The sequence below is a fragment of the Schistocerca serialis genome, chromosome 6 (assembly GCF_023864345.2).
Source record: "Schistocerca serialis cubense isolate TAMUIC-IGC-003099 chromosome 6, iqSchSeri2.2, whole genome shotgun sequence".
Lineage (NCBI taxonomy): Eukaryota > Metazoa > Arthropoda > Insecta > Orthoptera > Acrididae > Schistocerca > Schistocerca serialis.
This window is the reverse complement of record NC_064643.1, coordinates 305,535,470-305,607,558: the sequence shown is the minus strand read 5'-3', so window position 1 is coordinate 305,607,558 and position 72,089 is coordinate 305,535,470. Positions and strand designations below refer to the sequence as shown.

The window sequence follows — 72,089 nt, the reverse complement described above, 5'->3', positions numbered from 1 at the left end:
CGTTGTTGTTTGTTGTGGATATCAGTTGCAAATAAGAATGACCAATATTCTCCACCCATGCTGTTTGAAGACTCTGGTGAAGGAGTAGCACTTGGAGAAGGTGAAAACACTAGTGACGGAGTTGAATACTACGACTGTTTTGGTACGAATTCCAGTCATTTCTTTTTAATATAGTTTGAATTTGTTCTTGACAGATGGTAGCTCATAGGGAGGAATCTGCTTTAGCTAGACATCAACATGTTCAACAAATATAACAAATTCATTTTTAGTATCTACTTTATTATTACTTTGCACTAACTTATTAAATTTATCAATCACTGCACTTATATTATGCCCAATTTTCCGTTTGCTACTCTGAGGATCACGATACACAGTTGTTGGCTTTGATGGTGTTTGAGTAAACTCATTAGCAGATTCTGTGTTTTCCATATATATTATTTCTCACTGAGTATAGGCATTTGTGGTAGTAATAGATGTAGATGTAGGAAATCCCCTTTCCTCTAGGATTATTTGTTTCTTTTCGTACATTTCGCTTTCAGGTCCTTTGTCCTGCAAGAAATTCTGAAAGATAAAGAAAATTTATACAGCTCACAGAGCTGTTTTGGAAACTTCTAACATCAAAAATGTTCTGTGAAAAAGTGTACAACAAATCAAATATTACAATGATGTGTAACAGTTTCTGGACTCGCACAGCTATCTAATATTTTAATGTTCATTCATTGTTCATAATACATTGTTATGTATAAACAATTTCAATGTTTCAAATTTGTACAGTATAGGTGGCTTCTTTGTTGTGTGCCACAAACGGTCGAGGAATAGAAGGCAGTTCAAAAGGAATACAATTTCCAATGGAAATTTCCCAAATGTTGCGATTCTGTAGACACAGAGCGTGTTGTTACACAGAATGCCCATCATAGTTCTTCAGAATATTTTAATTATAAAGTCACAAAAAGGAAAATATTTATGGAGTTAATAGACACAAGCTATTGTTTTTTTGTTTTCAATTCTTTCACATAGGAGCAAATTCATGGGCAAATGTTGCTGCCATTTTTAGAAAATCGTCTTTTAATGCAGTGTTGAAGTTTTTAGTAACTCGTTAAATCCCCCATGAAATGGAATAAGTGTTTATGATGACACGTTTTTCTTATGATTAAACATTTTAAAATTATTTAGGAGAAATATTAATTTTTCAACAAAATAAAAAATCTTCAACTATCGCTTCTCAAGAACTTGTTAAATAGTTGAAAATTCATTCAGAGTTTTGGTTTCTAGATTCATATTTTTCGACTGACCTATAGCCACTGCAGTTACTTCCTGTGAACAGAACTGTCAAAATAGCATTAGCATTACATAGCTTGTTAAGAACGAGTTTGAATGAAGAATATTTACCTGCAGATACTGATACTGAAGATATTAATAACCAGCGGACTATACCAGGTTCTTTCAGAACATGGAATGCTCAAGTGAATGATTTAATTAATTTGCAAGTCGTTTTAGTGAGTTGTAACTAGACCAGATCATAATCTACTGTGCATGCTGAATGTGTAGAATATTTTTGATGAAGAGGTGCTGTGTTGGTGTCAACTGGGTATGATACTTACTAAATTTGATAATGTATATCTTGTATTTGCAACATTATTCAGAAATGTATCTGCTCTTTTATACTGAAACAGTTTGGACACATATAATTCCTCCATTCCCATTCCACTTCTATTGCACTTGTACACCAACAAACATTCTTTTTTTGTACATAGATCTGATTGTCTTAACTTTGTTTTTTAAATCAGAAATGGTTAAACCAGAAATGTTCACTTCTTTTATTATACATCTCAATGCATTATGCCATGCATCTTTATTTTTATAATTATCCAAAAGATGGTTCCAAAGACAATTGCACTTATTGTACAGTTCTAAAAATTTGACATCATGCATTTGAACCACTAGTTAGTCATTTTATAAGACATTCAAAAACACCACATGCAAAATAACACACAAAAAACACTGGTCCTTGATATGAGTTTGAAGCAAACTGACAGGCCAATCGGTCAATCTCGGGTTCACACACATCAGTACCTCGTTTAGCTCAAAAATGAGTCTTCACTTGGTTGATAAAGTTTGACTCAGTCAAACTTTTCTTGAGCCATTAAAAAATTGATCAACTGTGTTGAAACAAAAGTTTCTCACTAGGTTTTTCATTCAGCTTTTGCTGATCAACTAAAATCAGTCAACTAAGCTTGACTGGTGAGAATGCACCTTTAGTTTCTGGATTATGGCAAATTAACAGAAACTCTGAGCTCACAATATTGATAACTACCAATGGGACAACATTACTTGAAGACTCAAATAGCAGCTCTTTCCAACGCTTGAATTGAATTTGACTTGCTATTGGTTCATGTTGTTCTTCTGGAGAACTCAAATTAGTTGTTTATAATTAGCAGAACCTAGCAAAGTTTTGCTTGCATTCATTAATGTACAAGATTCATTATGAGAGTCTGGCAACATTTTGGTTAACGGAAAATCCGACATTCATGAAATTAGTTTTCAAAACAATAAGCATCTTAAACTGCCCAGATGACAAGCCACACTAGATGGCATTAACATAAACCACAACTATTTAAATCAAGAGTGGAAAATAGTATAAATATATAAAGTTTTCTAGCATAAATGTTACATTAACGGTTGCATTGAAAATATGAAGTACACCATTGGAACATTTTTTAGGAAGTGGCTGATTTAAAGTGCATCTGTTAATAGTCCTCAGAGGATTCTTCATGAATAATTATTTACTGTAGCTATGTACTTTACTGTCTAGGAACGTTATAGATTATAAGACATTATCCTCTTTTTACATTCATGTCCATGTAAATGCTGCTCACCAACTGATCAAAAATACTTATTAGTAAGCAAATAAATACTTAGTTGACAAGTGATGTAGTATATTTCCTAAACAAATAATACATGTAAATTTTATACACAAAAAAGGGTGCTTTGTTCTTGCTATCGGCAGAAAAAAGTTAATCATTCTCAATAATTAGTGTATTTGTAATAGTTTACTCACAATAAGCATATAAATTGTAGAATTCATAAAGTAAGTCATAGAATATGTGGCATCTAGAGCATATTCACTTAAGAATGGAATATTCATTAATGGAATTTTTATAATTACCCCAAAGATGGTTGCAAAGACAATCACACTTGTTGTATAGTTCTAAAAATTTAATATCATGCATTTGGACCACTTGTTAGTCATATTGTAAGATATTCAAAAACACCACATGCAGAATAACACATAAGAACACTAGTATTCGATATGAGTTGGAAGCAAAATGACAGGCCAATCGGCCAATCTATAGGATTCACACACCTCAGTGCCTTGCTTAGCTCAAGATCAGTCTTTACTTGGATGATAAAGTTTGACTCAGTCAAACTTTTCTAGACCCATTAGAAAAGTCGATCAACTGTATTGAAACAAAAGTTTCTCACTAGGTTTTTCATTCACCTTTTGCTGATGAACTAAAATCAGTCAACTAAACTTGACTAGTGAGAATGCACATGTAGTTTCTGGTTTATAAGTGAAACACCAAGATTCGTCAAATGTTCTCATTCTTTCGAAGAAACTAGGATTTTTTCAGTATAAATATTTTCACGAGCTTCTTTTTGTTCCACTATGGGAATTTTCAGTATCAGATTTGTACACACTTTTCTCTCATTATGTTGGTAATATAAAATTTGTGTTCCACATTCTTTGTCCACTCCTAAAGTTTCAGCACTCGACCAAATACTCAACTGATGGTCTGATCGAATCAGGCTACCTACTTTTCCGAAATTTTAATCCATTTTTCATGTTGAAAGGCGTCCCATTTGTGAGTCATCTTTAAGGTCTTCTCGCTCATCTTCACTACTTTCGAACCACCCAAAAACTCGCATACATGAAAAACTTACTACTTTCCAGGCAAAACAAAATAACAGTTCTCATGCAAACGAAGGCCAAATCAACAGTCATTTCTCTGCAGACACTAGAGACGCCACATTCGATTGATAGGACTTCAAGCTTCACAGCTATTTGTCGTTCATCTTTGGTGCATGCGTACTTACTATGTGACAGTCAATAGACGTCGTAACTATTGAGCATTCCATGCTTGGCACATGTGCTGGTTAACATGAAAAATTCGTCCCTGTTGAATCTCTCAGTGCAGTGTTACATGTTACCTGACTTGATGGGTGGGCCTCATATATTTTAAGATGATTGTCCTCATGCTGCTGCTGAGGAAATTGTCTTTGTACCAAAATTGGCCTCTGATTGTGTTGAGGTGAGTTTACTGCAGGCAGCTGCAGATAGAATTACTCTCACAGCAGGTCAAAAATTGTTCAAATGGCTCTGAACACTATGGACTTAACATCTGAAGTCATCAATCCCCTAGAACTTAGAACTACTTAAACCTAACTAACCTAAGGATATCAAACACACCCATGCCCGAGGCAGGATTCGAACCTGCGATGCAGCGGTCACGTGGTTCCAGACTGAAGCACCTAGGACCTCTAGGCCACAACAGCCAGCTCACAGCAGGTCAGGTCAACATGTTGTGGGCCTGTGGTGTGGTTGGTTGGCCACTACCATGATAAACCGACTGCAGGACTGACCTCACCTTTCATAGAAGGCACATGCACGCTGCTGGATTCTGTCCTATAAAACCGGAATTCTAGCGTCTTTGCGCAGCAGATGAGTTGAATACTGCCTTGGGAGGTGCAGAGCGGTTTTCAGAGCTCGGTTCTGCACCATTTGTAGAGCCATGATGTGTCTGTCAGCGGCCTTTTCCGACATCATGGCTGTGTGCCCCAACACTGGTCTTATTATATTTTCACTACACCTGGACCGCCCCTTCACGCTCAACAGTGCCAGATGACAACCTAGAAAATGAAAATAGTTAAACAGGAATTCTCGTCCAAGCTTTCATAAGGAATCTGCTACCCATCGAGCAGTAGTTGGGCATCTCCACTACATGTGGTCCCAAAGAAGAATAATGGATGGCGTCCATCTGGCGACAGCTCATTGTCACAATCGATATCCAGCGACATACATCGAAGACTGCACGTTCAATGTTCTGCAGTAAGCACATTTTTTCTATGTAGGACTTAGCTTGTACACTCTACCAGATATCTGTGGCGACGCTGCACACTATTTGAACTATTTGAATTTACTCAAATGCCTTTTAGACTTTGTAATACTGTCCAAACATTTCAAAGTTTCATGGATGATGTCACACGTGACACAGACTATTGTTGTTTGTATATCGATGACATCCTCTGCATGTCAAACTCAGAGGCAGAAAACCTGTCACACTTACGACAGATCTTCACTAATCTACATGCACATGGCATGTTCATCAACCTGCCAAGGTGCATCTTTGGAGCAGCTGAAGCACAGTTCCTAGGCTATATTATCAACATGCAAGGCATACAGCCACCAAAAGGGAAAGTGGAAGCAATACCTAATTTTCTGCAGCCTAAGACAGTTAAAGGGTTACAGCGATTTCTTGGCGTAACCATTTTTAACCCTCAGTTTGTTCACAGTCGTGCCCTCCTGGTTGCGCCACTGAATAAATTCTTGTATGAGTCAAAGAAGCTAAAGGACAAATTCCAGTCGAATAGTTAGGCCAAGTTGGCAAAAACAAACTGAAGACTGCCATCATAGAAGTTCTATTGTTAGTGCACCCAGTTCCGCAGGCACCTCTCACCCTGACCATCGACACATCTACCACTGCAAGTGCCACACTGCAATAACAAATAGATGAGCCTTTAGCCTTCTTTAGGAAATAATTATCGCCATCTAAACAGAATTGATCCATCTATAATCTCGAACTTTATGCTGCCTATGCTGCTATTAAGAAATTTCGTCACGTGTGTTGGAGGGGAAGCAGATCACAGATCACAAACCACTAACACCTGCTTTCCGCCAGAGTCATGAAAAAGGGGCACCACATCAGCTGTGACATCTCAACTATTTCGGACATTTTACTACTTATACTGTTCACACTGAAGGAGAACTGATTGTGCCATGTGACGCTCTTTCTCAGATCGAAGTGATCAATGATCCAGTTGATTTTGAAGCTCTCACTGCAGACCAACAATCAGATAGCGAGCTATGAGATTTGTTGGTACAATAAACAGGTCTACAGCTCCGCCGTATTACAGTGCCACCGTCAACTGCTGTGCTGTATTATGATGTCACCAATAAAAAAACAGCGACCATTTGCGACAACTGACTTTCGCCATCGGTCAATCGGCTCTTTGTGTAACATTTCGCAACCTAGAGTACGAGCCACTACCAACATGCTAAAGCAAGCTTTTGTTTGGCCACACATGGACAAAGATTACAAACAGTATGTTCGATTAGTGAACTGTCAATGGAATAAAGTTAGCCGGTACGTCAGATCACTTCTTGGGACGCTTCTTCCCACAAATAACAGACTTAATTATGTCCATCTAGGCCTCATAGGACCTCTCCTACCAACGGAAGGATACACCTACTGCCTTACAGCCATCGATCGTTTTACAAGCTGGCCTGAGGTGTTCCCGATCACCGACATTACCACCGAACCTGTCGCGATTGTGTTCTTCTGTGAATCGATCGCCCATTTCGGTGTGCCTCTACGAATTAAAACAGACCAGGGAAGGCAATTTGAGTCGTATATGTTCAAAGCACTCGCGTTCCTACTGGCTATGAAGCAGATTAGAACAACAGCTTATTACATAGTAGCGAATGGCTTACTTGAACGCACGCACCACTTCGATATCACGATTCACAGTAGTGGACAGAGATGTTGCTCATCGTTCTCCTGGGTCTCTACGCACTGCTGAAAGAAAACTTACAAGCCACGACTGCAGAACTTGTTTATGGCGGGCAGACAGGACGGTGTTCTTTGCAAACATGGCAAATGACTGCATTGACCCATCAGATTCCATACAAGAGCTGCATCACAAATCCGACAACTAGTGCTGTTCCTCCAAGGGATCAGCAGATCCGTAGCCCTGTTATTTTTAAAGAGCTATGGGAGTGAAATCATGTCTTTGTACAGCATAAGACAGTGCGCAAGCCACTGCAGCCACCCTGCAATGGAGCTTACCTTGTGATCAATAGGGAGGACAAGATATTCAAAGTTGATGTGATGGGTATGCCAACCACTATCACCATCGACAGGCTCATACCAGCCATGCACACTACATTGGTACTGACACACAAATGCTCCAGTTTCTCCACTGCCCATCATGGATCAGCTGCAATGGTCGTCAGAGGCTACCTCTAATGTACTGTCAGGAGTCTGTGCATGACCTGTTGTTACCCAGTCCAGACAACACATCTGATTCAACAGAAAATATCGTTAATACTAAGGATGGAGTAAAGTAAAGGATGGAGTGAAGTAAAATGCTATGTATTGTGTAATGCTACACCCAAGTGATTGATATTTTTAATGATTATCTTTGGCGCAATGGCTGACTTATGTTTTTTCTTTGTTTTATATACGTTTTATTCTGTTTCTGAATGTATTATTTAATGGAGGTATATGATTTAAGATTCGGATTATATGTTGCAGTAAAGTAAATTCAACTAGCCTCGCAACAAGTACATAAGCTACTGTGTTAACTGCTTCAGTCCAGAAATGTTACAGCTTAGGGCATTCCTGAAATCACTTAATGGGCATCTTCAACCAAGGTGTGCATTTCCCTTTCAGCTCTTACATTTTTCACTGGTTTGTACACAGTATTTCTTTGATGAGTTATGCCATTTTCACTCAAAACTGTACCTAAATCAGTATTCATAAACTCCAGTGCATTGTCACTTCTTAGAACTTTTTTTTCAGACCAGTTTCTCTCTGAACTTTTGCAATAAATTTCCTGATCAAATCTTTAAATTCATTTTTCTGTTTCATAAGGAATATATTGCAATAAATTGAGTAGTCATGTTTCAAAAGCAAAAAGTATCTCACTCTCCCAATCGAACGTATCTCCATAGGTTCACAGGTTCACAGGGCAGTGTCGTCATAACTGCCGTCTGCTTCACGTCTGCTGTGCAGCGAGCTACCTTAATTTAAGTATTAACTGTATTTTTCTTACTTGTCACTTCTTCTTCCGTGTGTTTTTGCTTTTAGGAACCTTTAATTATCGAGTGGTAGTAATAGTGTTCCATAGATTTTGTGTTTGGTTTGAATACAGTCAGAGAGAGTCCCTTTAGTCAACCATAGAGCCAGTAGTACTAGTGTTTGTTTTCAATACAGTCCAGAGAGAGGTAGTGCTATTTTTATTGTTTTCTACAAGAAATGGCTAGCAATCACAGTTTAGTCAACAATCAGCCACCTTTAGTGAATTAGCAGTCTAGTTAAAAGTTGATTAACTCTCTATAGTAAATTGATTCCTTAGGATGGATAGGATGTGTGACTGCTGTGTACGGACGCAGGAGGAGCTGGCCACTGTTCGCGAACAGCTGAGCGTGTTGATGGCCACGGTCAGCCGTCTTCAGGCTGCTGCCTCTGAATGTAGCGGCAGTGGGGAGTCTGGTGCGTTGCATGGTACACCCCAGGTGTTACATGCTTCACCCACTGTCACTGCTGTCGAGACCTCTTCGCGGGTACTGGGCCCGGTTGGGCCACCCTCTCCCCAAGGGGAGTGGCGGGTTCAGCGGCGTTCGCGGCGCACGAGGCGAAGGTTAAATGTGGAGGCTGGCCGTGTGGCATCGCCCACTCTGCCTGTGAGTGGGCATGTGGCTGCACCTTCAGCAAGGTCCGAGCAGGCACACGGGGGGAGGAGTTTACTAGTTATTGGGAGCTCCAACGTTAGGCGGGTGATGGAGCCCCTTAGGGAAATAGCGGAAAGGTCGGGGAAGAACGCCAGTGTTCACTCTGTCTGCTTGCCAGGGGGTCTCATCCGAGATGTGGAGGAGGCCCTGCTGGCGGCGATAGAGAGCACTGTGTGCACCCGACTGCAAATTGTTGCTCATGTCAGCACCAATGACTCCTGCCGTCTGGGTTCAGAGGTCATCCTCAGTTCGTACAGGCGGTTTGCGGAACTGATGAAGGCGGAAAGCCTCGCTCGCAGGGTGGAATCAGAGCTAACTGTTTGTAGTATCGTTCCCAGAACCGATCGCGGTCCTCTGGTTTGGAGCGGAGTGGAATGCTTAAACCAGAGGCTCAGACGATTCTGCGGAGATCTGGGGTGCAAATTTCTCCACCTCCGCTATTGGATGGAGAAATGTAGGGTCCCCCTGAATAGGTCAGGTGTGCACTACACGCCGGAAGTGGCTACAAGGGTAGCGGATTACGTGTGGAGTGCACATGGGGGTTTTTTAGGTTAGAGAATTCCCTCCCTTTGCCCGACAAGACGCCTCCTGAGACGTGGCAAGGTAGGAGTAGGCAAAATGCAGCAGGGAATAACAATATTAATGTGCTAATAGTAAACTGCAGGAGTGTCTATAGAAAGGTCCCAGAGCTGCTCTCATTAATAAACGGTCACAACGCCCAAATAGTACTAGGGACAGACAGTTGGCTGAAACCAGACGTAAACAGTAATGAAATCCTAAACTCAGATTGGAATGTATACCGCAGAGACAGGCTGGACGGTGAAAGTGGAGGCGTGTTTATAGCGATAAGAGGTGCAATAGTATCGAATGAAATTGACGGAGATCCGAAATGTGAAATGATTTGACTGAAGGTCACGGTTGAAGCAGGCTCAGACATGGTAATTGGATGTCTCTATAGGCCCCCTGGCTCAGCAGCTCTTGTGGCTGAGCACCTGAAGGATAATTTGGAAAATATTTCGAGTAGATTTCCCCACCATGTTATAGTTCTGGTTGGAGATTTTAATTTGCCAGATATAGACTGGGAGGCTCAAACGTTCATAACGGGTGGCAGGGACAAAGAATCCAGTGAAATTTTTTTAAGTGCTTTATCTGAAAACTACCTTGAGCAGTTAAACAGAGAACCGACTCATGGCGATAGCATATTAGTCCTTCTGGTGACAAACAGACCCGAACTATTTGAAACAGTTAACGCAGAACAGGGAATCAGCGATCATAAAGAGTTTATGGCATCGATGATTTCAGCCATAAATAGAAATATTAAAGAAGGTAGGAAGATTTTTCTGTTTAGCAAAAGTGACAAAAAGCAGATTACAGAGTACCTGATGGCTCAACACAAAAGTTTTGTCTCAAGTACAGATAGTGTTGAGGATCAGTGGACAAAGTTCAAAACCATCATACAATATGCGTTAGATGAGTATGTGCCAAGCAAGATCGTAAGAGATGGAAAAGAGCCACCGTGGTATAACAACCGAGTTAGAAAACTGCTGCAGAAGCAAAGGGAACTTCACAGCAAACATAAACATAGCCAAAGCCTTGCAGACAAACAAAAATTACGCGAAGCGAAATGTAGTGTGAGAAGGGCTATGCAAGAGGCGTTCAATGAATTCAAAAGTAAAGTTCTATCTACTGACTTAGCAGAAAATCCTAAGAAATTTAGGTCTTATGTCAAAGTGGTAGGTGGATGAAAACAAAATGTCCAGACACTCTGTGACCAAAATGGTACTGGAACAGAGGATGACAGACTAAAGGCCGAAATACTAAATGTGTTTTTCCAAAGCTGTTTCACAGAGGAAGACTGCACTGTAGTTCCTTCTCTAGATTGTCGTACAGATGACAAAATGGTAGATATCGAAATAGACGACAGAGGGATAGAGAAACAATTAAAATCGCTCAAAAGAGGAAAGGCCGCTGGACCTGATGGGATACCAGTTCGATTTTCCACAGAGTATGCGAAGGAACTTGCCCCCCTTCTTGCAGCGGTGTACCGTAGGTCTCTAGAAGAGCATAGCGTTCCAAAGGATTGGAAAAGGGCACAGGTCATCCCTGTTTTCAAGAAGGGACGTCGAACATATGTGCAGAACTATATACCTATATCTCTAACGTCGATCAGTTGTAGAATTTTGGAACACGTATTATCTTCGAGTATAATGAATTTTCCAGAGACTAGAAATCTACTCTGTAGGAATCGGCATGGGTTCGGTCGTGTGAAACCCAGCTCGCGCTATTCGTCCACGAGACTCAGAGGGTAGATGCCGTGTTTCTTGACTTCCACAAGGCGTTCGATACAGTTCCCCACAGTCGTTTAATGAACAAAGTAAGAGCATTTGGACTATCAGAACAATTGTGTGATTGGATTGAAAAGTTCCTAGATAACAGAACGCAGCATGTCATTCTCAATGGAGAGAAGTGTTCCGAAGTAAGAGTGATTTCAGGTGTGCCGCAGGGGAGCGTCATAGGACCGTTGCTATTCACAATATACATAAATGACCTTTTGGATGACATCGGAAGTTCACTGAGGCTTTTTGCAGATGATGCTGTGGTGTATCGAGAGGTTATAACAATGGAAAATTGTACTGAAATGCAGGAGGATCTGCAGCGAATTGATGCATGGTGCAAGGAATGGCAATTGAATCTCAATGTAGACAAGTGTAATGTGCTGTGAATACATAGAAAGATAGATCCCTTATCATTTAGCTACAAAATAGCAGGTCAACAACTGGAATCAGTTAATTCCATAAATTATCTGGGAGTACGCATTAGGAGTGATTTAAAATGGAATGATCATATAAAGTTGATCGTCAGTAAAGCAGATGCCAGGCTGAGATTCATTGGAAGAATCCTAAGGAAATGCAATCCGAAAACAAAGAAAGTTGGTTACAGTACGCTTGTTCGCCCACTGCTTGAATACTGCTCAGCAGTGTGGGATCCGTACCAGATAGGGTTGATAGAAGACATAGAGAGGATCCAACGGAGAGCAGCGCGCTTCGTTACAGGATCATTTAGTAATTGCGAAAGAGTTACGGAGATGATAGATAAACTCCAGTGGAAGACTCTGCAGGAGAGCTGCTCAGTAGCTCGGTACGGGCTTTTGTTAAAGTTTCGGGATCATACCTTCACCGAAGAGTCAAGCAGTATATTGCTCCCTCCTACGTATATCTCACGAAGAGACCATGAGGATAAAATCAGAGAGATTAGAGCCCACACAGAAGCATACTGACAATCCTTCTTTTCACGAACGATACGAGACTGGAATAGAAGGGAGAACCGATAGAGGTACTCAGGGTACCCTCCGCCACACACTGTCAGGTGGCTTGCGGAGTATGGATGTAGATGTAGATGTCTGCATGAACCTTTTCAAGTGTGACAGTAGCTCTAACAAACTGACGGGGAAAGGCAAACGGTGTTGTTTACCCACCAAACACTCTTTACAAGTGACGAAAGTCATCAATAAAGTCCATTCATTTATGTGACAGGAACACTCTCACATACATAATGCTCTGATGAACAATTTTTTATGCCAGACGCTCAAGTTTTCAACTGACCAGGCCACTATCAGTATTGACCAATGAAGGCTCACTAGTGACATTAACATCAACCATCGAATGTATGTTATCTGCACACATCAAAGTAACCATTGCCTGTTCCAATTGTGTTCCATTTATAGCAAGCAACATATGATACATTTTATTGGAACGTTTGGATAATGCGCAACCTTCACTTTTACTGTTCAAAAATTCACATAGTTCCTTATTTGTCACTAAACACACAACTTTGTCCAACAAACAGATTGAAAACAGATTGAACTTCAGTGCAGGCACGAGAAGTAATATACTTAGTAGTTTTGATCAATTTAACCCTATTCAATGCATACAGTTCCACAGTAGCGTACCCAATCATATCAAGAAGTTTACCATCACCCTCAGTTTCTTAAGCAATTATCTTGTACTGTACATATGCTCGCTAGCATCTGTATGAATGAATCAATAATTTTCTGGGTCAACTCGTTGACTTATACACATAAGGCCATTTGCAGCCTGAGACTTTTTGCTTTCATTGGATTTCAACAATGTGCAATCTGACTTCAAATTACCTGCTTTCTTACAATTATTGCTTTATTTTTAAAATCCTTTTCAAAATGGCCCCCCTACCACAGGCATAAGAGGTAATTTTTTGCTGCCTGCTCACACTGGCCAAAGCTGCTTCCATCTGATCAGACTCATTTGCTTGTCTTCCTCAATGAGCAAACTTGAAATTAACTCATTAAGTTTTCTTCTCAAAGAGAACAGACTCCCATGCAGAACTGAAATGTTCATCTCTCTCTGGCAATGGCATCAACACTTTGATTATTTTCATTTTCTCTTAAAATGGTTCACCTGCTTGCTTCAATTTAGTATTGATGTTTCCATTTTCAACATAACTTTAACCACTGAGCGATCACCAAACTGGAGCGAGAAAAACTTTTGCTGAAGTTGGTGAATGCTTACTATGGACTCTTTCTCATATGTGGTCTTCACCTACATGCCAGTTAACGTTATACACGAAAGTAAGTAAGTGAGTGGTGCTACCTCCACCCATGACACGATAAGTTCTTGTGCTTTTGAGCCCTTTTCCAGCCAAGATTTTTTCTCAACTTCTTTCTCTTTCAGTGGCTTGATAGGTATGCCACTGACAATATCTAAAAGGTCTTTTCTTCTGAAGATCCACACTGCCCAGTTGTTCTCTCCAGCTGACTTCAATCACTGATGCTTAGACTGCTCCATCGCACAACACTAACACTAGCCAGTAATGTCAAATTTGCTGTTGCTCGTGATAACACCAAAAACTGTGTCTTCATACTGAAATACCGACTCATGCACTTGTCCCACAAACAATTATCAGGCGCAGTAAATGAAGCTCGATAATAAGTCTGTTTGGGCAGAATTTATTTAAATATGTAATAGGACAGTCTAACATGACAGTCGTTTTTGTTATCTCTAGCGATAGCAGCGCCCCAAGCGGCCAGCAAGCAACACTTCTGAATATGGTATCGTTTGAGTGCGAATACTAATGTTTACTTTGATCTGAGACATAGCTTTTACAATGCCATAAAAATCGACAATAACTAAAAAATTACACCATATTTTTTATTATTTAGTTTCGTAGCACCCTGGGAGATAGAAAATGGTTAATTTAAGGACAGTTAATTTACTATTCTCTTCTATCATACAAATATTTACTAAATAATGCCGTTTTCCTTCAACAACAAAAATGACTAATATATACCACAAGATCTGACATTTTACAGAAAGACGTCATATATCTATCCAATAAAGCAGGGTTTTGTTCGCTGTACCTTCGGCCAAACCAGTGAATGTGGAACGTAGGAAACCGATATGGAATGTAATATCTGCACTATTTGACGTATCAAATAAATTACTACAAATGTAGCTTAAGGGAAAATCTTACTGGCGTGATACTAAATCGTCAAAAGCAATGAAACTGTATCTCAACAAAATAGAAACAAATTCAAGACTTATTGCTAAATCTGAGTTACAAACGGCAAGAATCTTCGACATATTCTCTTTTGGAGCAAGCGTTACTATGTTTACATAAATACTCTAGTATTAGAAATTCGCATGAAGCATAAGAAAGGCCAGACCACTGGACTCCATAACAAAAAATTTTAAGTGTCAAGGAAAGTGTCTATGGTAGTAACAACAAACAATAATAGAAGTACATGCTTCTGATGCATGAAATGTGTTTATATTTTCTTCCTTTCAGAAGTGTAAGCTGCAAATACAGATGTATTCGAAAGTATTTCTTCATGAATGACTTGTAGCTTATATCACTGAAGCGGCGTGGTTTGGCTGTTTCTATATGTATTTCAAGATACTTCGTGTTTCTTGGTAATTAAGTAATGTATAGAACGCAACAATATAATAACTATTCCGTTAATTAAGTAGAAAATAATTAGAAACAAACTTTATCCATACGGTGCTTGTGAGTGTCCACTTCCTCGTTGCTTGGAGCGCCAGTGTCGCTCCAATTGTCAAACGGTAACAACTTTCGCACCAGTGAATGTCGTGACTGTATTCTTTAGACTGTAGTAATAGCATACGCTCTATGTGGACGACAATAAAGCATAAAGAGGATAAACAAAAAACAAAAGCGTCTGAAGAATGGATGTTAATACAAACCAAAGAAAAACAGTGTTGCAGCCTTAAAACAGCGTTAATATTGTATTACTAACAGTCTGCTGGGCAGGAATGGCACAGTGAGGAATCATTTCGCCACTCATATTCTCCCTATATAACACTGACATTCCACCTGTCAACAGACCAACAGAAAACCGGACAATATGGCATAGCGGTGCTCTGTAATCTCTACCATAACAACACAAAGACAAACGAACGACTACCTAAAAGGGCCCCACATTGATGAAGACATGGTGAACTAAGCCCAACCCTATGAAGACTCAGATAGTCCTATTCAAAGACCGAAATTTAAAATAACAAATAATCGACATAAGATCTAATGCTTGGTACATCCCAATCACTCTGAACGACTCAGCAAAGTATTCAGGAGTACATCTCGACAAATACTTCAACTCAAAGGTGCACTTTCTCCACATTCTAGAAAAAAAAACACAAAGAAAATCCCTAACCAGACTGATTCAAGTACGATTCATCGTTGCTCAGACGCCACAGCCATTCACACCTATAAGACGTTCATCTGACAAATCACGGAATGTGCCTCTCCACTACTAGCTGGACTACCCTTCCCAATGGTAACCAAACTGTTCTCAGCTGAACGACGACTTATCCAAAGTGTTCTCAAACTTGACTTTAAACACTCTCAGACATTGTCTACGTATCAGCAGGGATCGCCCCACTTCAAACATGCCTCGTAAAACAGAGAACAGGCTATGACCAGCAGATTCTCGCCAACAGAGAAAACATGAAAAACATATTAACATTTTGTCCCACAATAAACAACAAACCCAGTTTTAAATACATCTAACCCTCCCCCACCACATCATTATATAAAACACACTTGACATATACCCCGACCTCAGGACACAAGAAACTGAAACACCAGTAGGAAATATTACCACCGCAGGCCATGTACTAGAGGGACCAGAATAAGAGCCAGGTTCAAATGAGAATAAAGAAGTAGATGTAGACGCTGAAAACTAACAACTGTGACAACATTGATCACACAACAACGCAACTCAGTCCCACAGTCTCACAATAACAAACTACCCACTAACACATGTAACATCATCAATGTCCCCTTACAGTCGCCCTCTGACCATCACAAAGACAGAAACATTTGTAATAGTCAACTACAATTCCATAAGATAAAAATGTTTAACCAGGTGCAATGAAACGTTGCACAGATCCAAAACAATGCCAGTACCAGTAGTTAAGTTACCAAAAACAGCAAACTAATGAATTAACTTGTTTCGTGTACCAAGAATTACAATGTTAATAGCTATTAAAGCATAAAAATACTGAAAAATCAAAGCAACCAGTTTTTGCTAGTAAATTAATTGTCAACCTCGTTTTAGTTACAAGGGAAACTCCACATCGCATACGCCTCTGCTTTAGTGGTAAAATGGTCCAGTGGGTAGCCCGTCAAAAAGTGAACACAAATCAGGTGTGAAAACTAGACGGGTTGTACTGAACTGTGAAAAAAGGAGCAAAATAGAAACAATGAACGATCTAAGCTTAAGATGTGCAACATTGAGCGAATTGCAAGGACTACAGCGTCGTTGTTGAGTAGTCACGGTGTCGGACTCGGACTGCCAAGTGGAATATCCGTGTGCAAACCTATCTCATGTTCCTTTTTGTCTCAGAAATTCATGAACTCTCCATCCATTTATTAACATATCTGTTCTCCTTCTGTAGTCTTTGCAATTGTCATAATATACATCAGTTACAGAAAATAAGTCATGTCGTAAGAATCTATTACTGAAGCAAGTAAGTGTGATGAAGAGTGACAACAGGCGAGATGCCGTATAGACCTCTCACAAAAAAGAAAAACGAGTGTGAACAGTGTTACAATAAAGGAATTCAAGAATCAAAACTTCCAAAATGGAACACAAGAGCGACTTGTTTCATGCACAGATACACTGATGTCCAATATTAAAGCACCAAACCATTATTTCTCCGTCCTGTGTCTAATTCACGATGTAATCATACAAACTGTCAACCAGATGTACGTACCATCTTGTTTTAAATGGAAGATGGCATTCCGGTCAGCAGACAATCGTGCCAATAATGACATCAGGTCACCTACGAAATGAGGTAGTGTCTGCCGGATAGTCCCACATCCACAATCGCTTTGTACACAGTCACAATGGTGCAATATGGCACAGGGAAGATGCGTACCATACTCTCTGCAGTTTGGGTGGGGGATGGAGGAGGGGGCTATAGAAACATATTCTCAACAGTGGGGGTGGTGGTGGGAGGGGGGGGGGGGCTATAGAAAGAATGGAAGCAGGACAGTCGCAAACTGATGTGGCCTGATGGCTTAGTGTGAAGCGTTCTGTTGTTTCGGCGGATGAGACGACAATTTATAAAGACCGAATCTGTATCCTGAAGATTAAGATGATGATGATGATTAGTGTTTTAGGGCGCACAACAGCGAGGTTATCAGCGCCCGCTGAAGATTAAGGCAGGTGTGACTTCAGAAGAGAGGACCATAATTTGACTGTAAGGACACGACAGTACCACTTTAGTACCGCAGGGCAATTGGCATGTGAGCTCGCAACATGCACTGAACATGTTGTACGGAGGCAAATTGTTTGTAGAAGGCTACAGCAGAGTGGCCTTTATTGTTGGAGACCTGTTGAATGTCTATCTCTCACGCACCTTCACAGAAGGGAACGCCTAGAGTGGAGTCATCAACATGCCATCTTGGACCAATGTTGCTCATCTGTATGAGACCCAATTTAGTCTGGAGAGTGATTCTCGATGGATTCACATTTGTACCCAAATATTGTGAAAAGAGACTGATGTCGAGACGTATCCCTAATGGTGTGGGCAAGGATTATGTTTAGCTATCGAACCCCTATTCATGAAATTGTACGGGTGAATCGGCAAGGTTTAACTGGTGTCAGGTATCGTGACGAGTTCTTGGGACCTCATTTGCGGTTGTTGCGAGGTACTGTGCGCCCAGATTTCGTAATGATGGACGAATACTCGATCACATGGAGCACAGGTGGTTGATGTTTTCTTGGAAACGGAAGATGGCGTGGCCTGCTCGCTCTCCCAGTTTGAATCCTGTAGATCATGTCTGGGATACACTTGCATCACGTCAGCAGCAATCAACCACCCTCCAAGACTGCGAGCAGCTCCGCAAGAAGAATGGGCGTCATTGGCCCCAACATGAGACTGATGACACCATTCACAGTATACCCATTCGTGTCAGGCCTGTATTGCTGCCAGAGGGGGTCGCATCCCATACTGAGCACATTAACCAGTTGTCGGAATGCGTATGCAAATCCCTTAAGTTGGAAAAAACGAAGAACATTTTTGTCTACCGCTATGCACGTTGCAGTAGTTTACCTTCTGAATTCTTTGCACTGTTTCTACTTTACTATCACCTGTTTATACCGTTTTGTGGCGAGACATAAGCAACCTTGCAGAATTTGCGTTTGTTGCTTTAATTTTGGACACCATTGTATTTGCGCAGACGAGTCTTTTCATATGGATCCGCTCGTATACAGTTTCGTATGTGGAGAGTGTCAGCATTGCTATCTCTTGTAGTTTACAGAAAGTGCTGTGCTTTTGAAAGCGGCGACCTTGGAAAAGTTGCTGTCATTTGCGAAGGAGTGTGGTGTGGAAGGGAAAGTTAAGATCACATGACAACACATTTAGGGAAGAATGATTTCTTCAAAATACCTGTTTTACGGTTATACAACAACGTCAGCACGGCTACATTCAATTGTTAGGAGTAATTCAGGTAAGTAGGAGATAAACAGTGTGGCGTTACAGCAGAAACGTATCTTAGGTTTCAAGCAAATATACCCTTAGAATGGTGTCTCTACCCGTATCGCTGAAAGCAGTACAATAAAACCAAATAAAATATAAGATTAATTGTATATACTTGGTTGCATGAGCTCAGTTGCCCTTCCGACATAGTGCAATATCTTCGTTTTACTGCTATTGTGATGGTCGCATCTGTCTCAACATGACTAAACCCGCACTGCTTGTAGTTCGGAGATTGTAACCTAAAGCATAATTTCTCTGTAATTCCTTTGACGTACCTACAGTTTTCTGCATTTTTAACTAGGAAATTGTGCTTTACATGTGGGCTGTAACGCTTGCGAATCTCTCATTTTTTCTTAGCAAGTTTTCAACATGCCTATTATTTTCGTACTTTTAGTGCCCCCACAGTAGAAAGCTACACAGTGAAACAGTTCGGTAAGCATTACTTTGGAAGAAGAATTTGTTACTTATGAATGCCCAGATACGTCAATTCAACAACTGAAGCAAACGATTGTGCACTAAACATGAAAAGGCAGAAATGTGTCAAGTGCTAAAGTTCTGTTTGTTGTCATACAGTTGTATTGTATGTCTTAAATGTAAACAGCTTAAACAAGGCAGAATGAGATTTTCACGCTGCAGCGGAGTGTGTGCTAATATGAAACTTCCTGGCAGATTTCAGGAGTGCTAGTTCTGCAAGGTTCGCAGGAGAGCTTCTGTTAAGTTTGGAAGGTAGGAGACGAGGTACTGGCAGAAGTAAAGCTGTGAGGACGGGGCATGAGTCGTGCTTGGGTAGCCTAGCCGGTAGAGCACTTGCCTGCGAAAGGCAAAGGTCCCGAGTTTGAGTCTCGGTCCGGCACACAGTTTTAATCTGCCAGGAAGTTTCAGCTTAAACAAGCTCTTTGTGGTAAATGTAATCTGCAAAGAAACAGAAAACATCCAAATTCCACGTAACACCTTCAATTTATTTTCTTTCCTGTGTGGTTTTTTTCCCCTAGAAATACTTAACCCCAAGCTATGCATAGCACAATACTAACACCTCTTCCTCTTTCTGTGTTCAACACCTCACTCGTTATGGAGGGATGCTGACTCAGTTTTTCAGGACAGCAAATGGGAAGTTATGGTACAGAAAACGGTCCAGAGATCATCAGCGTGTGTGTGTGTGTGTGTGTGTGTGTGTGTGTGTGTGTGTGTGTGTGTGTGTGTAGTGTTATGAAACAATGTGTGTATAGTATGTGCAGTGACTTAGTGAGATATGAGTGAACAGTGTAGCATTACGTTATTTAATAAGTTATTTGCAAAAAACGTATTGTATACTAGGAGTAAATCTAATGATTGTCTCTATCTAGAAATCTGGAAATATATGTGTATACAAATTAGCTTGCTTTAAATTGGTATAAAATCGTAAATGCTCTGACATTCCTATATCCTTGTAAAAAGAGATCTACGGATGAATAAAGCTGCTGCTGCTGCTGCTGCTGCTGCTACTACTACTACTACTACTACTACATAAACAGATAATTGACATGTCTAGAATGCTGACTACTAAAATAAAGTAATATTTTCAAACCTGAAGGAGCTTAGTTTGTCAGAAAATACATGAATAATATAAGATTTAGAAATTACATAGAACAATACATTTAGAGCACATTCAGATTGTGAACAGGAAGTGTGCTCTAGACAGTTAGGTTTTAAATTGGTGTTCCACATGACCACATTAGTAACAGAAGAGTGTAGTGTACTGATTGATTTTTTTCTGGGAGTATACACTTTTAAAACAGGATTAAAATTTAAACTAGGCCTCCCATTATAATTTTTATTGTTCATATATGTTGCATGTATATAAAATGCCCTGAAATAACTTTTTGGTGTTCTGTAATTGCAATATAATATTTCAAAATTTACTTTATTATGTTATTTAGTAATAAGAAAAATGTTAAATATCAAGTGAATTTTGAAAATGAAGAAGGTAGGCATCAGGCTGTGTTGCAGTTCAATTTGTCAAAACATTTACTTCATATTCACATTTATTGGCTATGGTGACACAAACACATAGGCCCATGATGACATGCAGTGCCAACTGAATGCTGTCATGTGTCCCCTGTTGGGTCATTAAAGGGTGATATGGATAGCATTCCAGTCAAGGTTAGATTTTTTGAAACTAGGGCTACTGCCTCTCCTCAAAGTAACTCTTCAACTGCCCTCGGAGTCTTAGTGCTCTCTTTTCCAGTGTTGCCACAAAGGAAAATCTTTGGGTAGTACAGAGAAATAAGACTTAAGATGGCACTGGGCTCATGTCAAAGGCAAGTGTGGTCCAATCCTCACCCAGTCACCCATATTTCGATTTTATCTTGTTTCCCTAATTAAGACAAACATTGGTTAGGAGGTGGACAGATTCCTTCCTTTGTCCATTCTGAGCAATTACGTTACTGTTAATGGAACTTACAATCCCAATGTGACCTGTTGGGCCTATTGGCTTGTCTGTGTACTATAATACCAGTTACTTTACCACACCGTAATCAAAGATTTGGCAGTTGCATTGTTACTGTTGTGTCGAACTGTTGGAGGGTTTCTGAAAGTTACTGTTTTTGGGCCAGTTCTGCAGTAATATCACAAACATTTTTGAAGTACTGTTTGCCTTATATAGTTTTGCCAAGATAGTGGATGAATACTGGTGTCAGGCGGTTTCCTTCACAATTAAAAGGATCACCATTTGTTACTGTTATCGTGTACAAAAAGGTGATGGCTACAGCCATACTAGTTTAAATTATAAACCTGGCAGCAGCATTCCATGAAATGAAAGATATCCATTTGGTACTAAACCATGTCCTGCTGCGTGCTGTAGTCCATGACACATCAGGTACTTCACGCAAATTGCCATGGATGAGGCTGGCCTCCCAGATCGACTGGTGTCTTGTGTCGAATCACGAGGAGCTTGGAACTTGGCACACCGTTCCAAAACAGGTTTTACAACAGTCATGCTGTCCCATAGACAGTCTTAATCACATAATGGATTTCTTATTTTTGTTTGTGTTTTGGCAATCAAGAAAAAAATAACAGCATATTGGTCCTTTTTGGTAATAACATTGCCATATTTCACATTTCCGCATTTACCCACACATGTTGGAAAGACACAAATGTCACCCTTGCCTATATGTTGGTGCTTATACACCTGCATCAGAGTCATGCTACATTGTATGTACACTGCAACAATGCCCTAAAACATATTTATTTATTATTTTTTTTTAATAGATAATAGACTTCAGCAATTAGTCGTCCTTTTTAAATTTTATTGGCAGATCTAGATTTCAGCTAGAAACTAGCCATTCTCAATGCACTATCATTTTTGATCAATGCATATAATGCCTGTTGGTCGGGCTTCATCCACAGTTCATTGTGTGTAGGTAATGAACTGTGGATGAAGCCCGACCAACAGGCATTACATGCATTGATCAAAAATGATAGTGCATTGAGAATGGCTAGTTTCTAGCTGAAATCTAGATCTGCCAATAAAATTTAAAAAGGACTATTGATAGCTGAAATCTATTATTTACAAGTCAATATAAGTCACTGCGTGCAACAGCCTTCTGAATGGAAGGTAACCTGAAGAAATTTTTTTGATCGCCCTTTATACCATTTCCACTTCAGTCTGTTTCCTGATACTACACCCCCCCCCCCTCCCCGCCCGTACTATTAATTCTCAATGTGGATCTGTGCGTTGCTTTATCTGCCTCCGTAGCCGAGATTGCTAACACATGCCTGTGTGGTAGCACTCGACTTAGAGATAAGCTGGTTCGAATACAGGTGGTGGATGAAATTTCCAGTGCCAATATTTGGCCAGCAAGGGGAGTAGATGTGGTGTCATAAAGTTTCTGATTACCAGTCTTTGCACCAATGTCCTGTATTAAATTCCAAACCTCTCTGCTCAGAAGTGAGGGTATGTGACCTGTTGATATTGATCTGTCTGTCTGGATGGGGACAGGAAGCTCGGTGGCTCCCTTGGTGCTATTTGAGAGGAGTAGGCTATGTGCCAGCACGGTGTTTCACCCTCTCCCTTCTTTCATCATCCGCCACCACTGTACATTAAGTCCATGTCTCGTCAGTCAGTTTGTAAACCTTTCTTTTTACATACTCCGGAGCTTAGACGTGAAAAGCATACTGAGTTAAATAGTCAGCTTGAATCCATGTCATCCACATATTGCTCGTTCAACATGGGTGCACTGATGAAAATGTTCTCTCTACTATGTCTTGTGTACTTCTGTTTGACATCATTGCCTCCTCCTCCTCTCCCCCCCCCCCCCCCCCCTCCCCCTCCCCCAGGCTTGTGCTCAAAGTATTAAGGATGTGTGAGTAATAGGAATGATTACCAAATAGGTAACCAGCCAGTAACGTCGGACATCGTGCCCTAGTGCCACCCCATATATACCATTCTCTTTGTTGAGAAGCTGATTTTTGCAGAGGAGATTGATAGAACTGAGGAAGAATTGCAGTTCGTCAGATAAATTAATCACTGTCTCAAACATGTATTCAGTTGCTTAGTTGGAATGAAACTGTACTGTGCATTAGACTATGAATTAATGTATTTCTTTTGGGGATTTTCTTTATTATTTAACTGTTGTTGTGACATTTGACTGTTATTTCTTAACATAATTTCTTTTTCTTAAGGTGGTAACTGGTTCAGTGGTAGAAACAAGCAAGCACCTGTTGTGACAACAAGAGAGGGTGCTGCACCACTACACAAGTCAACAATCACGCAGTATCCGGCAGCAGCACCACTCCCGCTGCCTACTAATGTTGAAGAGTTTGAAGCTGCTGAAAAAGCTTGCTTCTCGCCAGAGAGATCAAGAGATATATCTGGACCAGTAATAACTGCAAAAGCTGTTTCCATTGACTGGCAAGAGAATGGCTGTGGGAAAATGGAAAATGCTTCTGATCCACATGTGGCAAGCTACGACTGCAGAGGTGCTGTTTCTTTGAGTTCTGTAATGCAGACGAATGTCCCACAGCCCTTCTCATCACAAGGCAAAAGCACTTACCTCAACATGCCTGGTGGACAGTGGGGCCAGAGTGATAAATATGTAGCCGAAGAGCTGAGAAATTCCCACTTTTCAAATTCGGCTGCTGAAGCCCATGAGAAATTTGAAAAAAATAAGAGATCAGGTATTTTAGCACTTAACTGTTTTGACAGATTAAATTCCAGGAATAATGCTTTGCCGGTAAATTTAAATCTAAAAAAAAGCCTAAGCACTCGGTGTCAGTATATAATTCCTCAGGTCAGCTTTGTGCCCACAAGATACTGCAGCACTAACGATGCAAACAAGCCCCTCTCTCAAAAACAAAAGCTAAAGCAAGCTGTGAAAGATTATGGTGCAACTGTGATTGTGTTCCACATTGGTATATCATTAATATCTTTAGGGGGATTCTATCTAGCTGTATCAAGGTACGTTCGCCCACTCATCGACCACTGTTGTGTAATTATCTTTAATCATACTGGTTGTAAACATACAGTAATGTTGTATTAACACAAATCTTTGCATGACTGTCTTTGCACTTGGCTGGGAATCAGAGAATATTTCTTTCTAACAGATGGCTGTAACTTTGACAACCATTAACTCAAGAAGTGAAGGTGTAATGCACACAAAATGTTAGTGCACTCATATTTGTTGATAAATGTGTTATGACTCATTGGGCTACTGAAAATCGTTTTATTTTAAAAATTGTTTCAGAATCGTGTTCTGTTCTTACGTGCTCTGTTGGGCAGATGTGAAAGCACTAGCAAAGTTTGTGTGAATACGTAATAGCTTCTAACAGCACGTTGTTATGAACAACAGATACTAATGTACTCTTATAAGGGTTTAAATTTCTCACAGTAATTGTTTTTATGCATAATTATCATGCCTCATATTTTATATTCCTCTTTGTAATGAGTTATTTATGACTTTTAACATCTTCCATTAACTTCCTGTCCAAGAATGTTCCACAGTGTGGATATCAATCTAAAGTTTTGATAGAGCGAGGATAGCAGAAGAGCCACATTGCTTCCTGAGTTCTTGCATTGAAACATGTCAGATAAATTAAATGCTTAATTGATGAGTGAATGAATTTCAGAAATGATTATACCAAATTGGCTCAAAAATAAGCTGTGCCCTAAATTTTGAGAGGTGGGGAGGTTCTCAGTAGAGAAAAATTTGTCACATTAACCATTTACAAAAATATTCGCAAGTGGTCACTCTAAATCTCATTTTCTGTTTTATGTAGATAAAGTACACAGAAATGACAGCCTGTTAATCAGTATTCATTCATGTCATTCTTAACTTTACAACTGTAATTTGTTTAGGATGTATATGCCCTGGGACAACTGGGAAATCAGGGAATTATTTCATGTGAGAAAACCCCAGAAATTTTTTAGAATATTGGGAATTGAGACAGTCTGTAAATGGTTTGATATGATGCTAAGCATCTGTTTTATGAAGTTGCGCCTTTAAATATAATGAATAAGTCAATCTGCCTTCATTGCAGCAATTTTATTCTTTACTTTAGTTCTGAAGTCACCTTTAAGGATATCCAACACTACCATAGCCCCGGCGGTGTAAATTTTTGGCGTCGTATGGAGTTTTATCCACCTTCTCTACGTCTAGGCGCTGTTGACCTTCCATTCATGGATTTCGCAATGTCGCCAGATTCTTGGGACTTACTTCCGACAGAAAACTGTGCTGGTCTTCCCATGTTTCATATCTTTTGGCTCACTGTCTGCAATCCCTCAACACCTTCCATTTTCTGAGTGGTATCTCCTTGGGAGCTGACAAAGTGGTGCTCCTCCGCCTATATCACATCTTAGTGTGCTCGAAATTGGACTATGGAAGCATAGTTTACTCCTCTGTATGGGCATCTATCCTTTGGCGTCTAGATTCTGTCCACCACCATGAATTGCGTTTAGTGCCTGGAGCCTTTTTACTAATCCTGTGGAGAGCCTTTACGCTGAGACTGATGAACCTCTGCTGTCCAATTGGCAAGCTGTCCTTCTGAGTTGTTACAATAGTCATCTGTCTTCCATGCCTGCTCATCTGACCCATGCCCCTCCTTTTTTTTTTAAAGGTATGCAGGCAGCCCTTCCTCTCTACTACCACCCAGAGTCTGTTTCCATCAACTGCTACATTAACATTCCTTCCAATTTCCTAAAACTTTCTTGACAAATGGGGGTACAAGTTCACCTTGGCTTTGCCCTTGGACCTGTCTTCTCCGTGACCTTGGTCAGCTTGGAGTTTATCATCGGGCATTTGATGCTCTATGTGCTCAAATGGAGGATGCCACATTTATTTACACAGATGGCTCCAAGACCACCTTTGGTGTTGGGAGTGCCTGTATTATTGACAACACCACTGTTAGATTTCGGCTTCCTGACCAGTGTTCAGTTTTTATTGCGGAGCTTTACACTGTTCTCCAGGCTTTCCAATACATCCGTCACCATCAGTAGGGACAGTATATTATATGCTTGGATTCGCTCAGCTCTTTACTCAACCTCCAAGCTTTATCCCGTCCAGGACTGCCTCCACATGCTCCACTTGGGGGCATCTCTGTGGCATTCCTCTGGATCCCATGGCATGTTGGTAAATGCAGAAATGAAGTAGTCGATATAGCGGCAATGGCTGCTGTCTCTCTTCCTCGGCCCACTGTTCACATGGTTCCCTTTCCTGGTCTACAGAGCATTTTATGCCGTGTCATATCTGAGCATTTATTTTATGTTGATGTCTGTACAACTTGACATTTTCCCCTCAAAGAAATATTGGAGAGTGAAGAAAGAATGACAGCCAGGTTCCTTACATAATGCAGAGTAGTATCCCAGAACCTGATCTATGATGCAATCATCATGAAAGAACTAAGTAGTTTCTCTGTTAGGCTCTGCTGAAATTCTGATTAGCATCTTCTTCGAAGAGGAGCCTTGATAAAGAAATGATGTAAACACCATCCTGTGGTGTCAGGGGCTAGAATATACCTGTGGCAGTTCCTTGCCTGTCCTAAGAGGTGACTTGAGTCTTATATCTAGTCAGACTTTTACATTGGTGACTTGGCTATTACTACAACATTTGTCATTTTTAGCTTATTTCGCAATCTTTCTCTTAAACTTGTTGACATACTTGTGGTCCCCTTTTAGGGTTGACCTTCACTTCCTAAATTTCTCAGAAGTGCGGATCATTAGGGGAAGGTTGCAGTATGTGATGCATAGACTATCTAATGTGTGTTGTGATCTTCTCTGTCAACTATGAAGAGTGGATTTATGTTTGCGCCCAAAATCTATTGCGATAGCCAATCCATCATAGAGATGTCATCATGTACCTTCGTGGTCATATCGCTGGAAAAAGCAGGGATTGCACTGCTGATGCCTGAGCCGTAACCTTCCCAAGTATGTCTGTCCAATCTGGGCCACTAGAGTTCCAGGCAACGACTGCCACACCAGGTAGCCTTTGCTGTGGCACAGCGGTGCCTGTGGGGAAAGCCTCCGATTAGAGTGAGTGGTGTCAAGGGGATGATCCACAATGAAACAAGTCAAACTCACTCGTACTGAAGGTCATGCCAACACAGCCATCTCAGCAAAGAGAAATCAAGTATTTAATGCAGAGGCTTACAACCACGTGGCATTTCAGTCTTTAGCCATGTCAAGGGCTGAGTTAGGCAAGGAGAAACGGAGGTGGACAGTTCGCCCAGTTCTGGTGTGCTCCAGAACTGACAGAGGATCTTATGCATCAACAAAGCCACTGTTTTGAGTTGAGAAAGTATTAATGATAGATTTGTAGAAGAAACTGAGAAATGGATCTGTGTTTATTACTATTAATTAATGACTAATCAGAGGCATTTCATTCCGGTGACATGCTCAAAGATGAAAAAGTTCCATCACACCTCATAACAAATTCTCACTGGTGGCCAGCCACCAGCAGTCTCTAAGCGTTCTCGGGCTCAATTTAATGCTCAGAAGTACGATCCGAAAATGTTCCCCTCACTGGCCACACCGTGGGAGGAACGTAAGTCTCAGGATGGTAGTAGCAGTTATTCGCCCCGATTCGTAGTTTGTACGAGAGCTGATGGGGCGTCTTTTCTCTCCACAAAGCCTCAGTTCTTCATCGAGCATTTAGAGGACAAGTTTGGGGAGGTGGAGGGCTTGTCCAAAATGCGCTCTGCGTCAGGAAACGGCATCCTCTGCCCAGTCACAACGGTTACTTGCTTGTGACAAGTTGGGGGATGTTGCCGTTACGATCACACCCCATAAGAGTTTAAATATGGTCCAGGGAGTTATTTACCATAAGGACCTTCTTTTGCAGTCTGATGACGAGCTGTGCGCCAATTTAGAGCACCCAGGTGTACATTTCATCAGGCGCTTTCATCGGGGTCCGAAGGAAAATCAGATTGCTACCGGTGCCTTCATCTTGGCCTTTGAGGGTGATACATTACCGGAAAAGGTCAAGGTGATGGTCTATTGATGTCACGTCTGCACCTCCAGCCTCACATGTCGAGATTGCGGACTCCCATCACATCCCAATACTCCATGTGCCCCGCCTCCCATCTGTGTCAACTGCGGGGAGCACCATTCACCTTACTTGCCAGACTGCAGAATCTTCCAGAAAGAGCGTAAAATCATGGAATATAAGACCCTGGACCGACTGACCTATACTGAGGCCAAACGGAAATACGACCGACTCCATCCTGTGAGAATGACATCTTCCTACGCCGCTGCTACAACATCTGTGCTAGCCCCATCAGTTTCTCGAATTCCGGCCAGATCGATGAGTAGTACAACTCCTCCTGCCCCCTCGCCAGTGGGGGGGCTCTACCCACCGGGTTGCTCCTGTGCCACCTACCTCAGGAGCAACATCATCCCACCCATCGGGGACGTCCGTCCCCGCTTCTAAGCCGGAGAAGTGTCCAACTTCTTCAGCTTCTCACGCTCGCAAGGGGTCCCTTGGGTCCCTCCCTTCCCAGGTTTCCATCAGCGGGAAGGCTGACGACCGACAGTGGTGTAAATGCCCACAATCAACTGGTCGTAGGGCTTCGCGATCTTCCTCCGTCCCGAAGACTGAATCGGTGAAGCCCTTCCAGCTAGTGCAACCCAAGGAGCAGCATGAGAAACCCAAGAAGAAGAGCTCTAAGCCCAAGGAACTCGCGGTGGCAGCCACCCTACCGCAACCTTCCAGCTCTGCGTCTGAGGACGAGGTGGAGATTCTGGTGTCCGCTGAGGACCTTGATCTCGCCGGTCCCTCAGACGCCATGGATAGCACTCGCACAGGTGCTCCATTGGAGGCAGCAGGTGATACAGTGGCGTAATCTGCCTTTCCAGTCCCTTCACGCCTTTCTCAGTCATGGACAATATCATCCTCCAGTGGAACTGCAGCGGTTTCTTCCACCATCTAGCTGAGCTCCGCCAACTTGTCAGCCTTCACCCTTTCTTCTGCATTGCTCTTCAGGAAACTTGGTTTCCAGCAATGTGAACCTCTGCCCTCCGTGGCTATCGGGGTTATTATAAGAACCGGGCTGCTTATGAAAGGTTGTCTGGTGGCGTCTGCATCTATGTCCTTAACTCTCTTCACAGCGAGTCTGTCCCTCTAAAAACACATTTAGAGGCTGTCGCTGTTCGGGTGTGGACGCCACAGGCTGTTACCGTCTGCAGTCTTTACCTTCCACCGGATGGTGATGTCGTGCAGCATGTCCTAGCTGCACTGATAGCCCAATTGCCGCCACCTTTCTTGTTACTGGGCGACTCCAACGCCCATAACCCTCTGTGGGGTGGGTCAGTGGCGACAGGTCGAGGCGCCACCATTGAGCATTTATTGTCACGGCTCGATCTTTCGCTTTTAAATGATGGTTCCTTCACACACTTCAGTGTGGCGCATGGCATGTACTCCGCCATCGACCTTTTGATCTGCAGCCCTAGCCTCTTACAGTCTGTCCAATGGAGAGTGCATGACGACCTGTGTGGTAGTGACCACTTTCCGATCTTCCTGTCACTGCCACAGCGTCAGTCTTCTGGGCGCCCTTGCAGGTGGGCTATGAATAAGGCTGACTGGGACTTGTTTTCTTCCACTGCCACTATTGAGCCCCTCTCTCTAATGATGACATTGATGCGGTGGTTCAATCGGTCACTACCGGCATCGTTACTGCCACAGAATCTGCCATTCCCCATTCTTCTGGGTCCCCTCGGCGGCGGACTGTGCCTTGGTGGTCGCCTGAGATCGCTGAAGCGATTAAAGATCGTCGGCAGGCGCTCCAGCGTCACAAGCGACATCCCTCCATCGAACACCTTATCGCCTTCAAACGGCTGCGTGCGCGAGCCCGCCGCCTTGTCCACCAACGCAAGCAGGAGTGCTGGGAGCGGTAAGTGTCCACCATTGGCCTCCATGTCACTCCATCACAGATCTGGGCTAAGATTCGACACCTCTATGGCTATCGGACCCCTGTCAGCGTCCCTGCGCTCTCACTGAATGGAGTGGTTTGTACTGACTCCGACGTAATTGCCAACCACTTGGCAGAGCATTTCGCTCTAAATTCCGCTTCTGCGAATTACCCACTGGCCTTCCGCTCCATTAAAGACCGGATGGAACGTCGGAGCCTTTGTTTTTGCACCTACCATCCTGAATCCCACAATGCTCCATTCAGTGAGTGGGAATTTCACAGTGCCCTCACCGCTTGCCCTGATACCGCTCCTGGGCCAGATCGCATCCACTAACACCTTTCAGTAGACTGCAAGCGACGCCTCCTCGACCTTTACAACCGTATTTGGGTCGAGGGTGAGTTTCCGTCGCAATGGCGGGAAAGCATTGTCATCCCCGTTTTGAAACCGGGCAAGAGCCGTTTGGAGGTGGACAGCTACCGCCCCATTAGCCTCACCAACGTTCTTTGCAAGCTTCTTGAACGGATGGTGAGCCGGTGCTTGAATTGGGTACTGGAGTCTCGGGGCCTTCTGGCTCCGTCTCAGGGTGGGTTCCGTAAAGGCCGCTCTGCCACCGACAATCTGTTGAGCCTGGAGTCGGCCATCCGTACTGCCTTTGCCCGCTGTCAGGACCTTGTCGCTGTCTTTTTCGACCTACGGAAGGCGTACGATACGACATGGTGTCGTCACATACTTTCTATGCTTCATGGATGGGGTCTTCGGGGCCCTCTGCCGATCTTTATCCGAAATTTTCTGTCGTATCGTACCTTTCGCGTGCAAGTCGCGGCCTCCCATAGTTCCTCCCGAGTTCAGGAGAACAGTGTGCCACAGGGATCTGTTTTAAGTGTCTGCCTGTTTTTAATAGACATTAACGGGCTTGCTGCGGCGGTGGGAACGTCTGTCTCAGCGTCCTTGTATGCTGACGACTTCTGCCTTTACTACAGCTCTATTGGCATTGCAGCTGCAGAGCGTCAGCTAGAGGGCGCTATCCGTAAGGCGCAGTCTTGGACTGCAGCTCATGGGTTCCAGTTTTCGGCAGCCAAGACCTGCGTTATGCATTTCTGCCGGCAACGCACTGTTCACCGGGAGCCGCGGCTTTATCTTGATGGCGAACATCTTGCTGTGGTGGAGTCACATAGGTTTTTGGGTGTGGTTTTTGATGCCCGGTTGACTTGGCTGCCTCATATTTGGCAGCTTAAACAGATGTGTTGGCGGCATCTAAATGCTCTGCGATGCTTGAGCCACACCCGCTGGGGCGCCGACCAATCTACCCTGTTACGGCTCTACCAGGCATTAATCCAGTCCCGTCTGGATTATGGGAGCCTGGCTTATGGCTCAGCATCCCCATCTGCGTTGCGTGTGCTGGACCCAGTCCTCCACAGCGGGGTACGCCTTGCCACTGGTGCTTTCCTTACCAGCCCTGTGGATAGCATACTAGTGGAGGCAGGTGTCCCTCCACTGAGTTACGACACCAACAGTTACTGGCTGCTTATGCTGCCAATGTTTTTAGCTTGCCCGGACATCCTAACTATCGTCTCCTATTCCCACAGTCGCACGTCCATCTTCCAGAATGTCGGCCCAGGGCTGGATGTACGATGGCGGTCTGCGTCCGAGAGCTTCTCTCTGGGCTTGGGGCTTTACCTCTTCCGTCTCCTTTCAGGGCACCTCTGCGTACACCCCATGGTGTGTGCCTTGCCCTCGCCTTCAGCTGGAATTGGCACAGGGCCCGAAGGACTCAGTCCCTCCGGAGGCTTTCCGCCGTCACTTTCTTTCCATTCTCGCAATGTATCAGGGCTCTGGCATTGTTTACACTGACGGCTCGATGGTTGCCGGTCGTGTCGGTTATGCGCTAACTCTGGTGGACCATTCCGAACAACGTTCATTGCCGGCTGGCTGCAGCGTTCACACTGCTGAGCTGGTCGCCATCTTTTGTGCCCTAGAGTAAATCCGCTCCTGCTCAGGTGAGTCCTTCGTGATCTGTAGTGATTCGCTGAGCGGTTTACGAGTTCTCGACCAGTGTTTCCCTCGTTCTCGTCTGGCGATAGTTATCCAGGAGTCCCTGCATACTCTTGCACGTTGCGGCCGCTCTGTGGTCTTTGTGTGGACCCCAGGCCGTGTTGGGATACCCGGCAATGAAAAAGTTGACCGCCTGGCGAAAGAGGCCACCAGACGCACCATCTCTGGAGATTGGCCTCCCGGCGACTGATTTGCGGGCAATCTTACGCTGCAAAATTTTCGACCTCTGGGACACTGAATGGCGCAACCTGCCCATGCCAAACAAACTTCGCCCTATCAAGGCGACGACGACTTGTGTGGTGGTCGTCCGTGCGGGTCTGCCGCCAGGAGTCTGTTGCCCTCTGCCGACTGCGCATTGGGCACACTTGGCTGACGCACGGCCACTTATTACGCCGTGAGGACCTACCTCTATGTCGCTGTGGCTCCGTTTATCTGTGGTCCACATTTTGTTGGAGTGTCGCCTTTTAGCTGTGCTCAGGCAGTCATTAGCGCTGCCTGATACACTCCCTGCCCTTTTAACTGATGACCCTGCTATGGCTGGCTTAGTTTTGCGTTTTATTCGGGCAGGGGGTTTTTCTCATTTAATCTGAGTGTTTGTTTTATTTTATTGTTTTGTGTTGATTCTGGCCTTTGGCCTACGGTTTTTACACTGAGTTTTTAATGTGTTCTCAGTGGTTGGCTTTTCCTTTTTACACTCTATGGTCGGCCAACCAACTTCACACTCTGTGTGATTTTAATTTGTTTCGTCTGATCTCTGTCTGAGTCTTTCTTGTCCTGTGTCATCTACAGTCTTCTCTGTTGTTCGTTTTTTATTCTCTGTGGGTGGTTTTTGTTTTCTGGAAAAAGGGACCGATGACCGAAGCAGCCTGGTCCCTTTAATCCCACAAACCAACCAACCAACCATAACAAATTCAAAAGGATTCGAGGTGTCTTCTTCCAGTGGGACCTTACAGACAGATATGCTGTGCTGTAACCTAGAGAAGCATGGAATACATATTGCTTATCACATTCAGAAAGGACCTAAATATTGTAGGGTTGACAATGAAGCTTTCACCCTAGACCCCTCAGGGACCCAGCATTCGCTTTCTGAGTATGGGCTTGGTGACCCCGGGGTTCCTGAGCTTGACTGGTAATTGCCATCAGCCCTCTGTCACTGTAAGCTCTGAGTTTGCTTCAGCGACCACCATACCGCCCAGCAGTGGAATGTTGTGTGTTTCGTAGATGGGGGGTCTTGGCTTCACCACCTGGACTGCAAGGAAGGTACACACCTCTGTTAAAAAAATGTCATCCTCAAGGTGTGCTACATGCTTACGGGGTGAATGGCTGTTGAGGTAAAACAGTCTCTAGCAGGCAACCTCTGGGGCACCTGCCACCCTCTAGTTGTATAAGGCTTCCTCAGGCAAGCAGGGCTCTGCCTGGATCAACGGTTGTTTCCCTAGTGTCTCGTGGAATCCCTATGGAACGATCTCATCAAACTACTACTACTAATAGGACGAGCGTACTGTCAGGTCGTACCTACACCCACTCCTTAAAGAGAGCTCAGCTGGTCAGTTCTTGCAAACAGAAGTCTCAGAATCATAGTAATAGGGCATTAGTGTGCCATAACACTTTCATTGTAATCAAGCAAACAGGGGGACCTTTTGAGAAGATCTCACCTTTCTATATTCACAAAACATCGGAAGGTATTGCTGCGTCTCTAAAAAGTGTCAAACGGCTTCATAATGGAACACTTCTAGTTGAGACTGCTAATTCAAATTGTATATCTAAGCTTCTGGGGTGTAATACCTTAGGTGACTAACCAGTTGACGCTGAGTGGCATAACACCCTTAACTTTAGTAAAGGCGTGGTTACCTGCTCCAATATAATGGAGGTGGACCCTGTGGAGTTACGTGAAGAATCGAAAAATATGGGCATCACTGAAGTGCTGAGCTATATGAGGAGAGCCAATGGCAAATTGGAAAAATCGGCATCATTTATTCTAACGTTTAGTACTCTAGAATTACCTGAACATATCCTTGCAGGCTATATCCGTCTTAAGGTTCGCCTGTTTGTTTCTAACCCAGTGCGATTCAACAAGTGTCAAAGATTTGACCATACCGCAATGGGATGCAATGGGAAGGCTACATCTGGCAATTGTGGAGGCTCAGATCACGAATCAGGCAATTCTTGTACACTTCCTCCGAAATGCGTAAACTGCTCGGGGGATCACCCAGTGTGGAGCAGAAAGCGTGATGTTTACAACGAGGAAAGGAAAATTCAGGAGTTGAAAGTAAAGAGATGCAAACCCTATGGTGAAGCTAAAAAAGCTTTCAAAGCTATGCAACCACTGGCTTGTAATACTTCTTTTGCATCACCCCATAAGACGCCAGTTGCTAAGTGTGATGCCTCCACACAAACTCAGACCAGAGATTTAAGTACAAGTACTTGCACTTGTCAGTGTATCTGTGGGAGAAATGCTCCACTTGAAACTGAAGTTGTTCAGAAGCCATCAGCAATAGGCTTACCACGTAAGACACATTCCACTATCCAACATCAGAAGCCAACTAAGCCATCTCTACAACTCAGGCAACCACCTCCTCCCATCAGTAAAGGAAAATGTAGTTTTATATCCAAGAAAATGATAGTTAAACCTTCAGATCGGTGAACTCTCTCGCTTTCTTACGGGACTATGCTCTTCAGGACTTCCAAAGGGAGGAACCGGAGAGTGAGGAACCCGCTAATGTTCCGCCTGACCTCCCCAGTAAATCAGCGCCTGTGAGGGAGAAAGACAAGAACAACCATAGCTAACCAATGGCTTTCACAGTGTTGCAGTGGAATTTGATGGATATTGCTCATATTTGGAAGAATTGCATCTACTGGTCCAGGAGAAACTGTTCTGCATCTGCTTACAAGAAACACATCTTAGTCACCTACACACCTGCAGTACAGGGCTACCACACATACTAGAAGGACAATACTACTAGAGACAGGGCTAAAGGTGGAGTGGCTGTTTCATTGATGGCAGATGCAACGCATCTCCTGTCCGTCTCACCACGACCATGCAAGCAATTGCTGTGGAAGATCTCGCACCCTTTAATATCACAGTGTGTTCTTTGTAGCTCCCCCAATGAGGCTTTGGATGCAGACGCACTGGCAGGACTCTTCTGGGCACTCCCTCCTCCATTCTTACTTGTGGAGGTCTTAAATGCACACAATGTGCTGTGGGGCTCAGGTACCACTTGCTCCAGTGGTCAGATGATCAAGCGATTCGTCCATTCTGAGAATCTCTGCCTTCTGAATGACACACTTTTCCACAGCTTCAGGGTCAGCCATTGACCTTTGTTTTTGTTTCCCAGATATTGCAGACTCATTTCAGTGGGCAGTGGTTCCAGATTTACATTCTAGTGACCACTTCCCAGTGTGGATTCGTCTGCCAACTAGGACAGTAGCTGACAGGAGACCACACAGTTGGATGATATAAAGGTCAAATTGGTTATAGTAGAGTCGACAGGCTATTTTTGAACAAAAGGATTGTCCACAGGAGGCGGTGGCCCATATCACTTGTCAGATCCAATGGGCTGCCACAGAGTCCATCCCCAGGTTTAGTAACTACCTTAGATGACAACCTGTACCTTGGTGGAATGACGGCTGTCAATTGGTAATCAGGGCCAGATAAACAGCTTTGTGGAATTAACTCTCCAACAACAGACAATCTTCATGCCTTCAGATCTGCGAGAGCACATGCGAGGCGACTGATAAAATAACGGAAGAGGGCTTCCTGGAGGAAATTCACTATTTCCATTAATCAGTGCACTTTCACTGCGCAAGTTGGGAATCAGTAAAACAGATTTCAGGCAAGGATATTACATGACCCCTTACAGCCTTGTCAAGTAATGGGGTTGTGGTGGACATGCCAGAAGATGTGACTCAGGTTTTAGCTGAGCACTTCTTTATTGTTACTACATTATCCAAACAAGCTCCTGCTTTTCAGGTGTTCCATAGGACTGCAGATATGAGGAAGCTCAATTTCTTCTTGCATAATGAAGAAGTCTATAACCTTCTGTTCTCCATGTAGGAAGTGGAATCAGGTTTGTCTGCTCCCCCTGCGGGCCCCCGAACAGGCCCTTGGTGTTCCTGCTTGTTGTAAGAGGCGACTAAAAGTAGTCTCACACCTTTCGGCCTTTATGTGATGGTCCCCTGTAGGGTTTGACGTCCATTTTTCAAAATTTTCCCGAAGAGTGAGCCCATTGGGGAAGGGCGCCTTACATGGTGCATCGTGTCCATCATGCATTGAGATCTTTAGCCCACACTCGTCGTGGCATTGCAGTCCTATTCATCCTCCATCTCTTGAGCGAGGACACCTTCCTGGGTGCATTTTCCTCCATCCACTATGCAGTGTCGTTTTCTGTGCCGACAAGGACCATGGAATTCTTTGCACCTCGTATGCAGAACGGTAGCCAGTCCATTGTGGTGGGGCCACCATGTACCCCGTTGGTTGTAGCCCCCCTGACAACACAGGGACCACTCTGCTGATGCCTGCACCATTAACTCCCCATGCATGCCATGGAGTAGATGCCCGTCGCCCTGGGGAGTAGGGACTCCCAGCAATGGCCATCCTGCCAGGTGGCTTTTGCTGAGGCTGGGTGGCACCCAAGGGGAGGGCCCCTGGTTGGAGTGGATGGCATCAGGGCAAATGACACACTATGAAGCATAGTACATCATCTCTATCTGGTGGTCCGCTGCCAGCAGTCTCTAAGTGGGCAAAGTCTAACATCAGTGCTAAGAAATATGACCCCAGATCGTTCCTCTCCCTGGCCACACCCTGGGAGGAATGCCAGGCTAAGGATGGCAGTGAAACTTATTCGCCCTGGTACCTCGTATGTAGGAGAGTTGATGGGGAATCTTTCGTGTCCATGAAGCCTCAGTTTTTTCTGGAACATTTGGAGGACAAATTTGGAGAGGTGGAGGGCTTGTCCAAAATGCGCTCTGGGTTAGTCTTGATAAAAACAGCATCCTTCGCCCAGTCACGGGCATTACTCGTTTGGGGCAAGGTGGGGGATGTTTCCATTACCATCACGCCTCATGAGAGCTTAAATATGGTCCAGGGACCTTCTTTTACAGTCTGACAATGATCTGCGCACCAATTTAGGGCAGTGAGGTGTTCATTTCATCCGGCATGTCCATCGCGGTCTGAGGGATAATAAAGTTGCCACCGATGCCTTCATCTTGGCCTTCGAGGGTGACACATTGCCCGAGAAGGTCAAGGTGATGGTCTACCGCTGTGACGTCAAGCCATATATCCCTCCCCCGATGCAGAGCTTTAAGTGCTGGAAGTTGGGCCATATGTCTTTCCGCTGTACTTCCAGCATCACATGTCAAGATTGTGGACGTCCATCACATCCCAATACAGAAAGAGAGGAAAATCGTGGCATATAAGACGCTGGACCGACTGGCCTACACTGAGGCTAAGAGGAAATTTGAGCATTTACATCCTGTGGCTATGACCACCTCTTGCGCCACCGCTATGAAGACAGATGTCACCCCATCAGTTCCTTGCATTCCTGTTGCCTCTCAGAACCAAAAAACTACACCTGCCCCCTTGATGGTGGGGGCACTTCCCTCCCTGTTGCTCCCGCACCACCTTCTTTGGGAGCAACACCCCCCCCCCCCCCCCAACCATTGGGGATATCGGTCCCCACTTCTGAACTGGAGAAGCGGAAGTCTTCTTTGGCTCTTCTTGCTAGGAAGGGGTCCCTTGGGTCACTCCCTTCCCAGGTTTCTGCTAGTGGGAAAGATGACATCTGCAAGTGGGTGAAGAGCTCAAAAGCAGCTGGTCATAGGACTTCATGCTCATCCTCAGTCCCGGAGATTGAATCAGTGAAGTCCTCCCAGCCAGGGAAACCCAAGGAACAGCAAGAGAAATCCAAAAAGAAGGTCCCCAAGACCAAGGGAATTGTGGTGGCACCCACACCACCACTACCTACAATCTCTGCGTCTGCAGATGAGGTGGAAATTCTAGTGTCTGCTGAGGACCTAGATCTCGCCGGACAATCAGACACAATGGTTATAGACTACTCAAGCAAAAAGTCGGTGGCAGCAGGTGACCCTGAGGTGTAAACTGCCTCATTGAATGTTCCATGCCTTCCCAGTCTCACGATGACATTATCCTCCAGTGGAATTGCAGCGGTTTTTTCACCGCCTGGCTGAGCTACAGCAGCTGTTAAGCTTTACAGCTTTCTGCATTGCCCTCCAGGAAACCTGACTCCTGGCAATGCGAACATCTGCACTCCGCAGCTATAAGGGATACTACAGAAACCATAGCTAATTTAGTTGTCAGGTGGAGTTTGCGTTTATGTCGTAAACTCAGTCTGTAGTGAAACTGTGCCCCTTCAAACTCCTCTTGAAGCTGTGGCTGTCAGAATAAGGACGATGCAGGAAATAAGTCTGCAATGTATATCTTCCAATGTATATCTTCCTCCAGATGATGCAGTACCCCTGAATTTATTAGCTGCACTGATTGATCAACTCCCTCAACCTTTCCTACTTTTGGGTGATTTTAATGCCCATAACCCCTTGTGGGGTGGCACCGTGCTTACTGGCAGAGGCAGAGATGTCGAAACTTTACTGTCTCAGTTTGACCTCTGCCTTTTAAATACTGGGGCCGCCACACGTTTCAGTGTGGTTCATGGTAGTTACTCGGCCATTGATTTATCAATTTGCAGCCCAGGACTTCTCTCATCTATCTACTGCAGAGCACATGACGACCTGTGTGGTAGTGACCACTTCCCCATCTTACTGTGACTGCCCCGGTGTTAGGCCCATGGACACATGCCCAGATGGGCTTTAAACAAGGTGGACTGGGAAACTTTCATCTCTACTGTTAGCACTGAGTCTCCCCCACATGGTAACATCAATGTGATGGTTGAGCAGGTGACTACAACAATTGTTTCTGTGGCAGAAAATGCGATCCCTCACTCTTTAGGGTGCCCCTTGCAAAAGGCATTCCCTTGGTGGTCGCTGGAAGTCACTGAAACAATAAGGAGCATCAATGAGCTCTACAGAGGCATAAGGGGCACCCTTCCCTGGAGCACCTCATAGCCTTTAAACAGCTCCGTGTTCACGTTCCCCTACTTATCAAATGGCAGAAGCAGGAGTTTTGGGAGAGAGATGTTTTGACCATTGGGTGCCATAGGTCACCTTCCCAAGTCTGGGCAAAGATCAAACATGTTTTCGGGTACCACACCCTAACAGGTGTTCCCGGTGTTAACATAAATGGCATGTTATCTGCTGACGCAAATCCAATTGCCAAGCTCTCTCAAATGGCGGCTGGAAGGGATAGTCCTGTCGTTTACTATACGCCACAGTGAATCCTATAGATTCTATAACGCCCCATTTACAGAGTGGCGAGCTCCTCAGTGCCCTTGCACGTTGCCCCGACACAGCTCCTGGACCAGACTGGATCCACAGTCAGATGATTAAACATCTCTCATCTGACTACAAGCGACATCTCATCGTCATCTTGAACCAGATCTTGTGCAATGGCCGTCTTTCCACCCCAATGGCGGAGGAGCACCATCATTCCAGTGCTCAAACCTGGTAAAAACCCGCTTGATGTTGATAGCTATGAGCCTCACCAATGTTCTTTTTAAGCTGCTGGAACGTATGGTGTGTTGACGATTGGGTTGGGTCCTGTAGTCACTTGGCCTACTGGCTCTATGCCAGGGCGGCTTCCACCAGGGTCGCTCTACCACTGATAATCTTGTGTCCCTCGAGTCTGCCATCTGAACAGCCTTTTCCAGATGCCAACACCTGGTTGCCGGTTTTTTTTTTTACGGATGGCATATGACACCACCTGGTGGCATCATATCCTTACCACATTATAAGAGTGGGGTCTCCAAGGTCTGCTCCCGATTTTGATCCATAATTTCCTATCGCTTCATACTTCCCATATCCAAGTAGGTGTCTCCCATAGTTCCCCCCCCCCCCCCCCCCCGCCCCCCCCTCCTTATCCAGGAGAATGGGGTCTTGCAGGGCTCCGTATTGAGTATGTGCCAATTTTTAGTGGCCATTAATGGTCTAGCAGCAGCTGTAGGGCCGTCGGTCTCTCCTTCTCTGTATGCAGACAACTTCAGTATTTTGTACTGCTCCACCAGTACTCATGTTGCTGAGGGGCACCTACAGGCAGCCATCCACAAGGCGCAGTCATGGGTTCTAGCCCATGGTTTCCAGTTTTTGGCCGCAAAGTCGTGTGTTATGCACTTCTGTCAGCCCCGTACCATTCACCCGGAACCAGAACTTTACCTTAATGAAGACCTGCTGACTGTAGTGGAGACATATCGATTCTTAGGACTTGTTTTCAACCCCCAATTGACTGGGCTTCCTCACATTCGTCAGCTCAAGTGGAAGAGCTGGCAGCACCTCAATGCCCTCCACTGCCTGAGCAACACCAACTGGAGTGCAGATCGCTCTGTGCTGCTGCAGCTCTACAGAGCCCTTGTGCAATCCCACCTTGACTATGGGAGTGTGGTTTATGATTCGGTGGCGCCCTCAACGTTGCATTTACTCGACCCAGTGCACCACTGTGGCGTTTGCCTTGCTACAGGATCTTTTAGGAAGAGTCCGGTAACCAGCATCCTTGTTGAGGCTGGAGTCCCTCCATTGCAGTTTAGGCGTGCACAACTGCTGGCCAGTTACGTTGCACACGTTTGTATTTCTCCTGCACATCCGAATCATCGTCTCCTTTTCCCACCCACGGTGGTTCGTCTCCCGCATCGGCGGCCCAGGTCAGGGCTTAAAAATGCAGTTCGTGTCCGATCCCTTTTTTCCAAACTGGAGTCCTTGCCTTTACCACCTATACTTGAGATCTATTCACGTACACCTCTGTGGTGTACACCTAGGCTGTGGCTTTGCTTATACCTTTCACATGGCCCTAAGGACACTTTGTCTAGATTCTTGACATGTATCAAGGCTACGAAGTGGTTTGCACCGGCGGCTCGATGGCTGCTGCTCATGTCAGCTTCGCAGATGTCCATGGAGGACATCTCGAAAAGCATTCCTTGCCTGATGGCTTGCCCTGGGAAGTCGTTCCTTCTGTGTGCTGACTCCTTGAGCATATTACAAGCTATCGACCAGTACTACCCTTGTCATCCTTTGATAGTGAGCATCCAGGAGTCCATTTATGCCCTGGAAAGGTCCAGTCGTTCATTGGTGTTTGTCTGGACCCCAGGACACATTGGAATCCCAGGCAACAAACTTGCCGACAGGCTGGCAAAACAGGCTACGTGGAAACCGCTTATGGAGATCAGCTTCTCTGCAATTGATCTGTGTTCAGTGCTATACCGCAAGGTTTAGTGGCTTTGGGAGACGAAATGGTATAACCTCAGCACGCATAACAAAATGCGCACCATTAAGGAGACTATGAATGTGTGGCAGTCCTGCATGAGGGCCTCTCACAGGGACTCTGTGGTTCTCTGCCAGTTCCATATTGGCCACACTTGGGTGACACACGGCTACCTCCTGTGACATGATGACCCACCTCAGAGTCGGTGCAGCACCCGGCTGACAGTGGCTCATATCTTTGTGAGCTGTCCTTCTCTGGCTGCCCTGCAACACATTCTTCAGTTACCAGACCCATTGCCATTAATTTTAGCTGACAAAGCCTCATCTGCTAATTTAGTTTTACGTTTTATACGTGACGATGGGTTTTATATTTCTGTATAAGTTTTAGCGCGTGTCCTTTGTCCCTTTGTGTTCTGCACTCTAACGCTTTTTGAGTAGATGTTTTAATGTGTCGCAGAGTGGCTGGCTTTTCCTTTTTATTCTTGTGGTTGGCCAGCCGCAATCATCTGCGCTCGTTTTTACCCCTTCTACCTGTTTTTTACTTCTCTCTGTGGTTTTCTTTTCCTGTTTTGTCCGTAGTAGTGTTCGTTTTCCTTCGATCGTTCTTCTGGTTCTTCCTGTCTCCTGTTATTGTGCTGTATGGCTCCTTTCTTTTCTTCTTTCCATTGTGTAATTATTTTACCGGTAACAAAGGACCAATGACCTCACAATTTGGTCCCTTCTTCCCTCCCCCCTCCCCTTTAACCAACCAACCAGTCAGCTTTGTCTGCAGCCAGAGACACTACTCCAGGACCTGATGGGATCCATTATGCCATGCTTTGTCATTTGTGCCCTGAAACGAAAAGACATCTCTCCTCTTGTTTCAATAAGATCTGGTTTGATGGACAGTGTCCCATGACATGGAAGGAGGCAATATTAATTCCATTCCGGAAACCAGGCAAGGACTATAGCACCCCTAACAGTTACTGGAGTGTCGCCCTTACCGGTTGTATGGCTAAGATTCTTGAACGCATGGTCAACCCCTGCCTTGTCTGGCTGCTCCAATCCCAAGGTCACCTGAGCCACTCCCAGTGCAGAACCACCTTCACCAACTTCATGAATGGATGCCTGCCGCTTCTTATCCATTCCTTTCTCAAGGACCGGCATTTTTGATATCGCGTTGGTGATGCCATGTCTGACTATGTTCAGGAGAATGGAGTCGCCCTGGGCAGTATCCTGAGTGTCACATTGTTTGCCATCACAATCAATGGCATTTCCTCCACAGTCAGGAGCCCTGTCAAATGTTCTTAGTTTGTGGGTGACATTGCAGTTTCTACCCTTTCTCTGATATTATGATGACGAGGCAGCTACAGCTGACCATTAGGAGTCTGGAAACCTGGGCCAGGGCAAGTGGTTTTCGGTTCTCACCCGAGAAAACTACATGTGTCAATTTTAACCGTGCTCGTTGAAGTTTTAACCAACCAGTGCTCACAATGGGGATCAATGTTTTACATTTTCAAGACACTGTGTGCTTTTTGGGTTTATTATTTGACTTGAAATTAACTTGGCTCCTACACCTGAAAGACCTATGAACAGAGGGCTTTCAGTCATTGAGTATTTTGAAATGCCCTAGCGGAAAACAGTGGGGAGCTGACAGGTCCCACCTCCTGCAGTTTTATAGCGCATTTGTTTGATCACACTTAGATTATGGTAGTGTGATCTCTGGATCGGCCCTTCTTCCTACCTCAAGATGTTAGATACTGTCCACCTTGAGGGCATTCAGGTATCAAGTGGAGCCTTTCGGACCAGCCCAGTTCAGAGTCTGTGTGCAGAGGCTGGTGAACGACCACTCTGGATTTGGCTACAGATCCTTTTTGGCTCGACAGGTGCTGAAAATCTGTGTGTCACCTCGGTCACTGACGTTTAGTTCTGAGATCCAACCCTTCTTTGAACAGCTTTTCAGGAATCAGCTCCATGCGACCAAGCCATTTGGGATACATGCTACAGACTGTCTCGGGGATCTGGATCTATCGAGCATCAAAGTAAACAGTCAGGGATGGAACACATTGCTACTTTAATGTTTTCAGAGGCTCAAAGAGATTTTAAGCTTAACACAGTACAAGAAAACTTGTACTCTAGATTTTGTTTTTACAACTTTGTTTTCGTACATTTTAATTACGTACCACAGTTTTATAGATCTTCATACAGAGTAAGAGAACACTCTCGGCTATTCTGCTGTTTTCCCTGATAGGGCTTTTAAAGTGCCTTTTCTGGAACAATTTGCAAATTATGATGTGGAATTATATGACATTCTAATAGTACTGGAGAGGGTTCACAGACATCACTGTACAAGGTTTCTTGTCTGTTCAGACACTCTCAGTGCACTGCAAGCACTTCACCAAAGTATCCAGTAGACCTGCTGATTCAGCTCATCCATGACATCTTACAGCGGCACCAACACGTGGCAAGGTGGTGATCTTTTGCTGGGTACCTGGCCACATTGAGATACAGGGCAATGGCAGGACCAACAAAGCCGCCAAGGAACCATGTTGTGATGGTGCTATCCATCAATGCCCCATCCCGTTGCATGCCATCATCTCATTTTCTAACAGATGCATCATGTATCAGTGGGAGACAACAAACTGCGGTCACTCAAATCGACCACAAAGGCTTGGCGGATTTCATGTCAGCCTCACCACTGGAAGGAGGTTCTGCTTACCAGACTGCACATTGGGCGTAGCCATTTAACACGTGGCTTCCTCCTCCAGCAGGAGGATCCACCACTCTGTGAAGTTTTTGACATGCCAGTTTCAGTTCAGCATACTGTGGCTATGTGTATTGTATATATTGATATTAGGGCAGCCCTCAGTCTTGCTGTAGATCTGCCAACCATCGTTGCAGTTACTGATTTCAGTGTTACGAGTGTGGTGAAATTTTGTGAGCTGTCAGGCCTCATCCCTAAATTGGTGGGGAAAGGTGGCAGAGTTTAATATATTATAAACTGCTCTGCATGTGGAGACAGCCTTTGTCCCCACCCATGAGATTTCCGTGCTGACTTTTCGTCAGGGTGCTGATGACCATGATGCCGAGTGTCCCCCTCAACCCAAATCATCAATTGTCATTTCACCCCGGACTTTTATAGAAGTGTTTTATTTGCAGTAGTAGGTAGGACATTAAACACTTCTTTCCTCCTGTGAAATGTTTTAGGTGCCAGAGATGCTGTGCTAATGAAGTTACGTGTGGGACATGCAGGAGGACAATATGTGAAGGCATATCTTGTGAACAATTCCATACATGTGTAAACTGCCCCCTCCCCCCACACCAATTTGCTTACAGGCTCAGTTTTCAACAGAGAAAATAATTCAAGAATTTAACAGACTTGACCCCCTGTCATATTAAGATGCTGAAAATCTTATGAACAACTCCACCCAATCAGTCTGAAGACAAACTTCTCAAACATTGTCAAAATCCACACATGGCATGATAAGGTCTCAGACAGCAACTTCTAGTGCTAGCCACATGCTAGTGCCTCTTTTTCAGTCTGGGCGGGGGACCCCAGCTGCCATGACCCCCAAACCCATGGCACTAACGACAACGATCCCATAGGCAAAGCCTCCTTCCCAGGAAGAAACAGAAGAGAAATTTACACCAATCAGTGGCCAATAGAGCTATAGGCTGCGGGTTGTAGAAAAGAATGTTGCTCTTCTGTCCCAGAAGTGAACTCAGGAAAATCTCCACAGAAAGCAAAACCTCACAGGGGCAAGTAGGAAAAATTGAACATTGAACCAAATACTGCTGCTCTGGTCCACCTGCCACACACCTCCACTCCCTCCCTCCCTCCCTCCCTCCCTCCTGTCTGCAGCCTGAGCATCTCACCCACGATCCAGCAATGTGTTCATGGAGACCTCTGTGGTAGTGACCACTTTCCTATCACAGTCTCTTTCTCAAACTACCAACAAATGCACCATTTTAGTCTCTTCGGAAAGCCAATTTGTAAGTTTTCACCTCAAAAGCAAATTTTGAAGCCAACCGAGAGGACGACGTGGAAGGAGTGGTACAAGATACTGTTGACATTATTATACATGCTGCTGACATGAGGCTGCCTTGTTCTTGAGGCCCTCCCCACCAGAAACTTGTGCCACAATGATCTGAAGAAATGGCTGCAACTGTGAGTGTCAAAGGGTGTTTAAATTACACTAAACACTATGACTCTAGCTGACATATTTGTCATGAGAGAACGTCAACTGGATTAATATTAAAAATCAATTTTAATTTACTCTTAAGTCTCAGTTGCACATTTTTTAATGCTTGACGAGTTTTTTATCTTGCTGGATCATCTTCAGATCTGTGTAACTGCGTCAGCAACCTATTTTGTGTGTGTGTGTGTGTGTGTGTGTGTGTGTGTGTGTGTGTGTGAGAGAGAGAGAGAGAGAGAGAGAGAGAGAGAGAGAGAGAGAGAGAGAATGCTCTTATGTGGCGTTCTGACATGCACTATGGGTTACACAATTGAGGCAGAAGAATAAATGTGGATTGCTTTAAAGTGCAAACACCATCTTCCCGTGGAAGTTTTCATAGCATTCAAGAGACTTACAGTGAAGGCAAGCTTTTTAGTAATATATATGTATATACACACACCACCTAGCACCATCACATCCTGTCAACACTGTGTGAGTGGGCTTCCTGGCCTCTTTACCCAATCCAGAATTTCCTGTCTCTCAGATTCCGGGTCCGGAAGGATATGACTGTGGGTCTCACTGTCACTACGTGTGGATGACCTTTGCCAGCATTACAGCATTGCACATTACAGAGTGCCAGCTATGGGGGCCCATACAGAAAGTACATAACTGGGCCCACTCCCATTAAGCTTCTACAAAGCTTTGATTTTATCCTGCTTGGACTGTTGATGTGTTGCCTTAGGCTCAGCAGTGCTGCCAGTAATGAATGTTTTAGACCCTGTCCACCGCAGTGGTGTGTAGTTGGAAACTGGAATCTTCTGTATGATGCCAGTAGAGTGCCCTGGTTGGAAGCTGGCATATCACCACTGAGAGTTAGACACCATCAACTCTTGGTGCTCTATGCTGACACAATCAATCAGGTTCCTACTCATCTGTGTTACTCACCTGTGTTTCGCAACTAACAGTTCAGAATTCTTACAAATCGCCCAAATATGATTAGACCAGTAGTGCAAGATTTGAGAGACTGTGCTAGGGTTCTCCAGCTGTCCCCTTATGTGTATGTTCCCCATGGCACACCCCTGTGGTATGTACCCAGTCCTGTGAATTGGTTAGACCTCTTTTGGGGCCTTAAGAAAAATGCTGATTCCACCATTCTCAGATACAAGTTCCATTCTCCATGAGTACCCAAATTCAACATCTGTTTACACTGATGATTCGAAAGTCATGATCTTGCAGGTAAAATAACTTAAGAAGCAACAACAAGAGGCAAACTTGAACTAGGAGTATCAGGCAAAGACTTAAGATTGCAATTGCAACATTAGATTTTGAAAACCTGAGATATGGAATAGCAGATCACCACATGCCTCAAGCTGTGGGCAATCACAGTGACTACAGAGACATAGCATAATTCTCTCCAGGCCTCCATGAAAGATGCCATCAAACACTGTGCTGACTATGTATCTGCCACCCCAGACTTACCCTCTTATGTCAAGAGGACTCCCCCCACTGAAGCTGAGGTAATCATCTCATGATAGCATGTATTCTCAGTGTGTGCTCGTGGTTGATAACAAAGTCGTATGTTTCCTGAGGGAAAGTTGATTTTATGACAAAATGTAATGCATCTCCACATTCAGTATTGGTTGAATGTGGGAGAAAGTACCTCATGTGTGCCCCAAGTGACCTCAACTTACTTTTCCCTTTTGCACTGCCATGCAAATTTTTGTGTAGTCTGAGACATAAGACATGACAGCTGCAGAATCTAAGGCTGAGTCACCACCTAAAGGCAACAATAAAACTAGCTACTCTCAGAATTCGAAGTCCAGTCATCTGCACTATCTGGCAACACTGTAATATGCAGATGTGTCTGGAGGAAGTGTTATCTTCCACTTGAGCTGTGCAGTGGCCAATGTACAAGCAAAGCTGTGAGTTTGTGCCCTCATTCCTGTATTTTCGGCTGTCTGCTAAAGGTGAATAATCAAAGGTAATTTATTTCACTTTCTGACCCAACAGTAATAGCAAAACCTTCCATGAAGGAGCTCATGGCTCTTTCAAGATGAGAACAGTTTATACACGGTAGTCTCGTAATTTGGCAATTGGAGTAGACGCATAAAGAAGTCCAGTTAAGGAATTATATAGTGCCACAATTTCATAGAGAAAACTGTGCATTCACAAAAAACAAAAATTATTTTGGAAGGAGCACAAGAGGCTCACATGTGCAATATCAAAAGTTATTCACTGTTATTCTAAGGCATGATGGAAGTTGCGAGAGGGCTTAAGGTGTAGAAGTTTTCTAAAGTCTTCCATATTGATTGGCTGATGAAATCTCTGTCTTCCTTAGAGATTGGAAACGAGACCAAATACAAAACATGAGATTAGGTGCTGTTTCTGCATGGAATGACCTGCCTGGGCTCAAATCCATAAACTAGTAACCCAAAATCACACCTTTAGTGAAAATCACTCAGATTACTCAATGGAAATGACAAGGAAATATCAGGTGGTTGTATTCATGTTGGGTCGGGTGGAGACTTGAGATGAATACAACCAATTATTACACCAGGAAAGTTTACGGAGCCACAAATATTTAGTGAATTTAACAGGGTATTTCCATGCTACCCAGGAAGTAATTCCAATGGTCATACAGTTGCCGAGCACATTCTCTGTTGATGCCGAGGTTCAATTATTCTACCAGCATGAAGAGTACATTTCACCAGCCAGTGTGTTCTTTGATCAGGTGTTGAAGTGCCTACAGCTTGCATCTGACGGATGCAGCTGCTGAGGGCCAGAATACCAAAATTACATGTAAAGTAGTTTTACTCTCATTTCTGTAACTAGGTTTAGGGTGTAGTTACTAATAATAAGATTCACCAACTGCAAACTAAAAATTGTAAATCAATAACTGTCAAAATTAATTTAGTTGCTTTGCGTTAAGTGCACAGGTAACTGAAAAGTTATTTCACCAGGTGCAGTGCACATGTCCAGATGACGTCCAGTGGTTATACTATAAATACCAATGAGTAGGTAGCATGTCTTTTCATCATTACAGACTTAGAAAATGTTTTTCCTAAGAATAGTTATGGTTGTTATTTATGTATTGGTTTTTATATATTATGAAAAGTTGAAGTTAATGTTATCTTGCCTGCTTCACAACTGGAAAATTCTTCACATCAGTGACTCAGTTGTGGTACTCCTCGCAGTTAGTTTGCCCGACGTGGTGTTTTATATAAAAAGACACCACCAACAAACAAAAAATATATATATATATATATATATATATATATATATATATATATATATATATATATATATATATATATAACAAAGATGATGAGACTTACCAAACAAAAGCGCTGACAGGTCAATAGACACATAAACAAACACAAACATACACACAAAATTCTGGCTTTCACAACCAACGGTTGCTTCGTCAGGAAAGAGGGAAGGAGAGGCAAAGACGAAAGGATGTGGGTTTTAAGGGAGAGGGTAAGGAGGCATTCCAATCCTGGGAGCGGAAAGACTTACCTTAGGGGGAAAAAAGGACAGGTATACACTCTCGCGCGCGCGCGCACACACACACACACACACACACACACACACACACACATATCCATCCGCACATACGCAGACACAAGCAGACATTTGTAAAGGCAAAGAGTTTGGGCAGAGATGTCAGTCGAGGCGGAAGTACAGAGGCATAGATGTTGTTGAAAGACAGGTGAGGTATGAGTGTCGGAAGTTCCATGCGGCTTTTCGCGGATGATGCTGTAGTATACAGAGAAGTTGCAGCATTAGAAAATTGTAGCGAAATGCAGGAAGATCTGCAGCGGATAGGCACTTGGTGCAGGGAGTGGCAACTGTCCCTTAACATAGACAAATGTAATGTATTGCGAATACATAGAAAGGAGGATCCTTTATTGTATGATTATATGATAGCGGAACAAACACTGGTAGCAGTTACTTCTGTAAAATATCTGGGAGTATGCGTGCGGAACGATTTGAAGTGGAATGATCATATAAAATTAATTGTTGGTAAGGCAGGTACCAGGTTGAGATTCATTGGGAGAGTGCTTAGAAAATGTAGTCCATCAACAAAGGAGGTGGCTTACAAAACACTCGTTCGACCTATACTTGAGTATTGCTCATCAGTGTGGGATCCGTACCAGATCGGTTTGACGGAGGAGATAGAGAAGATGCAAAGAAGAGTGGCGCGTTTTGTCACAGGGTTATTTGGTAACCGTGATAGCGTTACGGAGATGTTTAATAAACTCAAGTGGCAGACTCTGCAAGAGAGGCGCTCTGCATCGCGGTGTAGATTGCTCGCCAGGTTTCGAGAGGGTGCGTTTCTGGATGAGGTATCGAATATATTGCTTCCCCCTACTTATACCTTCCGAGGAGATCACGAATGTAAAATTAGAGGGATTAGAGCGCGCACGGAGGCTTTCAGACAGTCGTTCTTACCGCGAACCATACGCGACTGGAACAGGAAAGGGAGGTAATGACAGTGGCACGTAAAGTGCCCTCCGCCACACACCGTTGGGTGGCTTGCGGAGTATAAATGTAGATGTAGATGTAGAACTTGAAATTAGCAGAGGTTGAGGCCTGGCGGATAACGAGAAGAGAGGATATACTGAAGGGCAAGTTCCCATCTCCGGAGTTCTGATAGGTTGGTGTTAGTGGGAAGTATCCAGATAACCTGGACAGTGTAACACTGTGCCAAGATGTGCTGGCCGTGCACCAAGGCATGTTTAGCCACAGGGTGATCCTCATTACCAACAAATACTGTCTGCCTGTGTCCATCCATGCGAATGGACAGTTTGTTGCTGGTCAGTCCCACATAGAAGGCTTCACAGTGTAGGCAGGTCAGTTGGTAAATCACGTGGGTGCTTTCACACGTGGCTCTGCCTTTGATCGTGTACACCTTCCGGGTTACAGGACTGGAGTAGGTGGTGGTGGTGGGAGGGTGCATGGGACAGGTTCTACACCGGGGGCGGTTACAAGGGTAGGAGCCAGAGGGTAGAGAAGGTGGTTTGGGGATTTCATAGGGATGAACTAAGAGGTTATGAAGGTTAGGTGGACAGCGGAAAGACACTCTTGGTGGAGTGGGGAGGATTTCATGAAGGATCCTCCCCACTCCACCAAGAGTGTCTTTCCGCTGTCCACCTAACCTTCGTAACCTCTTAGTTCATCCCTACGAAATCCCCAAACCACCTTCTCTACCCTCTGGCTCCTACCCTTGTAACCACCCCCGGTGTAGAACCTGTCCCATGCACCCTCCCACCACCACCTACTCCAGTCCTGTAACCCGGAAGGTGTACACGATCAAAGGCAGAGCCACGTGTGAAAGCACCCATGTGATTTACCAACTGACCTGCCTACACTGTGAAGCCTTCTATGTGGGACTGACCAGCAACAAACTGTCCATTCGCATGGATGGACACAGGCAGACAGTATTTGTTGGTAATGAGGATCACCCTGTGGCTAAACATGCCTTGGTGCACGGCCAGCACATCTTGGCACAGTGTTACATCGTCCGGGTTATCTGGATACTTCCCGCTAACACCAACCTGTCAGAACTCCGGAGATGGGAACTTGCTCTTCAGTATATCCTCTCTTCTCGTTATCCGCCAGGCCTCAACCTCCGCTAATTTCAAGTTGCCGCCACTCATACCTCACCTGTCTTTCAACAACATCTTTGCCTCTTTACTTCTGCCTCGACTGACATCTCTCCCCAAACTCTTTGCCTTTACAAATGTCTGCTTGTGTCTGTGTATGTGCGGATGGATATATGTGTGTGTGTGTGTGTGTGTGTGTGTGTGTGTGTGTGTGTGTGTGTGTGTGTGTGCGCGGATGGATATGTGTGTGTGTGTGCGCGAGTGTATACCCGTCCTTTTTCCCCCTAAGGTAAGTCTTTCTGCTCCTGGGATTGGAATGACTCCTTACCCTCTCCCTTAAAACCCACATCCTTTCGTCTTTCCCTCTCCTTCCCTCTTTCCTGATGAAGCAACCGTTGGTTGCGAATGCTTGAATTTTGTGTGTATGTTTGTGTGTCTATCGAACTGCCAGCGCTTTCGTTTGGTAAGGCTCATCATCTTTGTTTTTTATATATATATATATATATATATATATATATATATATATATATAGTGGGAATTAGTGAAGTTCGGTGGCAGGAGGAACAAGACTTCTGGTCAGGTGACTACAGATTTATAAACACAAAATCAAACAGGGGTAATGCAGGAGTAGGTTTAATAATGAATAGGAAAATAGGAATGCGGGTAAGCTACTACAAACAGCATAGTGAATGCATTATTGTGGCCAAGATAGATACGAAGCCCACACCTACTACAGTAGTACAAGTTTATATGCCAACTAGCTCTGCAGATGACGAAGAAATTGAAGAAATGTATGATGAAATAAAAGAAATTATTCAGATTGTGAAGGGAGACGAAAATTTAATAGTCATGGGTGACTGGAATTCGAGTGTAGGAAAAGGGAGAGAAGGAAACATAGTAGGTGAATATGGATTGGGGGACAGAAATGAAAGAGGAAGCCGCCTGGTAGAATTTTGCACAGAGCACAACATAATCATAACTAACACTTGGTTTAAGAATCATGAAAGAAGGTTGTATACATGGAAGAACCCTGGAGATACTAAAAGGTATCAGATAGATTATATAATAGTAAGACAGAGATTTAGGATCCAGGTTTTAAATTGTAAGACATTTCCAGGGGCAGATGTGGACTCCGACCACAATCTATTGGTTATGACCTGTAGATTAAAACTGAAGAAACTGCAAAAAGGTGGGAATTTAAGGAGATGGAACCTGGATAAACTGAAAGAACCAGAGGTTGTACAGAGTTTCAGGGAGAGCATAAGGGAACAATTGACAGGAATGGGAGAAATAAATACAGTAGAAGAAGAATGGGTAGCTTTGAGGGATGAAGTAGTGAAGGCAGCAGAGGATCAAGTAGGTAAAAAGATGAGGGCTAGTAGAAATCCTTGGGTAACAGAAGAAATATTGAATTTAATTGATGAAAGGAGAAAATATAAAAATGCAGTAAGTGAAACAGGCAAAAAGGAATACAAACGTCTCAAAAATGAGATCGACAGGAAGTGCAAAATGGCTAAGCAGGGATGGCTAGAGGACAAATGTAAGGATGTAGAGGCCTATCTCACTAGGGGTATGATAGATACCGCCTACAGGAAAATTAAAGAGACCTTTGGAGATAAGAGAACGACTTGTATGAATATCAACAGCTCAGATGGAAACCCAGTTCTAAGCAAAGAAGGGAAAGCAGAAAGGTGGAAGGAGTATATAGAGGGTCTATACAAGGGCGATGTACTTGAGGACAATATTATGGAAATGGAAGAGGATGTAGATGAAGATGAAATGGGAGATATGATACTGCGTGAAGAGTTTGACAGAGCACTGAAAGACATGAGTTGAAACAAAGCCCCCGGAGTAGACAATATTCCATTGGAACTACTGACGGCCGTGGGAGAGCCAGTCCTGACAAAACTCTACCATCTGGTGAGCAAGATGTATGAGACAGGCGAAATACCCTCAGACTTCAAGAAGAATATAATAATTCCAATCCCAAAGAAAGCAGGTGTTGACAGATGTGAAAATTACCGAACTATCAGTTTAATAAGTCACAGCTGCAAAATACTAACACGAATTCTTTACAGACGAATGGAAAAACTAGTAGAAGCCAACCTCGGGGAAGATCAGTTTGGATTCCGTAGAAACACTGGAACACGTGAGGCAATACTGACCTTACGACTTATCTTAGAAGAAAGATTAAGGAAAGGCAAACCTACGTTTCTAGCATTTGTAGACTTAGAGAAAGCTTTTGACAATGTTGACTGGAATACTCTCTTTCAAATTCTGAAGGTGGCAGGGGTAAAATACAGGGAGCGAAAGGCTATTTACAATTTGTACAGAAACCAGATGGCAGTTATAAGAGTCGAGGGACATGAAAGGGAAGCAGTGATTGGGAAGGGAGTAAGACAGGGTTGTAGCCTCTCCCCGATGTTGTTCAATCTGTATATTGAACAAGCAGTAAAGGAAACAAAAGAAAAATTCGGAGTAGGTATTAAAATTCATGGAGAAGAAATAAAAACTTTGAGGTTCGCCGATGACATTGTAATTCTGTCAGAGACAGCAAAGGACTTGGAAGAGCAGTTGAATGGAATGGACAGTGTCTTGAAAGGAGGATATAAGATGAACATCAACAAAAGCAAAACAAGGATAATGGAATGTAGTCTAATTAAGTCGGGTGATGCTGAGGGAATTAGATTAGGAAATGAGGCACTTAAAGTAGTAAAGGAGTTTTGCTATTTGGGGAGCAAAATAACTGATGATGGTCGAAGTAGAGAGGATATAAAATGTAGGCTGGCAATGGCAAGGAAAGCGTTTCTGAAGAAGAGAAATTTGTTAACATCCAGTATTGATTTAAGTGTCAGGAAGTCATTTCTGAAAGTATTTGTATGGAGTGTAGCCATGTATGGAAGTGAAACATGGACGATAAATAGTTTGGACAAGAAGAGAATAGAAGCTTTCGAAATGTGGTGCTACAGAAGAATGCTGAAGATTAGATGGGTAGATCACATAACTAATGAGGAAGTATTGAATAGGATTGGGGAGAAGAGAAGTTTGTGGCGCAACTTGACCAGAAGAAGGGATCGGTTGGTAGGACATGTTCTGAGGCATCAAGGGATCACCAATTTAGTATTGGAGGGCAGCGTGGAGGGTAAAAATCGTAGAGGGAGACCAAGAGATGAATACACTAAGCAGATTCAGAAGGATGTAGGTTGCAGTAGGTACTGGGAGATGAAAAAGCTTGCACAGGATAGAGTAACATCGAGAGCTGCATCAAACCAGTCTCAGGACTAAAGACCACAACAACAACAACAACAACATATAGAGGGAAACATTCCAAGTGGGAAAAATATATCTAAAAACAAAGATGATGTAACTTACCAAACGAAAGCGCTGGCAGGTCGATAGACACACAAACATACACATAAAATTCAAGCTTTCGCAACCAACGGTTGCTTCATCAGGAAAGAGGGAAGGAGAGGGAAAGACAAAAGGATGTGGGTTTTAAGGGAGAGGGTAAGGAGTCATTCCAATCCCGAGAGTGGAAAGACTTACCTTAGGGGGAAGAAAGGACAGGTATACACTCGCACACACACGCATATCCATCCGCACATACACAGACACAAGCAGACAAAATGTCTGCTTGTGTCTGTGTATGTGCGGATGAATATGTGTGTGTGTGTGATTGTGTGCATGTGCGCGAGTGTATACCTGTCCTTTTTTCCTCCTAAGGTAAGTCTTTCCGCTCCCGGGATTGGAATGACTCCTTACCCTCTCCCTTAAAACCCACATCCTTTCGTCTCCCTCTTTCCTGATGAAGCAACCGTTGGTTACGAAAGCTAGAATTTTGTGTGTATGTTTGTGTTTGTTTGTGTGTATCGACGTGCCAGCGCTTTCGTTATATATATACACTCCTGGAAATGGAAAAAAGAACACATTGACACCGGTGTGTCAGACCCACCATACTTGCTCCGGGCACTGCGAGAGGGCTGTACAAGCAATGATCACACGCACGGCACAGCGGACACACCAGGAACCGTGGTGTTGGCCGTCGAATGGCGCTAGCTGCGCAGCATTTGTGCACCGCCGCCGTCAGTGTCAGCCAGTTTTCCGTGGCATACGGAGCTCCATCGCAGTCTTTAACACTGGTGGACGTGGACGTGAACCGTATGTGCAGTTGACGGACTTTGAGTGAGGGCGTATAGTGGGCATGCGGGAGGCCGGGTGGACGTACCGCCGAATTGCTCAACACGTGGGGCGTGAGGTCTCCACAGTACATCGATGTTGTTGCCAGTGGTCGGCGGAAGGTGCACGTGCCCGTCGACCTGAGACCGGACCGCAGCGACGCACGGATGCACGCCAAGACCGTAGGATCCTACGCAGTGCCGTAGGGGACCGCACCGCCACTTCCAGCAAATTAGGGACCCTGTTGCTCCTGGGGTATCGGCGAGGACCATTCGCAACCGTCTCCATGAAGCTGGGCTACGGTCCCGCACACCGTTAGGCCGTCTTCCGCTCATGCCCCAACATTGTGCAGCCCGCCTCCAGTGGTGTCGCGACAGGCGTGAATGGAGGGACGAATGGAGACGTGTTGTCTTCAGCGATGAGAGTCGCTTCTGCCTTGGTGCCAATGATGGTCGTATGCGTGTTTGGCACCGTGCAGGTGAGCGCCACAATCAGGACTGCATACGACCGAGGCACACAGGGCCAACACCCGGCATCATGGTGTGGGGAGCGATCTCCTACACTGGCCGTACACCACTGGTGATCGTCGAGGAGACACTGAATAGTGCACGGTACATCCAAACCGTCATCGAACCCATCGTTCTACCATTCCTAGACCGGCAAGGGAACTTGCTGTTCCAACAGGACAATGCACGTCCGCATGTATCCCGTGCCACCCAACGTGCTCTAGAAGGTGTAAGTCAACTACCCTGGCCAGCAAGATCTCAAGATCTGTCCCCCATTGAACATGTTTGGGACTGGATGAAGCGTCGTCTCTCGCGGTCTGCACGTCCAGCACGAACGCTGGTCCAACTGAGGCGCCAGGTGGAAATGGCATGGCAAGCCGTTCCACAGGACTACATCCAGCATCTCTACGATCGTCTCCACGGGAGAATAGCAGCCTGCATTGCTGCGAAAGGTGGATATACACTGTACTAGTGCCGACATTGTGCATGCTCTGTTGCCTGTGTCTATGTGCCTGTGGTTCTGTCAGTGTGATCATGTGATGTATCTGACCCCAGGAATGTGTCAATAAAGTTTCCCCTTCCTGGGACAATGAATTCACGGTGTTCTTATTTCAATTTCCAGGTGTGTGTGTGTGTGTGTGTGTGTGTGTGTGTGTGTGTGTGTCTATATATATATATATATATATATATATATATATATATATATATATATATAAAAACAAAGCTGATGTGACTTACCAAATGAAAGTGCTGGCAGGTCGACAGACACACAAACAAACACAAACATACACACAAAATTCAAGCTTTCGCAACAAACTGTTGCCTCATCAGGAAAGAGGGAAGGAGAGGGAAAGACGAAAGGATGTGGGTTTTAAGGGAGAGGGTAAGGAGTCATTCCAATCCCGGGAGTGGAAAGACTTACCTTAGGGGGGGAAAAAGGACGGGTATACACTCGCGCGCGCGCACACACACACCTCTGCCCAAACTCTTTGTCTTTAAATACGTCTGCTTGTGTCTGTATATGTGTGGATGGATATGTGTGTGTGTGCGAGTGTATACCCGTCCTTTTTTCCCCCCCTAAGGTAAGTCTTTCCGCTCCCGGGATTGGAATGACTCCTTACCCTCTCCCTTAAAACCCGCATCCTTTCGTCTTTCCCTCTCCTTCCCTCTTTCCTGATGAGGCAACAGTTTGTTGCGAAAGCTTGAATTTTGTGTGTATGTTTGTGTTTGTTTGTGTGTCTGTCGACCTGCCAGCACTTTCATTTGGTAAGTCACATCATCTTTGTTTTTAGATATATTTTTCCTACATGGAATGTTTCCCTTTATTATAACTATATATTGATTTTTTTGGTAAATTATTTTTATGTTTGTAAAAATACAAGGCTAAAGAGATCCTCACAATTTCGTTAAGCGGGATTAGGAAAAAGTTACTGAAACAGTTTACTCAAATATGATTCAATATTGCAAATATTGGCTACTTTTACTGTTTCAAGGGAAGAACCGCTAATCAGGATAAATCTCCTACATTTACATTTATTTTTACTTGTGAAAATTTGCGAATATTAAAATATTTATTATGGCTCTGGGCCATTATCATTTAGAACACTGGTGCTGACCTCTGCACCAATGTTCCCCTATAAAATTTGCATAAAGACATTAATTTTGCTGCTTCATGAATATAGGAGCTGGTACATTTAAAAACAGAGATTGCAATTACTTTTCCAGATCATATTACTTGATTAGAGTCTCTGTTATTTTTCTGAGATAATATTTGTTTTATTACAATGTCAGTTTTGGTACATTTGTGGAGTTCTTCAATATCATTTTATCCAGTTATGTGGTGTATCGCCAAATGGTGTCGTTAACACCATCCCTGAAAACAGGAAGTGAAACAGAAAGAGAACAGCATTAATTTCAAAGTCATGAACGTTCTTGGAGATGCGTCGTAAGTTACAAATAAAGTGAAGATTCACATCAAGAATGACTGAAGAAGCAGGCTCAGGAAGCTGTTGAGAAAATGACACCAGCAAGTTTACGCAGTGCAAGTTACATTCCAGCTTCTGCTAACACCCAGTGCAAATGTCCAGTGTTTCCATTCTGCCAGCTCCATCATTCAAAAAGTAATGAAGAAAGTATATAAAAAGCACCTATGAACTAATAAATGAGAATATGACAATGTTTATTGAAGTTTGATAAACTTCAACTGTCATCTGACAGTTATGGAAAGCTCCTTTTTTTATGAACACAGCACTGCAGTACAAAGTCAAGGGTTTATTTAGAATCGGTTATCTAATTTCATTGTGATCATTCAAAATTACAGTAGAGCAGGAAGAAGAGGAGGAGGAGGAGGAGGAGGCGGCGGTGAAAAACGTCCGATGTTAAATATAATTTTCTAGTGAGATTTGAATCTGTGGCTACAACAGCCATACTGCACAGCAAGTGAGGCACTGACACTGTGAAAATTCTCTGATTGCTGTAGTAGTGGCTAAAGGAAAAAGAGGCAGATTTATCACAAAGTAACATGAGAGAAATCATAGTTTACTCATAAAATAACTTTCTTGTAGTTAAAAAATTAAATTTCTAACTTACTGTCACTTATTATGGAAAATTATTCTGACCATTTCATCAGACTTAAAATTATATATGTAGTGAACTTAGTCAACAGACTTCCTCACCTGGAGCTCAGCTGCCACCTGTATATATAATCTGCGTGTGTGTGTGCGCGTGTGTTCTTATGAACATATTTATGTTATTATTGTGTAAAAGGAATTCAGTTCAGTGACGTCCTTACCTTAGTCATTGTTTCATGATGATGTCAAACCATGTCACACACGTGTATCATAATTTATTTAGTCTAATAACTAACAGTATGTATATTTCAGAGCAGTGAAAGTAGGAATGCAGCAAGCTGATCATTTTCCTTGCTGTAACATATAGAACCTATGTAGTGACACATTTCAGTTACAGTGGGTAGTAATATTTGTTCTATAATCATCTGCAGAATTTGTGTAGCTAAAACAGTGAACTCTGTTTTCACTTTTGTATAATCAGCAGCTTTTAACTCAGTATGGTGTTTAAGTCAGATTATTGAAACTGATACACAGAGCTCACACCATCTCCGAGAGGGACAGTCTCCAACAAGAATTGGACCATCTGAAGATCGTGTTTCAGAGGAACGGTTACAAGGAAGGGCAAATTTGGAAGGCTCTACATCCCACACACCTGCAGCACTGGCGGAAACTGAGGATGAACCTCAGGAGGAGGCAGCCTTGGATATTATTCCATTTTGTGGGGCCTTATCCGGAAAAATTGGACGCATTTTATGTAAACACCAAGTGAAAACCATCTTCCATCCTCCAAGCAAAACCAAGAGCCTTCTTGGTAGTGTCAAGGACAACCTTGGTTTACATAAATCAGGAGTTTATCAGATACCTTGCCAGTGCGGCAGTTTATACATAGGTCAAACCATTCGTACGATTGAGGATCGATGCCGAGAACATCAACAGCACACTAGACTGCAACAGCCCAGTAAGTTGGCAATCGCTGAGTATTGCCTGTCGGAACTCCACAGCATGGATTATGACCAAACTGAAATCCTGACACAGACTTTCAAATACTGGGACTGTGTCATCAAAGAAGCCATAGAGATCAGAGTAAAGGAGCCACAACTAAATCGTGACAGCGGTTACATCCTTAGCAAGGTCTGGGAACACGCGATCACCTGGATTAAGAAGAAAAAGGATATTCCCCAGAGTGTACCAACTTCGGGGGAGGAGGGAAGAATAACGAAAATGGTGCCGGCAGACCCTCCTGAATGAGGAGACCTAGGACGCAGCGCCCAGATGGCGCTCTTCGGGCAGGAGATGTATCGCAGCATGAAAAGGTTCGACAAGCTGCATCATCGGAGAATTTGTCTATTGAGTTCTTTCGTTTTTCTTATGAAATGCCAAGAAGAACATGTGGTGCTGAATTTTGCTAAGGTCAAGCATCACATCGACTCAGCGGCGGCCAGAAGAATCAAGAAATGTGCCACCCTAGCTTTGGTACGAGAGAGAGCTCGCTTCACGCGGTGGCGCTTCGACACTACCAACAAAGAACTCCTACAGTTACATCTACAACTGGCCAACCGGTTCAACCCCTGGACGTGGGATTGGGTTGATGGTGTCACATGGGCCACAGCAGACTCAACCCAGAGGGAGTCAGCCAAATGACAGGCATCCAAGTTTGAACGTATATCGGAGAAACAACCTTCTGATGGCAGCGGAAAGACCATCATCAATCTCACTAACAAGGAACTGGATGATGACGTTATTTCGGTTCTTAAGAAAGGATTGAATTTTGCTCCAACTCCTAAAGATGAACCCATTGCTGACATGATTAGCACAGTGGAACAAACAGCTGCTCGACTTCCACCTGAAGCTGCTGAAGAAGTTCGTTGCGAAACCTGCAGAGCTCTAACCAAAACAAAACTGATGAAACCAAACATTACCTACAGGGAGAGTGCCACCATACGGGAGCTAAGAGAAGATCCAGACATAGTAATATTATCTACAGACAAGGGCAACACAACAGTGATCCTATCCCGACAGGATTATGCTGAGAAGATGCGGGGCCTACTAGGTGACAGTGTATACCGCAAGCTTGACACCAATCCTACCAAGAGGGTCAAGAGGAAGACTCTGATGCTTCTCAAGGATTCCGGCTACTATAAGCAGACAGGAGTAGCCACAGGGAGTCCATTCTCACCTGTTGTCGCAAATATGTACATGGAACATTTCGAGGCGGAAGCTCTTGAATCAGCACATCAGAAACCCATCTGTTTCTTTAGATATGTGGATGGTACCATTGTTATCTGGCCACATGGAAGAGATAAACTGGCAGACTTCCTCACACATTTCAACTCCAGACACGAGAATATTAAGTTCATCATGGAGATCGAAACAGATGGGATGCTCCCTTTCCTAGATGTTTTGATTAGAAGACGAGCTGACAGCACTTTGGGCCACAGCGTGTAAAGGAAGAAGACGCATACCGGTTTGTACATACACGTGGTTAGCTGCGACTACCCAGCACAAAAGACTGGTGTGCTCAAAACTTTGTACACAGAGCTCACACCATCTCCGACAGGGACAGTCTCCAACAAGAATTGGACCATCTGCAGACCATGTTTCGGAGGAACGGTTACAAGGAAGGGCAAATTCGAAAGGCTCTACATCCCACGCCTGCAGCACTGGCAGAAACAGGATGAACCTCAGGAGGCGGCGGCCTTGGCTATTATTCCATTTTGTGGGGTCTTATCCGGAAAAATTGGACACATTTTACGTAAACACCAAGTGAAAACCATCTTCCATCCTCCAAGCAAAACCAAGAGCTTTCTTGGTAGTGTCAAGGACAACCTTGGTTTACGTAAATCAGGGAAACAGCCCAGTAAGTAGCAATCGCTGAGCATTCCCTGCCGCCGTTGGATAAACAGCTTCCAGCAGCAAGTCGTATACTCTTAGCTCACTTATTTGTTACGCAGTTTAATTCTTAATTTCTTTGTATGTTTTTGGGTACTTGCATTGTTTAATTAATAAATTTTGGGCATATTGTAGTATTTGAGAGTTGTAGCATCGCATTTTAGTACCTGAATAGTGTAAATTCGCGTAGTCGTCTGTCTTCTGTTTTTGTTTTGAACAGCCAGTGTCAGTTGGTCACAGCCAGTGTGCTTCCTGCCGCCATTGGATAAGCAGCTGCCAGCAGCAAGTCGTATATCTTAGCTCACTTATTTGTTACATAGTTTAATTCTTAATTTCTTTGCGTGTTTTTGGGTATTTGCATTGTTTAATTCATAAATTTTGGGCGTATTATAGTATTTGAGAGTTGTAGCATCGCGTTTTAGTACCTGAATAGTTTAAAATCGCGTAGTCTCCTGCCGCCAAGCACTGTGTCAGAAGTGCGCAAGTAGCAGCATTACTGCATTCACTAGGCAATTTTGTATTTTAATAACCGTTTAAATTTAGGGTAGAATTGTTTGTGCTCTCTGTAGATTAGTTCAGACGTTTTTTGCACTACAGTATTTAGCATGGATAGGGACTGCGACTGCTGTGTTATGATGTGGGCTGAGTTGTCATCCCTTTGCTCCCAGCTTCAGGCAGTGTTGGCTTCGGTCACACAGCTTGAGGCTGTTGCCAATGGGCATCACTGTGGGGTCCCGATGGGGGTTTGTTGGGGATGGCCAGCTCATCCCATCCATCCCCTGATCGGACTACAGCTGTGGCTGCCCGGGATACTGCCCACATTGAGGCTGCCCTCACCCGTGGTAGAGTGGGAGGTAGTCTCGAGGTGTGGCAGGGGACGAAAGACATTCCGGAGGGCTGAATGGAAGGCCTCTCCAGTTTGTCTGACGAACCGGTTTCAGGTTCTGTCTCCGGCTGATACTGATCTTCGGCTGGACATGGCTGCTTGTCCTGTTCCAGAGGTTGCCCCTCAGTCTGCAAGATGCGGGTGGTCGCAGAGGGTGGGCTTACTGGTAGTTGGGAGCTCCAACGTCAGGCGCGTAATGCGGCCCCTTAGGGATATGGCAGCAAGAGAGGGGAAGAAAACCAATGTGCACTCCGTGTGCATACCAGGGGGAGTCATTCCAGATGTGGAAAGGGTCCTTCCGGATGCCATGAAGGGTACAGGGTGCACCCATCTGCAAGTGGTCGCTCATGTCGGCACCAATGATGTGTGTCGCTATGGATCGGAGGAAATCCTCTCCGGCTTCCGGCGGCTATCTGATTTGGTGAAGACTGCCAGTCTCGCTAGCGGAATGAAAGCAGAGCTCACCATCTGCAGCATCGTCGACAGGACTGACTGCGGACCTTTGGTACAGAGCCAAGTGGAGGGTCTGAATCAGAGGCTGAGACGGTTCTGCGACCGTGTGGGCTGCAGATTCCTCGACTTGCGCCATAGTGTGGTGGGGTTTCAGGTTCCGCTGGATAGGTCAGGAGTCCACTACACACAGCAGGCGGCTACACGGGTAGCAGGGGTTGTGTGGCGTGGACTGGGCAGTTTTTTTAGGTTAGATGGCCTCGGGCAAGTACAGAACGGGCAACAGCCTCAAAGTCAGGACATGCAGGGACCAAACAGTAATCGGTATTGTAATTGTAAACTGTCAAAGCTGCGTTGGTAAAGTACCGGAACTTCAAGCGGTGATAGAAAGCAACGAAGCTGAAATCAGTATAGGTACAGAAAGCTGGCTGAAGCCAGAGATAAATTCTGCCGAAATTTTTCCAAAGGCACAGACGGTGTTTAGAAAGGATAGATTGCATGCAACCGGTGGTGGAGTGTTTGTCGCTGTTAGTAGTAGTTTATCCTGTAGTGAAATAGAAGTGGATACTGCCTGTGAATTATTATGGGTGGAGGTTATACTCAACAACCGAGCTAGGTTAATAATTGGCTCCTTTTACTGACCTCCTGACTCAGCAGAATGACTGAGAGAAAATCTGGAATACATTTCACATAAATTTCCTCAGCATGTTATAGTCTTAGGTGGAGATTTCAATTTACCAGATATGGGACACTCAGATGTTTAGGACAGGTGATAGGGACAGAGCATCGAGTGACATTATACTGAGTGCACTATCCGAAAATTACCTTGAGCAGTTAAACAGAGAACCGACTTGTGGAGATAATATCTTGGACCTACTGATAACAAACAGACCCGAACTTTTTAACTCTGTGAGCGCAGAACGAGGAATCAGTGATCATAAGGCCATTGCAGCATCCCTGAATATGGAAGTAAATAGGAATATAAAAAAAGGGAGGAAGGTTTATCTGTTTAGCAAGAGTAATAGAAGGCAGAGTTCAGACTACCTAACAGATCAAAACGAAAATTTCTGTTCCAACACTGAAAATGTTGAGTGTTTATGGAAAAAGTTCAAGGCAGTCGTAAAATGCGTTTTAGACAGGTACATGCCGAATAAAACTGTGAGGGACAGGAAAAACCCACCGTGGTTCAACAACAAAGTTAGGAAACCACTGCGAAAGCTTAGAGAGCTTCACTGCAAGTTTAAATGCAGTCATAACCTCTCAGACAAACAGAAGCTAAATGATGTCAAAGTTAATGTAAGGAGGGCTATGCGTGAAGTGTTCAGTGAATTCGAAAGTAAAATTCTATGTACTGACTTGACAGAAAATCCTAGGAAGTTCTGGTCTTACGTTAAATCAGTAAGTGGCTCGAAACGGCATATCCAGACACTCTGGAATTATGATGGCCTTGAAACAGAGAATGACTCACATAAAGCTGAAATACTAAACACCTTTTTCTGAAGCTGTTTCACAGAGGAAGACCGCACTGCAGTTCCTTCTCTAAATCCTTGCACAAACGAAAAAATGGCTAACATCAAAATAAGTGTCCAAGGAATAGAAAAGCAACTGAAATTACTCAACAGAGGAAAGTCCACTGGACCTGATGGGATACCAATTCGATTCTACACAGAGTACGCGAAAGAACTTGCCCTCCTCCTAACAGCCATGTACCGCAAGTCTCTAGAGGAACAGAAGGTTCCAAATGATTGGAAAATAACACAGGTAGTCCCAGTCTTCAAGAAGGGTCGTCGAGCAGATGCGCAAAACTATAGACCTATATCTCTGACATTGATCTGTTGTAGAATTTTAGAACATCTTTTCTGCTCGCGTATCATGTCATTTCTGGAAACCCAGAATCTACTCTGTAGGAATCAACATGGATTCCGGAAACAGCGATTGTGTGAGACCCAACTCACTTTATTTGTTCATGAGACCCAGAAAATATTAGATACAGCCTCCCAGGTAGATGCCATTTTCCTTGACTTCCGGAAGGCGTTCGATACAGTTCCGCACTGTCGCCTGATAAACAAAGTGAGAGCCTATGGAATATCAGACCGGCTGTATGGTTGGATTGAAGAGTTTCCCCCTTTTCCCTTCCCTTTCCAGTTTACATAATATGTATCACAGCTGTGGACCACATGGTGTCAATTCTTTCGGACATGTCCAAAAGAAGAGACACACACAGTCATGTAAATGAATATGACTCCTTACACTTGAAAACTGTTATTTTTCAATATAACACTTAATACACTGAAGACTTTTCTTTTTTATAATGTTTTCTCATGGTGTCAGTGCAGACGGGAGAGGAGGAGCCATGGGGGTACATCTTCTGCCAAAGTTCTTGTTGCAGGGAAGCTTTTATCCTCCAGTTACTCTACCTTAACATGTGTATGTCAAATGCTTGTATTGCCGATTCTCTGCTTATTATTCTCTTTAATTCATTTCTTATGCCAGCACCACAAGTGTTGACCCAACTCTGTACTGCTTTCCTTGCAAAATTGCAATGTTGGCTTGTTGATTGTGAGGATAAAGGGGCTAATAAACACTGTTCAGCCACTTACAAACCCTAATCATCTTCATCTTTGCTTCATCAATGATCATTAACTTAGTCAGCATCGTTTTGTGTTCATAAACAAGTTGGAATCCACAAAGAAAAAATTCAGTATATGTTAGTACAATATAAATAAAAACAGTGGCCACAACTACCAAAGATTCATGGGTATACAGAACAATGTCATATCTTTTGAGCAGTGAATTGTTGGGAAAAGAATAGTATTGTAGTCATGTACGTATAGTAATTACTGGTATTTCCCAACAAAAGTTAGGTTTGCAGATCGTGGAAACTAGTAAAGAGAAGAGCAACGTGGTAGAACACAAATGCAATGATACATCAACTATGGACTTTTTGTTATAAAATTTGTATGTTGTCAGACAATTCTATAAATTTTAGAATGAGGCACTCAAAATGTAATAGTATAATAATAAGGCAAGGTAATGCCTCAAACATCCCGAAAACTTTTAGTCTTGTTGATTCTGGTTACAAAACAGGTAGAAACTATTAATTGTAGGATAATAGGAAAGAAATGGATTCATCACCACAGCTGATACTTAGCCTGTGGAAGTTCTTCTCATTTTGTGAAACCACATTTATCTTTGTTGTTCTTTGTAATATTGGATTTACTTTTTAATTTATGTAAAGCTGAATTGCCCTTGATAATCAGTTGGACAATTTTCATTTTCACTAATTACCATTAATAGTTTGAATAGCCTCCACATAAAGTACTGAAACTTCAATTATTACTGTTATTCGTAACATCAGCTTGTATGATGTGATTTTATATAACATAGCATTAATGGTATAACAATGATAATATCAATTTTTGACAGTATAATGTAATAGGATTGATAAAAAATCTACACATCAAGTGGCGGCAGGAGAACATGCACAAAAAAAGGTTTTGTATATGCAAGCCTTTGGAGCCAGTAGCTCCTTCTGGAAGAAATGTTGAAGGGGAAGGAAGAGGGGTGAAGGAAAAGGACTGGAGAGGTTTTAAAAAAAAGGCAGAGTTTGGGAAAGCCGTCTAGAATCTTATGTGGTGCAGTCCTCGGCAGTGTCTTTCCTTCTCATCCCGTCCAGTGAGTTTCTCTTGCCCTGGGGTTCTATGTGACTTTTCTGAATTATACATCTTTTTCTAAACCACTCCAGTCCCTTTCCTTAAGCCGTCTTCCTTCCCCATCAACCCTTCTTCGGGAAGAAGAAGCCACTGGCTCCAAAAGCTTGCATATGCAAAAACTTTTTTTTGTATATGTGTTCTCCAGCCACTGCTTGGTGAACAGATTTTTTTTATCTATCCAATTACATTATAAAGTTATTGGTAGTAACAGAAATATTAATATTCGCAGATTTAAAAAAAAAATACTTTTATTGATACTATTCATTTTTAACATTTATGAATATCTCTTGCCATCTTATTTGTCTGCAAGTAAGATTAAATTCCTATTTCTACAGTCACACAACATCATAAAAATTTCAAGCTCATGTGTTGCAGGTTCTCACATACATTTCTTCTAGTCATAGCATTTCTTCATACTACTTCAGCTTTGTACATCATTCCGTGCCTAACTGCCATTCCCATTACACTTATTACAGTCGCTCTTTGTTCTTCAACTGCTGCTGAACCATTGTCAGTTGTGATGTCTACCTGCTGACTCTTGGCTCCGTGCAATATGCGTCTTATTATGCTACTTTTGGACCATATAAATGTGCCATTTGTCTTGGCTCATTTAGAAGAGTTTCAGTGAGTGTTTAAAGACTTGCAATGTTCCAATTTTAAATGTTCAAATTTTAGTGTGTTCAGATTAGAGTTGGCTATCTTCTTTCCCTGTGAACTTCAGTACCTGAAATTAAATTACATTCTGACCATGCTGATGCAGTCCAAGCAAACTTCTTTCCAATGCAGTTGTGTTTGAGCTGGTATCAGATAAGCTTCAACAACATTTCAAGTTCCTATAAATCAACAAGTAGTATTTATTCTGTCACCAGTTCCATGTATTGCATCCCAATATATAAGAGGCAGTCAAATGAAAATCAGACAGATGAAAAAAAGTAAGTAAACTGTTTATTATTTTGAAAATAATCACCATAACTGTTAATATGAGTGCATACAGTAAGTAATGCAGCACTTTTTTGCTGAAAGTAGATTGGTTTTACTCAAGATTTCAATAAACCATATTATTCTCCATTCTTTTGGCTACAAAACTTTATTGTTCAACATAATCTTCGTTCAAAGTGACAGCCTTAGGCCACCTTACTTGGGAAGTCCTGTATGCTCACATGGTACCACTCTTCAGTTTGCCGTTGGAGTCAGTGGACGAGTGTGTCCACACTACCAGCAGGGATGTCCAGTTGGGCATCAAGGTGTTTGACTGTGATCCATCCGTCACCTTGAATGTGTGTCTGCACATTCTAACATTGCAGGAATCACAGCTGTGTGCTGCCGCTGACACGTTGGAGATTGGACATGTTTGTGCAACCTTGTTGTGATGTTAAGACACCTCATCCAATGACTCACTATGCTTTTGCTCACTGCCAGATCTCTGTAGACATTTTGCTGTTGCCTATGAATATCTGCAATGCTTTGGTTTTTTGCCAAAGAAACTCAGTGAGAGCTCTCTGTTTGGAACACACCTCCAGTGCAGATGTCATTTTGAAGGCTATGTATAGTATTGCCAGCTATTTTAACTTCATGAAACTATAGGGGTTGAAGTGGGAATATTCCCAGATGTCCCACATCTTCCACTCCCAACCCCAACCAAAACTGGCTGAGAAAAAAAATGTGTTGCATTACTTACTGAACACTTCCCATATATTTCTCTCACTGTGAGACAAGTGGTCAATGCCTTCAAGTAAAAATGTTGGTGGTTTCCAGAATGAGATTTTCACCCTGCAGTGGAGTGTGCGCTGATATGAAACTTCCTGGCAGATTAAAACTGTGTGCCGGACCGAGACTCGAACTCAGGACCTTTGCCTTTCGCGGGTAAGTGCTCTACCAACTGAGCTACCCAAGCACGACTCACTCCCCGTCCTCACAGCTTTACTCCTGCCAGTACCTCGTCTCCTACCTTCCAAACTTTGCAGAAGCTCTCCTGCGAACCTTACCCACGAAAGGCAAAGGTCCCGAGTTCGAATCTTAGTCCGGCACACAGTTTTAATCTGCCAGGAAGTTTCGTATCAGCGCACACTCCGCTGCAGGGTGAAAATCTCATTCTGGAAACATTCCCCAGGCTGTGGCTAAGCCATGTCTCCGCAATATCCTTTCTTTCAGGAGTGCTAGTTCTGTAAGGTTCACAGGAGAGCTTCTGCAAAGTTTGGAAGGTAGGAGACGAGGTACTGGCAGAAGTAAAGCTGTGAGGATGGGGCGTGAGTCGTGCTTGGGTAGCTCAGTTGGTAGAGCACTTGCCCGCGAAAGGCAAAGGTCCCGAGTTCGAGTCTCGGTCCGGCACACAGTTTTAATCTGCCAGGAAGTTTCATGTTGGTGGTTGCCTACAAAACCATGATTGTATCCAGACATCAGCTCTTTTTCTGAAGAAAATTGACAACAATGAATGTCTTGCTTCAGCACTCTGAAAACGTGGAAATTTGCTGGGAAGACATCAGAACTGTGTGGAGGATGTAGAAGGGCTTCCCAGCAGATCTTCTGCTGCATATTCAAGACATCCTGCCAACAGAATACCCTCCTACATGTTGCCAAGGTTGTTTCGAGTAAGCTGCAGAAGTTAGTGTAGGAAGCCCTTACATATCCTCCATAGAGCCCTGATCTTTCCCTATACAATTTACAAATTTTTCAAGTCCTTAAGACAGACATACGTGGCCTTCCATTAGCTTCAGATGAAGAGGTACATGTCCAGGTACAACCAAACTTCCATAGGCACCTTCATTTTTCCATGAAGACATTGACCATCTTGTCTCACAGTGTCGTAACAGTTAGGGCAATTACTTTTGAAATTATGAGCAGTTTACATTCTTAGGGCAATTACTTTTGAAATTATGAACAGTTTACCTTCTTTTTTCCATCTGTCCATTTTCATTTGGTTGCCCCTTGTACAATAACTTCTTGTGTTACAACATTACACAACATGGAACATTACTTGTATGAATATCTTGACCTAACATTACTATGAAGAACAACATTCTTTTGTTGTTCCCTGATGCCCTGGTGCAGTGTGCTACTTCAACCTCTGCTATGCAAAACAGATAAATAAAAGCCTCCAAAAAGTGAGAGACGTAAATTGCTGACCTCCCTCTGTAAAATTCTTCCTCAAATCATGTATTAGTTACACTTGCTTCACTCCATAATATAGAAGACAGTTACATCTGTAGCAGTGTATTCAGATCACAAAAACATTGTTTTACTGATATCAACACTGTGTTTTTGCTAGGCTACAAAACTTTTGCTCTCATAAAACTTCTAATTGAAAGAGCATCTGCACCAAACATTATGTAAGCTTAAACTCAATGCGTTACAAGTCAAATCAAAAGCTTGGAGGGGACACTTTAATGAAAACATAAGTATTAAGATGAATCACTTGTGATAAAGTTCTAAAACATGGCTCATGCCTGCTTACACCTGATACTTGTCAGACATGTTTATTGCACACTTGATGAAATAATAAAATAGTATATAGTTTCAGTTTAGATATGTCTTTCTGTTTGTTATTGAAAATAATTGCTTATTATAATTTTCCATTTTCACAGAAAACTTTGTTGTTATTATTATTATTATTATTATTATTATTATTATTACTTATACTAAAATTTTGTTTCTTTAATCTAGCGGACTAGATGTTGCAGCCTTGCTTCGGACATTTGGTGCTAGTGATGTCGCTGCAGGGGCTAGCACTTTTGTCGTGGCCTATGCTGTTCATAAAGTTTGTGCTCCTGTGAGAATTGGCATAACACTAACAGCAGCTCCTTTCATTGTTCGCTATTTGAGGAGGATAGGTGTTCTTAAAGTTAAAACTGGGTGAACTAACTATTTCTATAAATGTTTAACATTCCTTTGCCACTTGCACTGAGAGAGGTTGACTGACAAATTACTAAATAAAGATGTTTTTTTTGTGTTTGTGTGTCTTTGTTATTTTTACAGATATGCAAAATAATTAAAATGGGTATCATATTGTAGTGTCTGTCAATATATACAGTAAAATGATCATTCCAAAGTGTGATCCTTGATATTGGTAGTTAGTTTCCTTTTTCTGACTTTAATGTGTTTGTAGAAAGATGTTTGCTGTAATAATTTGATGTTACAGTATTTTCAGACACATCATTAAAATTCATATTGAACTTTTTTATACTCTTTTGAATGTTGAAAAGTGTGCTGAATTGGAAGAAACACATGTAACTAAGTTTTTCATGTACACTGCAGCACAAAAGTATGTAATCATCAGTGCATTCTTGCCTTTGTGATATTTGTAGTGCATCTTGATCAATACTAATACTATGGTGCTGTCAGTTCTTTTACCAAGACTATTCTTAGTTAGTATTGAATATGTAACTTGATACAAAGAAAACCCTTCATATGTTACTGCCACATTGGTTGCATTAGTTTGTTCATATAAAATTAATTGGAAATAGAGTATTTTTGCATGTTAATATTCTGGTGTATTTGTTTTCCCCTCCTTTGCTTCCATTTCAAATTAAAGCAGCAGCTGTTATCAAGCCACTTTACAAAAGTGAGATAAGAATAGTAATGGATTGCTTACCTACCTCATTTTTATCAACAACTTTTAAAAATAATTCAAGACAAATGCGAGAGAATTTGTAATTATTTGGGAAAAGATAATATATTAGGGAATAATGAAAAGAGTAAATACTACAACTCATTCTACAGCACTGTATAGTGAGGTGGTCCCCAATTGCAATATACCTATGTGGAGGTGAGAGGCAAGGGAGGTGGAGGAGGGGGGGGGGGGGTCACACATTCTTAATAAGCTCTGAAAAAAGACCTTGTCCAAAAGGTTAGCAACATTTTTCAGTTTTATTAATCTGCTAATTGAGACAGCTGAAGAAAGTAAGTAAACTGTACATTATTTTAAAAGCAATTGCCATAACTATTAACACATTTATCCCACTGTGAGGCAACACAGTCATTGCCTTTATGGAAAAAAAAGTTTTCAGTTGCCTTCAGAACTATGATTGTACCCAGGTGTGCACCTCTTCATCTGTAGCAGATCTCTCTCTCTCTCTCTCTCTCTCTCTCTCTCTCTCTCTCTCTCTCTCTCTCTCTCTCACTTTAAAGGTTTTAAAAATTTGGAAATATTGGAAATCACGGGGGTAGAGATGAGGACTGTGTGGAGTATGTGTAAGGACTTTCCAGCTGAAACTTCTGCCACATAATCGAAACAAAATGCCTGCCCACATGTTTCCGAGGTGGTTTGGAGTACACTGCAGAAGTTGATGGGAAGCCTTTACACAACCACCATATAGTCCCAATCTCTCCCCATGGAATTTTCATATTTTTGGAGCCCTGAAGAAAATACTTTTGGCTGTACATTTGCTTCAGATGAGTAAGTGCACACTTGAGTACAATGGTGGTTTTATGGGCAGACGGAAACATTTTTCTACAAAGGTATTGCCTGTCTTGTGTCACAGTGAGATAAATGTATTACAGTGAGTACTTTGAAATAATAAACAATTTGCTCATTGTTTTTCCCATCTGTCTCTTTTTCATTTGACTGC

The 72,089-nt window shown here is 43.4% G+C and overlaps 1 protein-coding gene across 1 annotated transcript; it reads left to right on the top strand.

The window, feature by feature from the left end:
- The first annotated feature begins 18,463 nt into the window (after positions 1 to 18,463).
- LOC126484105 (uncharacterized) lies at positions 18,464 to 71,003 on the top strand. The gene is made up of 3 exons (XM_050107483.1): positions 18,464 to 18,799; positions 23,488 to 24,262; positions 70,186 to 71,003. Exons 1-3 carry the CDS (start codon positions 18,721 to 18,723, stop codon positions 70,376 to 70,378), a joined length of 1,047 nt encoding a protein of 348 aa, XP_049963440.1. The 5' UTR covers positions 18,464 to 18,720; the 3' UTR covers positions 70,379 to 71,003.
- Positions 71,004 to 72,089: the final 1,086 nt, after the last annotated feature.

Excerpts from the sequence above, each read along its gene's own strand:
- LOC126484105 (XM_050107483.1), top strand. The coding sequence starts at position 18,721 with ATGATTTCTTCAAAATACCTGTTTTACGGTTATACAACAACGTCAGCA. Across the intron at positions 18,800-23,487 it reads AATTGTTAGGAGTAATTCAG|GTGGTAACTGGTTCAGTGGT; the intron begins GTAAGTAGGAGA and ends CTTTTTCTTAAG. Across the intron at positions 24,263-70,185 it reads TTCTATCTAGCTGTATCAAG|CGGACTAGATGTTGCAGCCT; the intron begins GTACGTTCGCCC and ends TCTTTAATCTAG.